The 72,089-nt window shown below is 40.6% G+C and overlaps 2 long non-coding RNA genes across 2 annotated transcripts; one reads left to right on the top strand and one right to left on the bottom strand.

The window, feature by feature from the left end:
• Positions 1-27,853: 27,853 nt before the first annotated feature.
• On the top strand, positions 27,854-29,469 carry LOC128534443 (uncharacterized). The gene is made up of 3 exons (XR_008361468.1): positions 27,854-27,997; positions 28,901-28,973; positions 29,373-29,469. It is a non-coding gene; the product is annotated as an uncharacterized LOC128534443 (long non-coding RNA).
• Positions 29,470-32,534: 3,065 nt separating this feature from the next.
• On the bottom strand, positions 32,535-34,174 carry LOC128534429 (uncharacterized). Its single transcript, XR_008361466.1, has 3 exons — positions 34,012-34,174; positions 33,036-33,108; positions 32,535-32,636 (listed from the first exon to the last, which is right to left on the bottom strand). It is a non-coding gene; the product is annotated as an uncharacterized LOC128534429 (long non-coding RNA).
• Positions 34,175-72,089: the final 37,915 nt, after the last annotated feature.

Here is a 72,089-nt window from a genome sequence, read left to right as displayed (position 1 = left end):
AATGCTGCCTAGAAAGAAAAGATTTCACTCTTGCCAGTTGCCTTAATTGGTAAAAACTGGACTTCACCACCGCACTAACCTGGCTGTCTAATTTAAAATCACTGTCCAACTTGGTTCACAGGGACCGCTGGGTACAAACACCAAAACCTCTGTTTTCTGTTCATTTAACTTTTAGAGCCAACGTTTAGAGCCAACTAAGCTTTTATATCATCTAAGCATGTCAGGAGATGTTTTATGGGGATCCCATCCTTCTGCTTCAGTGGGAAATAGATTTTGCAATCATCAGCATAACAATCAAAGTGGATCCCATGTTTTCTAAGGATGAAGCCCAAAGAAATGAAATACAATAAAAATAACAATGGCCCTAAAATAGAGCCCTGTGGTACGCCACATGGCAAAGAAGCAAAACGTGATTCAAAGCCGGAAAAACTAACAGAAAAAGATCTATCTGTCAAATAAGATTTAAACCTACTTAGTGCCGTGCCACCAATACTCACTAGATCACTTAAGCGGGATATTAAAATATTGTGATCCACTGTGTCAAAAGCAGCTGTTAAGTCAAGCAAGACAAGAACAACGTGGTTACCGGAATCGCATGCCAGCAGGATGTCATTAATGACTCTTAATAGAGCAGATTCAGTACTATGAAGTGTTTTAAAACCTGACTAAAAAACTTCAAATATGCCATTTTCATCTAAAACATGTTTCAGTTGACAAGAAATAATTTGCTCTAACACTTTGGAAAGAAAAGACATCTTGGAAATAGGCCTATAATTAGCCAAAACTGTCTGATCAAGATCACATTTCTTAAGCAGTGGCTGTACTATTGCATGTTTGAGCTTTGCAGGAACCACACCCAAGGACAAACTTCTATTTATAATGTCAAGGACAGACTGCCCTATACTAGGAAAGATTTTCTTAAAAAATCGTGGAGAAAAGAAATCCTGGGGGGAACCTGCAGGCTTAATATGACTAATCACATCCCATAAGGTGGCGAGAGTCACAGGTTCAAACTGAGTAAATTGGAGATTGATGAAGTTCAATTGAACATTTTGGTAGGTAATGATGTCTGATGGTGATTTGTTTGCTGTAGAACGTTTACGTTTATGGAGCATGTTAGTGTTTAAGGAGAATTTTCTTTGAAATGATGTTTGGTGAAAATTTTGGTGTTTGATGGACAATGTTGGTGTTTGGTGGTGAATGTTGGTTATTTTGTGGTATCTATCCGTGTTTAATGGTGACTGCTGGTGTTTGATAAAGCATGTTGATTAATACAGAATGTTGTTTTTTATTAGCGTATTTTGGTATTTAAATGTTAATGATGAAAGTTGGAAGTTGGTTGGTGTTAGATGCAGAACGCCAGTGGTTGGTAGGGGTTGTTGCTGTTTGATGGTGCCACTGCTCTGCTCCTTTCTGTTACTTTTTTGACCGCTGAATGGATTCGTAATTGAATTGGTATACAATGACATTGTAAAACCTCACCGTGTTCCATCATTTACATCTGAGCTTTAAAAGGTCATGGTGATATTTCCATCAGTCTTTACTATGAATGATCCAGTAACCGGTCTTTACTAATATTCCTAATAATTTAAAATAACTAATAATTTCCTGTCAGCTTCCCTCCTGCCTCTGTAGCTGTGACTGATTCTGATGCTCTGATCTTTATCATCAGGTCTTTCTACGGCCGAGCGTCAGGACGAGGCTTTTATAATAAAAAAAGAAATGGTTTGGGATGAGAATCTTTTATTGAGCTCATTTCACTCTTCAAGGTTGGACGTACAGAGGACATTTTCATATCGCTCTGTCACCATGGAAACGAGACTCATAAATCTAACAGGTTTTAAGAAGAGAGAGAAGAGCTGCGGTGTGAAAGTGTCACACAGCAAAATTTTGCATGCTGAAGGTTAACATGTATGACAACACACAAGAGAGAGAGACTTATATAGGGATGAATGGTGAGAGAGAAACTGAGAGAAAAACATGCAGAGAAGAATGTCATGTTTATTCCCTATTCAAATCACCAAAGGTGGGGAAAGATGAACATGCACGTCTTGAGTTCCGAGCCAATCACAGCACAGTATGTTCTGATGAACAGGGAACTCTGGTAACTAACGACAAATCCATAATAAGGTAAGTGAAATTAACTGGATAAAAATAGCCTCTTATGACCTGTACCATCATTTAGGGTACCTTAACACATCCAGGATTTTTCCACACACACACACACACACACACACACACACACACACACACACACACACACACACACACCTAATTTCCACACACCACATCACTTCCTGTGAAAATGTGATCGTTAAGAGAAGCCCTAATCCCATGTGACCTCAATGTCTCAGCCTGGGAGTCATCACATGATGGTGTAGGGGTCAATTGTTCTCAAATGCCCTTGATTTGTAGGTGATGAAGTGTGTGAGTGGGAAAAAGGTGTGAACAAGACCTCCTCTTCCCCCCCCCTTCACAAGAACCGCCAAAGCGGGCTTGAGAAGTGGACGATAAAAGGCTCATGACCCGACGAGAGCAGGAGAAAAGGAAGATTCCATTTTGTGCGCTTCCGCCAGATTTGCATGCGAGCTCGCGGCTCGCGGTTTCGTTTTAAAGACGGCAAGCCGAGCGCAAGGGACTTTACTAGGGAGAAATCACAGTACTTACCTGCTCCCTAAAGCCCGAGGATAGCATGCTTTTCCCCCAAACACTGAAAAAAGAAAGCGTAGAGATCCCCCTTAGCGAAATTTTCTTCTACACTCGTGTCTAACTCTGCCATCTTTCTGGTGAGTAAGAAGACACATTCTATTTTCGCTTTTTTTACTTTTTTAAGTGCTTGCACACACACACACACACACACACACACACACACACACACCAATGCAGTCCTAAAGACAAAAATACCTGAGAATGTTTCCGGTTCATGCCTATTTTTAACCTCCAAGTGCACCTAATCAAATAACGTCACACTTAAATATTTGTTGGTGTTTTATTTGTCTAAGTACGGCGAAGTGTCTAAAAACACAATTATTTAACACCATAGTTTAAAAATAAAAAACACTTTTAGTGCAGAAAAGTTACTAAAACATCATCTAAACAAAACACTAAATGTTCTCTAGTGAGGTTTTTCTCCTCTATTAAAGTTATGAGAAAGTTTTGCACAAGTCTAAATCCTATTCTTTGTTCACATTTTAAAAGAGTTAAACATTTCCAGTTGGAATGTAATGTTAAATGATTTATCTTGAGGTTTAGTTTAAACATTTTTAATGCATAATTGCATTGGGTAACTGATTGGGATGTAATCAGGGTTACAATGGGGACAGTCATTCCTAGAGGATTAATTAGTGCTTCATTTATTATCATGCAAGATGTGTGTAAGTGTGTGTGGATGTGTGCATTTCTGTTTGTGTGTGTGTGTGTGTGTGTGTGTGTGTTTCTGTTTGTGTGTCTCAAATTATGTGCATAATTTTAATTGGCTCTTGTATGTACCGTATATGTGTAGCTGAGTTTGATCAAGTTCTACAGTGTGTGTGTGTGTGTATGCAGATCTACTTTGCTTGCCCTTGGGGAGCAGAAAATCCCAATATTTCACCCACCAGATGGATCACACCAAGGTGGTGATCCATAAGATTATTTTAGACAATTTTCAAAACTGTAGGGATAAGTGAGGGTGAAGAGAAAGGACAAGTTAATTTAAACAGCATGGAACAGAGTGAGTAAACAGCAGGTATAAATGAAAGTAAATTGTGGGAATAGTTAGGGTAAACTGCAATACTAAGTGAGGAAAAACTGATGAGTAAGGGCGAAGGCATAAGTGAAATTAAACAGTGCGGATAACTGAGTGTAAACAGGATGTCACCCCAAAATGGTCAGAGAGGCTATCAAGAGGCCTACAGCAACTCTGAAGCAGTTGCAGGAAATTATCGCAAAGAGTGGTCATTGTGTGCATCTGACAACTATATCACAAATTCTTCACAAATGTGGCTTAAATGGTTTTTGGAAGTTGTCAAATTGGAAGAAGGTTTACCTTCGAACATGACCAGTAAAGTATTCTAAGTTCCGATCTGACATGGCTAGATTAACATCTGCATAACTTACATTGTTTGGTTTTAAAGCCTCAATTTTATGCCTAATATTTACAATTTTATTATTAAAAACGTTCATAAAGTCCTCACTATTACACGATGTTGTTGTGGAGATTTCTGCAGTAGTCTTATTTCTGGTTAATTTGACTATGGTATTAAATAAAAATCTAGGATTATTTACGTTATTTTCTATAAGAGTGGAGATATACGTTGATCTAGCTACACTAAGAGCTTTTCTATAGTTCAGGATGCTCTCCTTCCATGCTATTTGAAATACTAACAGTTTGGTTTGACCATATTTACGTTCTAATTTCCGAGCGGTCTTTTTTTAAAGAGCGTGTATGATCGTTATACCAGGGAGCGAGTTTCTTATCTTTAATAATCTTTCTTTTAACTGGAGCTACATTATCTGAGGTATAACGGAACGTCGACTCTAAATATTCAGTCGCCTGATCGAGTTCTGTGGGGTCAGACGGTGATCTAATCGAAGTTGATAACTCTGGGAGATTACTGATAAAACTCTGTGTGGTAGTTGATGTGAATGTACGTTTTATACGGTAGCGCGGCGCTGTGCGTACATTATTACTGTGACACACTTGAATTGAGACAAGATAGTGATCTGATATAGCTATGATAGAGCTATATATATAAATTTCTTATACTTAATCCGAAGAATACTATTAAATCTAAAGTGTGACCTGCTTTATGAGTGGGTGCTACTACACACTGATTTACTCCTACTGAGTTCAGTATGGACATAAATGCTTTACGCACAGGGTCTTCTGGACCTGCAAAATGAATATTAAAATCTCCAGTAATTAACGCCTTTTCTACAGAAACGACTAGGTTTGAGAGGAAATCTGCAAATTCACTAAGAAATTTAGAGTACGGCCCTGGAGGTCTGTAAATGATGATAATTGGGATTGACTGAGCTGACTTAATATTTGTAGCTACACTTGTTATGTTACTATAGAGAACTTCAAATAAATTTAATTTGTGTCCGTGTTTTTGTACAATAGTCAAATTATCATTGTAAATAACTGCGACGCCTCCTCCTCTACCAGTTAACCGAGGCTGGTGTATGTAGCTGTATCCAGGAGGACTAGCTTCATTTAGAGCTACATACTCGTCCTGTTTAATCCAGGTTTCTGTTAAACAGAGTATATCAAATTCCTGATCCGTGATAATTTCATTAAGTATAACTGCCGTAGATGAGAGAGATCTAACATTTAACAGTCCTAGCTTCAGATCAGAGGTGCCGGCTGCACATTCAATGTGATCCGAGTTTGTGGTATCTAATTTAATTAAATTACTAAAACAGACTTTCTGGGTCTCTCTACATTTTTGCTTAACTCGGGGAACAGACACAGTCTCAATACAGTGAACCCTGGATGACGACTCTATGCAGCTAGCAGACGGTTGGTTTAGCCTGTCTGTCTGCTCCCTGGCCTGGGCTCTGGATTGTCACCGATTAACTAGGCCTCTTCTGAGACTATGAGTTATACTACAGGAAATGAGAGCAGCACCTTCCCGAATGGGATGGACACCTTCCCGCCCTAACAGGCCAGCTTTGCTCTTAAAAGTCTTTCAATTGTCTATGAAGCCCACATTATTTTCTGAGCACCACCTGGACATCCAGCGGTTCAGTGAACATAACCTGCTGTAAGCTATGTCACCACGTCTTATTGGGATGGGACCAGAGCATTGAGGCAATAAGAACATCGCCTTCGCTTGTTTAAACACCTCTGTAAAGTTATTTTTGCTAACCTCTGACTGACAAAGGCGTATATAATTAGCTTCAGCATGTACCACTATTTTAGAGAACCTGTGCTATGTCCAGTGCTCTGGCTACCGGGATACACCTAACCACTGCCGCTAATTTCACATGTCTCAGTATAGAGTCTCCTATAACCAGAGCACTTTTAGGTTTCTCAGCGGGTGCATCACTGAGGAGAGCAAACCTGTTGGACACGTGAAGCGCAGAAGAGGTGTGCTTCAGTGGGCTAGCCTTAGCGTTAGCTTTGGCTGATCGTCAATGCCGCGCTGTGAGGGCTCTAATGACGGAGTCGGGGGCTGGTTATTTCCCCCTGCGGCACCCAGACTGTCCGCTACAGGAATCTTGCTGCTCTGACACTCTCTAACCCTCTCTAAAGTCTGGATGCGCTCCTCTAATGCTGATATTTTTTTATCCTGATAGAGTTTTAGGTCCACTGCTTTTTTCTCTTTACATGCTCCCTCTGGGCAACATAATCCGTAAGCATGGTATTAGTTTTCATTGTTATGCTGACGATACACAGTTATATGTCTCAGCAAAACCTGATGAGAAAAAACAGCTTACTAAAATTGAGGAATGTGTGCAGGACATAAGAAATTGGATGCTAATTAACTTCCTTCTGCTTAATCCGGATGAGACAGAAGTTCTAGTCATAGGACAGCATACAGCTAGGAGAAAAATTTTAGATCACACTGTAACTTTAGATGGCCTTTCTGTTCCATCAAATGCAACAGTGAAAGACCTTGGTGTGATTATTGATTCCAGCCTTTCATTTGAAGCTCATGTAGATAATATTACCAGAATAGCATTCTTTCACCTCAGAAATATTGCCAGGATAAGAAATTTATTGTCGCTAAACGATGCAGAAAAACTAGTTCATGCTTTTATCACCTCTAGGTTGGACTATTGTAATGCCTTACTGTCTGGTTGTTCAGCTAGATGCATAAATAAGCTTCAGCTAGTCCAGAATGCAGCAGCGAGAGTCCTCACTAGAACCAGAAGATATGAGCACATCACACCTCATCTTATCTTCACTCCATTGGCTCCCTGTAAAATTTCGCATTGATTTTAAAATACTACTCTTGACATATAAAGCATTAAATGGTCTTGCGCCGCAGTACCTGAGCGAACTGCTAGTGTCTTACGATCCGCCACGCCTACTTCGATCAAAGGATGCAGGCTGCTTGTCAGTATTATGCCTAATATGAAAAATACAGCTGGGGGCAGAGATTTTTCTTACAAAGTCCCAAAATTAGGGAATAGTGTTCCAAATAGTGTTCGGGACTCAAACACAGTCTCAGTGTTTAAGTCCAGGCTAAAAACCTATTTATTTAGCCAAGCATTTTTATAAATAGATTTGCCATAGGTAAAGGAGCAGATCTGGGGGACTTATGAGTATTATGGTGAACTGGTATGTTTAGATGCTGTCTTCCTCACTCTCAGTGATCACTCAGGTTTGCTGACGGTGAGGTGATTGTTTGCTTTACATCTCAGGAAGCCCCTATGTCTGTGTTTCCTTCTGGCTCTTCCTTTTAGTTATGCTGTCATAGTTAGTCCTGCCGGAGTCTCTGCTTGCACTCTACAGTTAATATACATTCACATTATACATTGTGTGACTGTGACCATACCTAACTGCCATCTCTCCTCTTCTTCTCTTTCTCCCCCTCTTTCTCTTTCCTCTCTCCTTTTGTCTTCCCCTTTTACTCTTTCTCTCTCTCTGTCGAGCTACACATGTCGTTTCCGAGCTGCCAGTGATCCAGACTCCTTCTGCCCTCCGGACCTGTCTGACCCATCCTGGTGCCCCGCTTCTGGCTGAAGATCTCGTCACATGGATGCCCCGTGTGTCTCTTTGGGAAGCGTCTGGTGTCTGGGAATGATTCTCTCTACCTAGAAGACGGTTCTGGCCTTGACTGGTGTTGGCAACTGTTTCTCTGGGGACTTGACAGTTCGATAGTTCAGAACTGGAACTTCTTACAAGTCTACCTGGGTCTTCAAAAACTACCTGGACTCCATATTAACATCAATTAACATCAGCTATTATAGCTGACCTGCCTGCCACCTAACACACTGTATAAATGCAGATCAATTCCTGCTTTCTATTTCACCCAAATGAGGATGGGTTCCCTGTTAAGTCTGGTTCATCTCAAGGTTTCTTTCTATTACCATCTCAGGGAGTTTTTCCTTGCCACTGTCGCCCTCGGCTTGCTCACCAGGGACAAACTGACCATTGTGATTCATACAAATTTACATTTCATACAAACTTAAATAATTCTTTTGATTGTGTAAAGCTGCTTTGCGGCAATGAAAATTGCTAAAAGCGCTATACAAATAAAATTGAATTGAATTTATATCTTCTCCGTCAGAGTGCTCACTAACACACACCTATCACAAGTAAAATTACCACTAACGACGGAGGAAGAATGTCTAAACATCCTGCACTCTACACACTGAACAAGTTGAATATTAGACATGATATCGTACCTGAGTCGACGTTTGGTTGTTTGGAGCTAAATGCCGTTTGTTGTTCTTAGAAGAAGAAACTCACGAGTTCTCCAAAAAGCGCAAAAAAAAAAAAAAACGGAAAAAAGGCGAAGCCAAATAGTATGAAGATGTAAAAACTAGTTGCTATTGATATCAATATATCATTAAAGTGACTCCACTGTGGTTGAAGAAGAAAAAGGTTTATCCTTCTCCAAATCAGTGATTCTGTTTTTTTTTTTTTTCTGACATCTTGGCGTTATATCTTTTACTTGGATATTAAAAGTTTCACTGAGAAAATACCTGATAAAACAAAAACTGTCAGTCCTCATTTCCGTCTGCAAAGCAACCCCCGCTGTGTATATACTCAGTGTATACGCACACACACACACACACACACACACACACACACACACACACACACACACACACACACACACAATTTTCATGCTGTTAATTATTTCCCCTTTAGTGAGAGACAGAGAAAGTGAGAGAGTGAAAGAGAGAGAAACAGGTATTAACAGTGCATTCATCTTATTCTTGGGAATTGGAGAGCAGGCCAACCTTCATATCAATATATTGAGTTGCTCACCTGTTAAGTATGCCAGAGAGAGAGAGAGAGAGAGAGAGAGACACTTAATCCTTTATTTTATTCTTTTCTTAACAAGTGTAAATCTTATGTAATGCAATGTTTCTGTGTGATGGACGTTCAAACACTCTGTCCTCATTCTAATAACTAAGACAAGGCTCAGCACTGGACATTTAAACACTCCATACTTGTTCTAACAATTCAGATGGGGCCAAGTGCTGGACATTTTAAACACTATGTTTGTCATTCTAATAACTCATGGAGAGGCTGAGCTCTGAAAGGTCATAAATCACATTTCTTTTACTTTAATGCGTAAGTGATTACTTTTGGGACCAAACAGGGGGTGGAGTTTTACCCATGAGCCCTGTGGAGGTGAGGTCCTGCCACTGATCTCAATAAGCGTCACATCGTGATGTAATAACTCAGCAGATTGCTGCTTAATTTTCTTAGTATACACACACACACACACACACACACACACACACACAAACGTCTCGGGTTACTTATATAACCTCAGTCAGGTGATGTCATCTGATAAAGTGCACCTGCAGGTTATAAATAGGAGTGAACTGGAAACATTCCTTAGATCAATTGTCTGAAAGGATGTCCAGTCACGCAAGCAGTGTGGCATCGTAGCGCAGCATCTTGTTCACGCTTTTTCAGGGAACAAGACATTACCTTTCAAAAGCTACACTCGATGCTGCATGAAAACGCTATGGGAATAAGAATAGCAACCCTGCTGCACTGCAAGTGTCTGGACACCTAGGGTTGTGTTGCGTGTGCTCACAATAGCCAAGAAGGTGTTAGACCTAGCTCTGGGAGGCTGATTTGAGGATCTGTAATCCCGGAGTAGCATGAACATCCAAACTACTGTATTGCCAGCGCAATAGATGAGGCAATCCCCCTGGTCGAATAAGCCCTAATTCTTAGAGGCGAACTGTGACCACACGCCTCGTAGGCTAGGGCAATAGCATCTCTCACCCGATGTGACATTGTTTGGCATAAAAAAGGCTGCTCTGACTTACGCCACTGGCTAGTGTGGTGGACGTAAATCTGAAGAGTGCATACAGAACACAGTAAGTGAATTATTTTCTGCTCCGGAGCTGTAAAAGGCGATGGACAGAAGTCTTTGATGAAGACTGGTTGCATGGTCAAGAATAGAAATGGTTCGGGTGAGGATGCAGAATAGCTCTGAAGTCTAGGCAGGACGGGAAGCCTGCAGATCTTCAATTCTCCTGGAAGTAACTATAAGCAAAATCATCTTAAGGGTCAGAAGCCAGACAGGTGCTGACTCTAGTGGTTTGGAAGAGGTGTTAACCAGACCCCATCGATCAGAAAATGACAAGCCAAAATAGCGACTACATACATTCTGAGGGTACTAGGGCATAAGCCTGAGAACAACTTTTCTTGCAGGAACTCCAGCACTGAAACAATCGGCAGTGGACTGGGTCTACATGTTTAGCCATGCACCACTTTCAAATGCCATGAATATCAAATACCCCTATGTTGAGGGCATAAGTTCTTCTAGTGTGTGAAGGTTCCAGGGTTTTCCAACTTCATATGCCCAGGAAAGTAAATTGCCTTGAGGGACAGGAACTCGTCCTGTACCCAAGCAGAGCGAGCACAGTCCGCCCAAAATAAACTCATCATTTCGGGGCAATTAATGTGCTACGCGAGAAGATGGCCTCCCCAGCGTCTTTGGGCTGGACGGCCCCTGAGTAAATCCCCTGGCTTTTAGCCAGACTGCACATCGTCCTGACGGACAGGGACTTGCCCTGTGCCCAAAGCAGAACCTGGTGTGCTAGCTTATTCAATCGGTGCGAGCACAGTTCACACTGGCGATTATGTACGAGACTACCGTAATGTTGTCCACTCGCACTAGGACATAGTAGCCTCTTAAAGGCTGGATGAACTGTTTCAGGGCCTGAAATAAAGCCATCATTTCGAGACAATTAATGTTCCACGCGAGAAGATGGCCTCTCCGGCTCCCTTGGGCTGGACGGCCATCTAAGACCGCACCCAAGCCTGTGAGGGAGGCGTCTGTCGTTAGCGTCTCGCAATTACAAAACACAACTAGAGTGAGACCCAAAGTCAGAAACCGGGGTCTGAACCACATAGAAAGGTTACGAAGCCACCTTGCGTGTAACCCATATTTGCCTCTGGGAATTGGCTCTTAAGTAAATCCCCTGGCTATTAGCTAGAGTGTTCATTGCCCTGCAGGACAGAAAGTCGTCCTGTGCCCCAAGCAGAACCTGGTGCGCTAGCTTATTCAAGCGGCACAAGCACAGACTGCTCTGGCAATTATTTATTAGACTAACATAGTGTTGTCCACCCACACTAAGACATGGTAGCCTCTCAACTGCTGGAGGAAGTATTTCAGGGCAAAAAATAGAGCCATTATTTTGGGGCAATTGATGTGCCACGCAAGAAGATGGCCTCTCCAGCTCCATTGGGCTGGACGGCCATCTAAGACCGCACCCCAGCCAGTAAGGGAAGCGTCAATCATCAGCATCTAGCGACGACAAAACGCACCAAGACTGGGACCCAAAGTCAGAAACCGGGGTCTGAACCACATAGAAAGGGTACGAAGCCCTTGGCGCATAACCCTTATTTGCCTCTGGGGATTGACCCTGAGTAAAATCCCCTTGCTTTTAGCCACAACTGAAATGATCTCATGTGCAGAAGGCCCAAGGGTATCACCGTGGACGCAGGTGCCATAAGACCTAAAAATCTCTGAAAGTGATGAACAGCCACTTTATGGCCTAGCGTGGTTTCCTTCAGGGTGTTGGAAATAGATTTGACATGCGGGAAGCAGACAGCTGTGCCCGCATTGCGATTGAATCCTATGTGACACCCAAATATGTTGTGTTCAGAGCAGGAAAGAGAATGCTTTTATGGCGTTGAGCCTCAATCCTAAAGGATCAAGATGAGCTAGGACGACATGCCTATTTCGGAGTGCTAGCTTCTGAGACTGAGAGAATCAGCCAGTCAACTATGTTGTACAAAATACGGATGCCCTGGAATCACAGAGCCAGAGCTACATCCATGCATTTTATATATGTGCGGGGTGACAGGGCTAGGCCAAATAGGAGGACCCGATACTGGTAAGCTTCGCCCCCGAAAGCAAACCTCTTTTGTTGTGGCAATATTTCTTTATGAAAATATGCATCCTTCAGGTTGATTTTCACAAACCAATACCTTCATTGGATTTGAGAACAATCGTTTTGACAGTCAATATTTTAACACTGTACTTTTTCAGTTAGCAGTTAAGCCCGCAATGATGATTCCAGTTAGAAGTTCGGCATCCTGTAACATGGCAGGAAATGACCGAAGAACTAACATCTCGTTGGAGATTGGTGTTGTCCAAAACAACAGCAGTGGCGGAGCATGACCAACCTCCTGGGGGTGCCAGGGAGAACACTTTATTCTTGAAAGGAATTTACGCGCCCGTCCCCGGTCCTGGGTGAATAAGCCTCAGGACCTTTTTGTGAAGAAGACAGTATGTAGGTCCTAGTCTTACGAGGGGGTGCCTGGCTCATAACACTCTTCCTGTGCTTAACGCCTCGCGAGAGTCAGACCTGGTCCCGAAGGCTTGTTCATATAATTTTGCCTCCCAAACCTAGTGGCGAAGGAGTTAATCGCGTCGCCAAACAGGCCGAAAGCCAAGATGGGGGCATCAAGGAGGAACGCACTTCCTTATCCTTAATGTCCATGAGATTTAGCCACTCTCCACAGAACACCATGGCAGCCATAAAAATGGCCGATAGCACGGGCAGTCTGATTTGTTGCACAAAGAGACATGTCTGTGGCTCGGCATAATTCCTCCATACCCTATCTTGAAGAGCCCCGCCAGTGCTCAAGTCTTTCAGCAGGTCAGTCTGGTAAGCCTGCAAAACCGTCATGGTGTGCAGTAGAGCACCAGCCTGATCAGTTGCTTTTCCTCAGGACCTCTTTTTTGAGAAGATAATACTCCTCAGGTCCAGTCTTTTAGTGGTGGACTGTGAAGCGTGGCACTTTTTGCGCTTCACACCTCATTAGAGCTGGACCTGGTTGGGACTGTGTGAGCGACGGTCCTGATTCTTGAGCACGGCGGGTAAGAAACCTGCTGCAGATGTCTATGTGGCATGGAGAGACAAATCTGTGGCACAGCGAAGCTCTGAAAAGAGATTTAAGTGTTCGAATGCCCTAGTTATCACCTCAAATAATTCCTTATACTCTCACACATCAAGAGAGGAGCGTTCTGAGGTAATAAACTCAACTAAAAGAAGGAAAGAGGTTTCCTGCGCCCAATCAGAAGAAGCACCAAGGTGCGCTTGAAAAGCGGATGCAAGAGTTTCCCGATCCAGCAAGAGCGCGAGAGAAAAGGGCAAACCCATCTCACGCGCTTCCGCCAGATCAACACGCGATCCCTAGGAGTAAAGCATGGCTCGCGATTTTTCTTTAAAGAATGCAAGCCGGGCGCGAAGCACTTTGATCGGAAGAAGAGCCAGAGGATAGCATGCTCTTCACCGAAATGCTCAAAACAAAAAGCATGGCAATCATCATTGGAATGAAGTCTTTCACATGGAGGTAAACATCTCTTTTTTAACTCAGCCATTTTATTTTTGCTTTCTGTTTCTTTTTAACTGTTACGCAGTATCGTTTTAGACACATGCAAACACAATGCAGTCCTTGAAGACAAAAGACCTGAGGATGTTTACAGTTCAGACCTATTTATAATCTCCAGGTGTACCTGATCAGATGACAACCTGTCATGCAAAGAGCGTTCCCATAGCGTTTTCACGCAGCATCTCGTTCCCACTTTTTCACGGGAACAGGGTTACAGCAAAGTAACCCGAGACGATCCTGGATACACTTTGTCTCCTGGTGAAGTTCTCTGTGCACCATCTTGCAGTTTGCTTATCAGCCTTTCCTGAGAGTAGAAGATATTATCATATATCATACTGCTCAATCAAACCTACTTCCACCTCTACAAACTTGGGACCACCCTAAGGATTATTTTCTTTGACTATTTCAGGGACTTCAACACCATTTGAATGGCAGTACAGGGTGAGAAACTAAAAAACAGGCAAATAGACACTCTCTAGGTTTTTGGATCATGGACTACCGGACCTGCTGTCCACAGTACATAGCTTGTGGTAGACCTCAGGAGAAATAAGGTCAGATCGTGGATGCCTCAGAATACACATATCTAAAAGTTTATCTTAACAAAAAACTAGACTGATCACTTAACACAATGACACTCTACAAGAAAGGGCATTGCCTGTTTTACTTTTTGTGAAGGCTCAAGTCTTTTAATGTCTACAACAACTTTCTTTGTATGTTCTATAAATCTGTTTTGGCAAGTGTAATTTTAATTTTAAAAATTTTAATCGGTCAGGTGAGCACCTGCATCACCTGACCGAGGTGCCTTCTGGGAAAATGAGTCTACCAACAAAAACTACAGTGCCCTCTAGTGGGCAACCCTCACAATTACTAGGTGGTTGTCCTGCATCCTTAATAAACAAGCTACAGTTAGTCCAAAATGCAGCTACCAGGGTTCTCACTAGATCCAGAAAATATGATCATATAACACCTATATTATCATCCCTGCACTGGCTACCTGTTCAGTTTAGAATTAATTACAAAATAGTATTACTTACATACAAGGCTTTAAATGGTTTAGCTCCCACATATTTAGCCAGTCCTCTGATACACTACAATCCACCATGTTCCTTAAGATCACAAACTCTGGACTTCTGGTAGTTCCCGGAATATTAAAATATAAAAAGGGGGTAGGGCGTTTTCATATTTAGCTCCAAAGCTTTGGAATAGCCTTTCAGACAATGTTCAGGGCTCAGACACAGTTTCCTAGTTTAAAAGTAGATTCAAAACGCATCTCTTTAATCTGAAATGCACGTAATTCATCCCATAACCTCCTACTCCAGTACATCTATCCTAAATGGCAACTACGCTAATTCTTTCTACTTGTTCTTTATTTTTCTACCCATTCTGAGGCATTTGGAGATTGTGCCAGTTTCACTAGACAAAGGCCAACCCTGTGAGGATCCTGAGGCATCCAGAGAAGGAGTAGCTCCAGCTGGATTCTGCGTCATGATGGTTTGGAGCTACACATGCTGCTCTTCTTCATGTTAATTTAAAGAACTTCTGTTATATTGAACTTTCAGCTGCATAACACACATGATGTTATGTAATTTCTATCCATTATCACCCAAATGAGGATGGGTTCCCTGTTGAGTCTGGTTCCTCTCAAGGTTTCTTCCTATTGCCATCTCAGCAAGTTTTTTCTTGCCACTGTTGCCTTCATCCTTGGTTTGCTCATCAGAGACTTCCATAAATTTTCTTTTCATTTTTGTTAAGCTGCTTTGAGACAATTACCATTGTTAAAAGCACGTTATAAATAAAATCAAATTGAATTAAATATCATGAGGTACAGTACAAGTTAATTGTTACCATTCTTGACAGCTTGCATGAGTTCTGCAATAGATGAACACATACTGTCTATTTTATCATTCTGGAGCAAGTGTCTAATTTTACATTAATCATTAATTGACCAATCACCAGCCATATTATTATTATTATTATTATTATTATTATTATTATTATTATTATTATTAGTAGTAGTAGTAGTAGTAGTAGTATTTTGGAAATTGCTATGAATGAAAACAAAACACATGCACTAAATTAATAGTGCAAACCATAATGAGTTTAATAACATAAAGGGTACAAAATAATTACAAAAAAATGTTTTCTAATTGCTATAATATCTTTATTGTTAATGGCTGTAAGTAAAAAAAATAAAATAAGTTGGTGCTATTTAATTAGAGAAGAAAATAATTTAAAAAAAAATTTCAGCAAGTAGAATAAATTAGACTGTTCAAGACATGCATAATTTAATTACCAAAAAAATCAATTTTGTTCTGTACCTTCTATATGAAAACTATTTTGGTAAACTCAGTTTTATAACATGAAATAGCCTCTGTACTGATTGCCAGTGAGAAGTGGTGAGATATGTCTAAGAGAAAGCGGTACAAAAATTTAACTAAAATGTTTACTTTTTTCTAGTTATAGACAACTTTCATCATGGTTCCAATTTACTATGTAAAAGTTTAAACATTTAGACCATGAGTATCAAACACAAGGCTTAGATGCTTAAAAAGCCTTAATTAATTTGGCCTGCATTTACTTTTTATGGATTTTAGTTAAATACACTGTATTATACAGTACAACTTCCCAATGCTTTCACACTATTAAGAATTTACAGCAGATTCACGGGGTTGCAGTTTGTGGGCAGCTATGATTAAATACGTTATAAATGCTTACACCGACTATGGTCTGAAAAACAGATTAAAATTAATGCCTTTTGTTGTGCTTGATGTATGTCACACTCATGTCTAAAAACAAAACTTTGAAATTTAGAAGGATAGGGAAATTTATTTATTCATTCATCTTCTATACTGCGTATCCTGTAAAGTGTTGCAGGGTCTGGACCCTATCCTATGAGACTTTGGGCACAAGGCAGGACAGTTTTCAGATTATGAAGAATAAAAATAATTAATTAGGGTTTGACAACAAGATTGACCCCACTGATTTAGGTGCTACAGGTGATTCTTGTTTTTCTTGTAGAAGATGTTTCCATTTGGCTGTACCCTCCAGATTACTGTGGTGTTTTCCAACATTAAATTGTCGTCCAGTTTCTGCTTGATCTGGGGACCAGATTCAGAACGTAATTGCTGGATCATAAACTAAAAAAGGTGAGAGTACATAATTTAAAGCAAGACATCATGCAACTCACCTGCTCTAAAATAGATGACTGCACAGCAGGATCAAACATGCTTTTATCAGACATCACCTGCAGCTTGATTATCTGCTTTACCCTCATTGGTATAACTGTGGAAAAACACACACACACACACACACACACACACACACACACACACACACACACACACACACAGAATGAATACCCTGTAAATACATCCCACATACTATTCTTGATGTTACCATATTAACATCACAACCAAGAAAACTTGATACTCACCGGTGTGACAGAAAAAATAGGCTGCTGTGCTGCAAAAATAACTATTAACCACAGTGAGTTGAGTTGATACACAATTCGCAAAGCCATTATATGTTCTGGGTTCTCCAGAAGCCCATGGAAGGTTTGAAGCCTCAGTCCCATCTGACCATATCCAGCCATTAACACCATTGTACAATCCAATCCAGGTATATCCTGAAAATCTATTGCTTGCTGCTTCTTGGTTTAGTTTTAACCAGTCTTCTTTAGTTATAACTGTTGCTATGTCAGCATATGTCACTCTGCAGTAATTCTGTCCCTGTTCCCAAGTGAAGGATTTCTTGACTAGGTAGTATTTGTGATGGGCAGGTCTGAACTTGGCTACATGAACTGGTATGAAACCTGTTGGTGACATTTAATTTTTTATTTTATTTAATTCAAGTCTTCAACAGTCAGTACAGGAGAGCCTTATGCACTTGGCAGTTTTTCACAGGAATTGTAAAAATTAATCTAGATGTTTCATATCCAGTAAAAAAAAATCATAACATACTTATGCATAATGCAAAACTGTACAGTCAAGAGATGATTTAATGGCCTGCTCTCTAATTATCTCACAATTTGCCTAAATTCTGCCTTGATTAGCTTGCCCTTGCAAAGCATTCAGTCTTGTTGCCTTTTTTCTCCGTCTTCAAACACTTATCCAAAATTGGGTCGTGAGGTAGCAGTTCCAGCAGGGAACCCCAAACTTTCCTTTCCTCAGCCACCTCAGCAAACTCTGACTGGAAAATCCCAAGGCATTCTCAAGCCAGAGTGGAGATATAATATCTCCACCTCGTCCTTGGTCTAGCCCGAGGCTTCCTCCCAGCTGGCCATGCCAAAAACACCTCCCTAAGGACGCATCCTGGTGACATTCTTTTTAAATGCCTGAATTTTCTCAGCTGATTCCTTTCCATGCAAAGAAGCGGTTCTACTCTGAGTTTCTCACAGATGACTGTGAGCTACCAGATGCCAGCTACCTTAGCTTAAGCACGGACAACAGTCACATTTTTCTCCCCATGTCATTCATGTGTGAAGAGGCGACCCTCTCGTGGGGTAAACTCCAATATCATGGCACAGCCGGGGACTCAAACCTGCCTGCTGTCTCATGCACCGGAAAGAGCAAAATCCAACCCCTATCCAGGGGTAGAGATCCAGAGCTAAAACTGTGTATGGATCTAAGCCCGAACATAATTCATAATTCAGATACAATGATTACTAATATGTTATAGACTTTGTTGTTGATCTACAATGGTATTATTGATAACATTGGGCAAACACCCTGTACTAAACTGGATGTAAAACATGATGTGGATCCATTAGCTTACAACCTTTTTGATTTCCAGTCTGGGTTTCAACAGGTCCATAGCAATAAAACAGCACAACACTAAGTTAAAATGACCTGCTAAAGGCTGTTTACCCTTTTCTGGTTCTCAGATTTATGTAACAGCTGCATTTTATACCCATTGACCATGACACCTCAGAAGATCTGCTGACTATCAGGGCCTGCCCTGGGCTGGCTTCAATTCTATCTCTCAGACAGACTGGAGTATGAATTCTTAGGATGTTTGTAAGGTCCACAAAATCTCCTTTCATATCTTGTGTCCCTCACAGGTTCACAGGTTACTTTGCCTGTTCTTTTACCATTTACATGCCTTCTATTTATATTCCTTCAAAGTTAATTTTATAAGCCATAATGGCGTCTCTTTTCTCTGTTACATGGATGACTCTCAGACATACGTTAAGCATACCTCCTATTTCGCTGCAGTGTCAACCCTATTATCCTACCTTGAGTTTATTCAGAACTAAACTAAACAAAATTTTATCAAAAACAGCATGAAATCTGATGTTCTTCTAGGTGGCACTCTCCAGCAAGTCAATGGATATTATATAACTGTCATGCACACTCGGTCTGTGACCGGCACTAGAACCCGGAAGTAATGCGGTCGCAAACCAGGAAGTATAAAAGGAGTAAACAAACCATAGTACATCGCTCAGTCATTGAGTTTTGCCCATGCCACGTCGGAATCGTTCGTCAAATCGTGAGTACTCACTTTCTTGGCTTTGCTTTCTGATTGAGTGTGTGTTTATAGGACGCGGGTTAGATTGTGTCTTTCCCTTGCTCCCTGTGAGAGTCCTTAGATTAAATAGGGTGATTATTCTGCCTACTAGTGTTCTGAATGGGTTTACCATTCACGCAACAAAGGGCTAACCGCTACAGCTACGTCTTCTGGTCACCTAAGGTTAGTTCTTGACAATAGCCAACATTAAGGTCTCTGGCATTAGATATATTTATTTATTTATTTATTTATTTATTACTTTACAGCTTCATCAGAGTAACTCTAGGAGCCTGGGGCAGGGACTAGGGATATAATAAATATCTATAAAGCACCAATTGTTGGTACATGGTCAAGTGGTGCTAGACCAAAGCCAGAAAGATCATGAAGGCTCTCAGCCACCCCAACAATGGACTGTTGTCTTTGTTGTGGTCAGGAAAGCGCTTCTGCTTTCTGAAGGCCAACACAAAGAGTTTAAAGAGAAGCTTTGTGCTCATAGCTGGACATTGCTTTTTTTTCCACACAAATGAGGACTAACTGCACCATTGTAACCAATTCGGCATACCCTACTGTATACATGTAACATCTGGTATACTTCTATTTCAACTGTACTTCAGTTCTATTTTATTGCTTTTACATCTAAAGTTCTCTATATTTGTATAATTTTCTTTTATTTACATTTTATTTCTTTATTTAAGTACTCTAATTTCTTGGGTGGGCATATAAGCATTTTACTGCATATCATACTGTGTTTGACTGTGAATGTAACAAATAAAATTTTAATTTGAATAGTATATATAAAATTCCACTCACCAGTAAGACATAGGAGGAGAAACAGTTTCTGCTTCATTAAGAATACGTAGCTATGTGGTCAAAAATTAAAACAACAATAATAAATCATAATAATCATAATAAAAAATAGCTAATAATTATTTATTACTGTGCAATCAGATCAAATTTAATAACTGCAAAGAGTGTTCATGTCAAACTGGGACTTTGATTGTCCTAAACAACAGAACAAAAAGTAAAAACTCACTTTATTTCTCCATAATTCCCTTCCCCCTCCCTATTGCTTCAACCATTAAGGTAGAAAGTGCCCAAAGATGTGGAAATTTATTTGGAGCGAGGTCAGAACTATACGGGGGATCTGGCAATAACTCCCAGCCAAGTTCTTGTAATGTGTAAGTGGTGTTGATGAATGATTGTGTGTACAGTTCCCACAGACAGATGCATCTCTTTCCCAAGTTAGAGACAAGTTATCTAAGCACCAAAATGGATTATAAGGATGGGTTGGATAAATTATGGATCCTGCCTTCTGTTACAATATGGCCAGAACACCTGATCAATGTCACAAGCAATGGCCTCCTCATAGGCAAAGGGGGAAAATATCACCTGTGTTGTATCCAACCCTGGACTGCCACCCACCTCAGTGTCATTGCATGCCACTTTCAGTACTGGAAGCAGAGATAGGTGGGCATGTGGATGGTGGTCATACACTTTCTAGGGTGAATATGAGAAGAATTTCTCAATCAGAAATTGGGAGTAAGGAGGCAAGTACAGAACTGTGAAAAGTTTAGACTAGAAGAAACAAACATTACCCCAGGTGACAAATCTGGCCTGATTTGGTCTGTCCTGTACAACTTCATTTTGAAGTGCTTCCAGAAATGTGATCCTTTGTGCAGTATTGTAGGAACCTAGGGTTGCCGGTTTGGGAAGAATTGGCAACACTCAGGGGGATATTTCCCCTTCACTAACAAGACGCTTGTTTTCACGTGTGAGTGTGGACATGTGCACTCATGCATGCATGTGTGAGTGTGTGAGTAGGTGTGTTTGTTGCAAATGTCAGGTATGTTTTGCATTTTGAATATAAGTGTTTTCCAAATGCCTGCAAGAGATTACATTTTTGAAACAAACAAAGTATGATAAACTAAATGTGTTTGTAGTTTTAGTTGTTATGGTGGTTATGATTAATTATGTAAGCATACATTTTCAATGTGTAAGCGATAAAAAAATATAAATAGCGATATAATAATTATGTAATAAAAAAAAAACTAAATAACACAACAAGCAACCAAAAAAAAAAATTTAGGGATTCTACAATTGTAAAGACTTGCTGCTTTCCACAGTATGAGGGTTTTTATCAGTGGTTTATAATATTAATAAAATCTTTAAAATTTACAACCATATAAGCTTTATATAATATTAACATTTTTTTAATTTATAAAATTACTTTCTACAACAGTTGCTAATTAATCATTAAATGTTAACAAAAAGCTATGTTTTACTTGATTATGCTTGGGGTATTGCCAAACTTTAAAACAATATTTCCCTTAAATGTTACATAAATATGTTAAATACTTAGGATTATTCTAACAATAAGGATGAGCACTGATCATAAAAACATACCTGTAATCTTAAATCTGTTGAGGTGGATGTGTTAAGTCTTCACAGCTTGTAGCCAACTCTGTAAAACACTGTTTACTTCACCTTTACTTATGATCCTGGAAAGAGTGGGGCATGGATGACGTGAATTGTTTTACATAGCACTTTAAATGTTTCTTAGCATCCACAATCCTTATTTAAACAAATCCAAATGCTGACCTACAGTCCTCAAATTTCCACAGAATTTTTTTTTTAATGACTTGAGACTGTTTTAGTGTGGAACATCTGTGTGTTAATAATCATACAGTATACAGGATGTATATGAGGATGTATATTCAGAATGCCGCAACCTCCCCCAAAAAAAGAAGAAAAAAAAAAACAATATTGTAAGGTTCTATTTAATGACGAATACTTAAACACTTTTGTAAGTTACTCTGGATAAGAGTGTCTGCCAAATGCCTAAATGTAAATGAATGACGTGATCATACAATGGTGTGGAAAAGGATCACCCTCTTTAAAATTATCACATTTTGTTGCTTTGCAGCCTAAAATTAACACAGACACAGTTTTTGTTTTATCCAGTTGTATTTACCAAATGCAACTTTCAACATCCCAGTAAAATATATAACACCAATATGTCAGAAAAAATTATTAACAAATAAATAAATAAATAAATAAATAACAGAATCAGTACAGTATTTTAAAAAAGAATCGCCTTCCTAAGAAAATGACTCACAAACTTGTAAAACTACCTTCTCAATGGCACACAAAGCTTTGCACATGTGGCCATTTGTAGACTGCACACAAGTCATTTCACAGATTTTTAGTGGAGTTTAAGTCTGGGCTCTGACTATACCGTGACTAGGACATTTATCTTTTTCTCCTTCAACCACTGTGTTGTCTGTTTTGGTGTACTGTATGCTTTTGGTCATTGTCATGTTGAGGCAGTGATAAAGCCTTTAAAATTCTTTTGTCTCCTGACGTGCCTGTGCACAATTTTATCCTGGAGATCATTTGATAGTGGCTTGCCAGCCATAGCTGATTGTTTGCTTTAGTTGCACTACCAGGGATGAAAATACTCCTGCTTTTCTGAGCTGATCAACATGACCACAGATGATCGTCTCGGGTTACTTTGCTGTAAACCTTTTCCCTAAAAAGGCGGGAACGAGATGCTGTGTGGAACATCTTTTCATGTTGCCAGTTGTGAAGCATGTGTTTATCAAACACACACAAATTTTGGCTTATATAACCTTGGTCAGGTGGCGTTATCTGTTGAGACGCACCTGCAGGTTATAAATAGGAGTAAACCGGAAACATTCCTCAGATCGATTATGTCTTCAGGGAACAGGGTTACAGCAAAGTATTCCCTTTCAATGGCTACACTTGCTGTGTGAAAGTGCAAAGGGAACGAGAATACCAACGCCGCCACACTGCAAGTGTCTGGACCCCAAGGTTGTGTAGCATGTGCACACAAGGCCGAGGAGGTCCCAGAACTATCTCTGGGAAGCTGACTTGAGGACCTGTGAGCCCGGAGTAGCATAAACATAAACATCCAAGCTATAAAATCACTTTGACAGTCAACATTTTAAAGCTGTATTTATTTATTTTTAAAAAGCTGTTCAGCCCGCGAAAATCCAAAAATTGGACGCAGCCCCCCGTTCCTCTTGGGAACCAAGTAATACCGACTGTAGTAGCCTGACTCTCTGTCTGGTAGGGGAACATGTTCTATGGCCCTTTTCCCCAGCAGCTTCTGTCAGCAGATGCGCCCTTTCCGGGATCACGAAAGTGGTGACCACGTCGTTGAAACACAGAGGGCAATTTGGGAACTGAATCCTGTAGCCTTTTTCTACAGTCTTTAACACCCAAGGAGATATGCCTGGCAGTAGCTTCCTCGCTGCCAGTTTCTCCGAAGGGCCACAAGTCTTAACACTTCAGTTGCACGGGGGGGGGGGCGTTAGTGGTTCGGCATCCTGGAGTACAGCAGGGTATGACGAAGGACTAAGGTACTGTAGGTTGTCCGAAACACCAAAGGCGGCGGAAACTGAACACCGATCCCCTGGGGGTGCCAGGGAGGTTACCTTCTTATAGGAAATAATGTTATGTGCCCCTCTGACTTCTTTGAAGCGGCTTGTGAGGGGCGGCGAGCCATAACCCAGTCTTTTCGAGGGGGTGCCCGGCTGCTGACGCTTTCCTTCTGCGCTTCCGTCTGGCAAGAATTAGATCTGATCGGGACTGGGTGGCCGACAGTCTCGACTCTTAAGCATGCCATGGGAGAAATTTCCCAAAAGCCTGTTTATATAACCTAGCCTCCCGAAACCTGGTGGCGACTGAATTAACAGCGTCGCTGAACATGCCGGAAGGTGAGACAGGGGCATCAAGGAGGAATGTTCGATCCTTATCCTTGATGCCTGTCAAATTTAACCACAGGTGCCTTTCTGCGGACAACAGGGAAGCCATAGAACGGCCGATAGCACTGGCCATCTGCTTGGTCGCGTGAAGGGACAAGTTAGTCGCCCGGTGTAATTCTGTGAATGCTATCTCATTCACGGTGCCGCTTGTGCTCAAATCATTTAGCAGATCGACCTGGTATGCCTGCAAGACCGCCATGGTGTGCAAAGAAGCGCGGGCCTGACCTGCTGTTTGGAAAGCCTTTTCTACCAGGGTAGAAGAAGTTCTACATGGCTTGGAGGGAAGTGTTGGCTTTTTTAGTGAGGACGATGTCCCAGGAGAGAGATAGCCCGCGAGCATCTCTTCTATCTGGGGCATCACCATGTAACTTTGTGCTTTTGCATCAACGATATTCACATAAAACGAAGTCGATGGTACAAAAATACGGGATGAATAAGGCTTGCTCCATGAACAAGTTAATTCATTTCTCAGGAATCCGACACAAATCTGTCGTCTAATTTTGAACGTTTGGGGAAGGCTTGCTCGTGTGGCCAATCTATGTGCAGCCGCTCGACTGCACGCGTTATAACTTCAAGCAGCTCCTCATACTCTCTATCTTCTTTAGAGGAGCATTCTGAGGTAGCTACTTCCATTTCCACAGAAGCAAGAAAACAAGTCTCTTCTACACACTCACGAGAAGCGCCGTAGTGTGCTTGTAAAGTGGAAGGAGAGACTTCCCGATCAGACGACAGGGCGAGAGAAAGGAGAGGAGACTCTGTCTTGCGCACCTCAGCCAGATTAGCTTGTGATCCCCAGGAATGCAGCGCGGCTCGTGGCTCTCTAAAGAACGCGAGGCGCGCAAAGCACTTTCATGAGAAGAAGATCACAGTGTTTACAGTCTCCTTGAAGACCTTGGAGAGCATGACTTTCACCCAAACATTCAAAGCAAAAAGTGTGGAGATCGCCCTCCGAATTCTTGCACAGAGGGACACATCTCATTTTAAACTCTGCCATTATATCGGTGAGTTAAACTTGCTTTTTAATTTGCTTTTAATTTGTTTGTGACACACGCGCACAATGCGGTTCTGAAGACAAAAGATCTGAGGAATGTTTCTGGTTTACTCCTATTTATAACCTGCAGGTGCGTCTCATCAGATGACAAAATTTGGCGTGTTTGATACACACACAAAAAAAACCCACAAGCATAAGTGCAGGGGCAAAATTGTGATGTATAAACAACTGGGACAGAGAAACTGCCAAACTGCAACTCTTGCAAGACCATCCTGCAGCAAGTACATACCAAATGATCCAAGGAAGAAAAAGTGGTAAACCGGAGACAGGGTCATGAGTGGTCAAAGCTCACTTGATGCACATGGGTAGAAAAAGCTGGCCTGGGTGCAGTAGGCTGATCCAGTAGAAGAGCTACTATAGCTCAAAGATTGCTAAAAAGGTTAAAGCTGGTTCTGATAGAAAGATGGCAGAACGCACAGTGTATTACTGTTTTTGTGGAAGGAAGGGGGAACTATTTAATATTGGGCAGGTGGTCATAATGTTATGGCTTTAAAATTAAATCCCAGAAACAGATTAGAGGGAGATACACACTGTAGATTCTTTCACACCTTGCAATGTTAGAAGTGCACTGTGCTTATTTAAATACATAATTTGAATGAATTATTTTCTTGGCAAATGAAATTGGGTAGAACAAGCCTTCATGTTGGACTCTACTACTTTAAACACAGACCATCCTGTTTTGCATTTAAAAAAATAAGAACTTCTAGGGAAGATCAGTGATTTTGCTAAGATTGCAACTGAAAATAGTTTAATCTTGTCATGATCGGGGTGTTGTGGCAGGTGTTGAACGCCGTGGGCGGAAGGAGCAGGCATAGAGGCAGAGGGGTGGTGTAACCAAAAAGAGTCTCTTAATAAAGGGTAAACACATAGTATAAATAAAGATACAAACAAAGGAACAAAAACTCAAACCATACTTAACTTTGTGCTAACAGGGGCTCTCTGGCAGGAGGAGACACAAAACACGTCCTGTGGCGAGACACAGGCAGGAGGAGACACAAAACACGTCCTGTGGCGAGACACAGGCAGGGGGAGACACAAAACACGTCCTGTGGCGAGACACAGGCAGGGGGAGACACAAAAACCTTCCTGTGACAAGACACAGGCAGGGGGACAAACACATAACAGGACACAAACGAGGCGTGGAGCTGAAACTGGACACTAGAGAAGAACGGGAGACACTAGAGAAGAACGGGAGACACTAGAGAAGAACGGGAGACACTAGAGAAGAACGGGAGACACTAGAGAAGAACGGGAGACACGTAAAGACTAGAGACAAGAGACCAAGAGAGGGACGGGACGAGGGCTAAAGACATGGCAATCAGCTAGGCATGGCTTTTAGCTAAACATGGTTAAGCTAAGCTAACACAGACACACAAAACATACACAGAGACATTGCCAATAAGAGAGCCCAAGTCAACACAACTAAAAATCAAAGTACAAACTAAACATATAACAAAACAGAACAAAAAGCCCACACAAATGACAGTGGTGTTACCAAAAATGCTCGACCCAGTTTCCCAGTCTAAGCAGCTATTTATAGATTGATGGCTACCTCGGTTCAGGTGTGCACCCGCATCACCTGACCAAGGTGCCTGCTGGGAAACTGAGTCGGCCAACAAAACTACAAAATAAAAACAGTGACCTCTAGTGGAGGACCCTTACAAATCTGTGCAATCAATGCAGCCCTATATATTTTTTTGTAGAACCAACTCTTCCACTGCCAAATTTGTAACTTCTCTCATTTCTGCACAAATCCAATACCTTGTTCTCATAAAGGAGGAAGAGCTGAGAGAGTGGAAATAAAATGGTGCTGGGGGTTTACACTCTGAAGAGAGTGGCAGATGGACGCTCTTCTAATGGTGTTCATTTTACAGCTCACTTAAGTGACTCCTGTAGCTGAGCAGCTGCTCTCTCTCTCTCTCTCTCTCTCTGTATTTCTCTACATATTTCCCACTCAGTGTAAAAATAAAAAAAAAGCTTTGAAATAGCTCAGGAATTACCATGAGTGACAAGCATTCTAAAATTTTGTTATGTTTTTGTCATTCAAATAACATTGGAAAGTAGTTTGGTGGTTTGTTTTAAGTGAAATTTAAGGATGTTGTTGACAACTCTGAGACTGACGCGTATTGGGATTTTAACCAGATAAATGAAATGTTTTCAATATGATTTGTGCACCTGGAGGAAACCCAGCAAGCACAGGGAGAACATGCAAACTCCACGCTTACAGACCTCTAGGCAGGCATCAAACCTGACCTTGGAGGTGCAAGAAAACAGTGATAACCACTAAGTAACTTTCATAAATGTTTATCCTGCAATATTGCTGTATTAAAGGGAACACAATTTCCACCTACCATTGTAGTAGTGGTAATATTTGCAAACATATCTATGTAAATGATGAACTGACTCGGCAGTCCTGTCCAGCCTAATAATAGGGCTATTGTACGGTGGCCCAGAAGGGCAAATCATCTTTCCCGAATATGTGTGTGTTTTTTCCCTTGTAATTGGGGTTTTTTTTTCCTTGAAAATGTCCGCTTTTTCCCTTATAAATGTCGTTTTCTTTCCCTTGAAAATGTCCGCTTTTTCCCTTATAAATGTCGTTTTTTCCCTTATAAATGTGTTTTTTTTTTCATTGAAAATGTGCAATTTTTCCCTTATAAATGTCGTTTTTTCCCTTATAAATGTGTTTTTTTTTTCATTGAAAATGTGCAATTTTTCCATTATAAATGTCGTTTTTTACCTTATAAATGTGTTTTTTTTTTCTTGAAAATGTCCGCTTTTTCCCTTATAAATGTCATTTTTTTCCCTTATAAATGTTTTTTTTTCCATTGAAAATGTGCGCTTTTTCCCGTGTAACTGTGCGCTTTTTCCCGTGTAAATGTCTGCTCTTTACCGTTTGTGCGCAACTACTTCTTTCCCGTGTGAGAACTCTTTCTCCAGTATTTTGCAAGCTAAAAGCTAAAGCTAATGCGCAAAGGACTATGGGAGTGGGGTCAAAACGCAACTGAACACGGAACGTTTCCGGATATCAGCTCCAGGACTCAACATCATGGAGTATACAGTGAATTATAGCGTGATAAAGTTATAATTTTCACTAAATTTTCAACTGCACACAATTACCAGGTAATGTTTAATATATAAAAATTAATCAGATTTTTACTGTTTTAGGCACTAATGATAACTTTGTAGCAGTGTTAATACTATTGGAGTGTTTGGGGGAAATGCCGAGCCGAGTGTAAATGGCAGTGATTAAAAGGAATATTATCTCATTTAGACCATTAAACACTGATGTAAACCATCAGCTCCATGGCATCTCTGTAGTATACATCCACATATGGATTTATAAGCAAGCTAATATCACTATGCTAACCGCTAGCGCTTAGCATGGGGAAACTAGCTTGTTTATTAATATATATTAGTTTAATAGTGTATTTGGACACCTATACGTGATGTAAACAGTTAGCTCTATTGTTTTTGTAAAATGCCTGTCCAAATATGGATCTATAAGCAAGCTAATATCACTATGCTAACCGCTAGCGCTTAGCATGGGGAAACTAGCTTGTTTATTAATATATATTAGTTTAATAGTGTATTTGGACACATATACGTGATGTAAACAGTTAGCTCTATTGTTTTTGTAAAATGCCTGTCCAAATATGAATCTATAAGCAAGCTAATATAATTATGCTAAGCGCTAGCTTACTAAAAGAGCTAAGATAGCAGCAACTATTGCTAATTATCCCTGAGCTGCTCCTGTTATGTGCTAAATGTTACAGATGGTTAACGAATTGTTGTATGTAGTTTATTGGAGCTCCTGAGTGCCATATAATGTATACTGCTGTATAATGTAGTGGTTTTATCATAGCTAGAGATCTTCTGAATAGTTAGTTATGTGCTTACACAATGTATGTAACAGTCAAGAAAAGGGGCTTTTGTTCAGGTTCTATCTATTCTAGTCATTAAAGTCATTAAATATATGTTTATACTCCTTATAATATGTATGATTGTGTGTTTTTCTTCTCACAGTGAACTGTGTGTAAATCATCAACTGCCTGTGTATCAGCTGATTTCTACACCAGCTTTACATCCTGAGCAGAAGGTGAGTTTTCTGAAGTATTTACCTCTCTTTTCAAGAACACCACTGAGCACATCTTAATCAGGGGACAGGGACACATTTCTCTTCATGAACATGTGTGTGTTAATGAATGGTGAAGATGGGGCCAAATTTTGCAGCAATCCTTAATAGCAAAACCAAATAATTGGTTTTAATACACAGCATTACTAAAAGCTTGCATTCTATGAAATTTTGTGTGCGTGCCTGCCTGCGTGTGTCAAACTGATGTCATATGATGTCAAACATCATGAAGTGATATTAACTTGCTTATAAACCCATATGTGGATGTATATTACAGAGATGCCATGGAGCTGCATAGTAACACCATGAAGTCTTTTTACTAGACACTTATAATAACTTGTCTTTATTTCTCCCCTGTTGTAGATTGTCGTGGAGAGGACGGACCCTTGATGCTCTGCCTTTTTGCACCAACAATACATACATGTATTTTATTAATTTGTAAATAAAGTCTTTAATATAATTTTATAGTTGAGTATTTATTTCTAGTTTGCTTATTATTTAGCAAAACAGTTAAAGTGCATGTAAAGCATTGCTGCAAATGACACTGAATAGAATCAGATGTTACTCCACTCTGTGTGAGGGTACAGGCTTATATACAGTATGTGATTTTAGCATCAATAATGTTTTTCTACTAACTAAAGCATGCTGCCTTGGAGATATTAGTGACATCTCTCTTTCAGTTCGAACAACATATTCCATAATATTTATGAATACATTAATCCCATATGTTCAGCAGTTAAAACAGAGGTTCTTAAACATTTTACAGCGAAGGACTCCTTCAACTGTAAAACAAACACCTCTGCATACATTTACTTATAGTGCATTTCCAAAATTACATTTTTATGTTATTCAAAAAGTAAAACCTTTTGTTTTCATTTAAATGATTAATGATTAAATGATCCATGAAAATCAAAAATCTAGTATGTCAAAATATTAGAATATTTCACTTCGATCATGGGGAAGACTGCTGACCTAACAAGTTGTCCAGAAGATGATCATCTACACCTTCCAGAAGGAGTGTAGGCCCTCAAGGTCAAACTTTACCACCAACTATTTCACTGACCATGTTGTTGCTTGATTTGCCAGCCATCTCACCTGACCTTAGGTTTCATGGGAAAGATGAGCTGAAATCTAAGATAAATTTCAAGCTGAATGCTTCAAGTGTGATCTGCAAACATAACCAGGGTGTCATGTTTAACAGCTTAATGCAATGGGTTACATAAAAACACCAACTATTTGAAAATATGTAGGCTTATGAATAGTGGCAACGTATATCTACTGTATGTACAGTGAATGTATGTTCAAGAATAAGAGTATCATAAATTGACCAATAATTAAAATACACATGTAAACAATGAGTCTGTCATTTGAAATGCCGTTTATCTAAAAAAATTAGAATATTGTGCAAAAGTGTTTAAGTTTTAAAATTATTGGGGGGGAAACACATTCACAAGGGAAACGTCATACACATAGAAAAAAAAATCATAGAGCACAATAAAAAAATTATATATTCACAAGGAAAAAAATTATAAATTTACAAGGGAAAATAATACATTCACAAGGAAAAATTTATATACTTATAGGTGAAAAATAATACATTTACGAGGGGAAAAATTATACACATTTAAAAGGGAAAAATACTATATTCACCAGGGAAAAATAATATACTTACATGGGAAAAAGTACACATTTTCAAGGTGAAAAGGTAATATAAGTACACGTGAAAAAGCACACATATACAAGAAAAAAATAATATACGTACACGGGAAAAAGTAAACATTTACAAGGGAAAAAGCACACATTTACAAGGGTAAAAAACACATAAGAAAAAAAAGCATACATTTTTAGGGGAAAAAAGGACATTTACAAGGGTAAAAAAACACATTTACAAGGGTAAAAAAAACACATTTATAAGGGGAAAAAAAGGGCATTTACAAGGGCAAAAAAGCACATTTATAAGGAACAAAGCACACATTTTTAAGGGAAAAAAGGACATTTACAAGGGTAGAAAAGCACAATTATAAGGGGAAAAGCACACATTTATAAGAGAAAAAAAAGCACAATTATAAGGGAAAAAGCACACATTTATAAGAGAAAAAACGCAAAATTATAAGGGAAAAAGCATACATTTCAAGGGGAAAAATGACATTTATAATGGAAAAAGCATACATTTTCAAGGGAAAAAGCACACACAAGGGAAAAAAACACATTTACAAGGGAAACAGCATGTATTATCGAGGGGGAATTTTTCCCTTGTAGGTATATAATTTTTCCCTTGTAAATGTATTATTTTTCACCTATAAGTATATATATTTTCCCTTGTGAATGTATTATTTTTCCCTTGTTAGTGCATAATTTTTCCCTTGTTAGTGTATTATTTTTCCCTTGTAAGTGCATTATTTTTCCCTTGTAAGTGCATTATTTTTCCCTTGTTAGTGTATTATTTTCCCTTGTAAATTTATAATTTTTTTCCTTGTGAATATATAATTTTTTTATTGTGCTCTATGATTTTTTTTTCTATGTGTATGACGTTTCCCTTGTGAATGTGTTTCCCCCCCAATAATTTTAAAACTTAAACACTTTTGCACAATATTCTAATTTTTTTAGATAAACGGCATTTCAAATGACAGACTCATTGTTTACATGTGTATTTTAATTATTGGTCAATTTATGATACTCTTATTCTTGAACATACATTCACTGTACATACAGTAGATATACGTTGCCACTATTCATAAGCCTACATATTTTCAAATAGTTGGTGTTTTTATGTAACCCATTGCATTAAGCTGTTAAACATGACACCCTGGTTATGTTTGCAGATCACACTTGAAGCATTCAGCTTGAAATTTATCTCAGATTTCAGCTCATCTTTCCCATGAAACCTAAGGTCAGGTGAGATGGCTGGCAAATCAAGCAACAACATGGTCAGTGAAATAGTTGGTGGTAAAGTTTGACCTTGAGGGCCTACACTCCTTCTGGAAGGTGTAGATGATCATCTTCTGGACAACTTGTTAGGTCAGCAGTCTTCCCCATGATCGAAGTGAAATATTCTAATATTTTGACATACTAGATTTTTGATTTTCATGGATCATTTAATCATTAATCATTTAAATGAAAACAAAAGGTTTTACTTTTTGAATAACATAAAAATGTAATTTTGGAAATGCACTATAAGTAAATGTATGCAGAGGTGTTTGTTTTACAGTTGAAGGAGTCCTTCGCTGTAAAATGTTTAAGAACCTCTGTTTTAACTGCTGAACATATGGGATTAATGTATTCATAAATATTATGGAATATGTTGTTCGAACTGAAAGAGAGATGTCACTAATATCTCCAAGGCAGCATGCTTTAGTTAGTAGAAAAACATTATTGATGCTAAAATCACATACTGTATATAAGCCTGTACCCTCACACAGAGTGGAGTAACATCTGATTCTATTCAGTGTCATTTGCAGCAATGCTTTACATGCACTTTAACTGTTTTGCTAAATAATAAGCAAACTAGAAATAAATACTCAACTATAAAATTATATTAAAGACTTTATTTACAAATTAATAAAATACATGTATGTATTGTTGGTGCAAAAAGGCAGAGCATCAAGGGTCCGTCCTCTCCACGACAATCTACAACAGGGGAGAAATAAAGACAAGTTATTATAAGTGTCTAGTAAAAAGACTTCATGGTGTTACTATGCAGCTCCATGGCATCTCTGTAATATACATCCACATATGGGTTTATAAGCAAGTTAATATCACTTCATGATGTTTGACATCATATGACATCAGTTTGACACACGCAGGCAGGCACGCACACAAAATTTCATAGAATGCAAGCTTTTAGTAATGCTGTGTATTAAAACCAATTATTTGGTTTTGCTATTAAGGATTGCTGCAAAATTTGGCCCCATCTTCACCATTCATTAACACACACATGTTCATGAAGAGAAATGTGTCCCTGTCCCCTGATTAAGATGTGCTCAGTGGTGTTCTTGAAAAGAGAGGTAAATACTTCAGAAAACTCACCTTCTGCTCAGGATGTAAAGCTGGTGTAGAAATCAGCTGATACACAGGCAGTTGATGATTTACACACAGTTCACTGTGAGAAGAAAAACACACAATCATACATATTATAAGGAGTATAAACATATATTTAATGACTTTAATGACTAGAATAGATAGAACCTGAACAAAAGCCCCTTTTCTTGACTGTTACATACATTGTGTAAGCACATAACTAACTATTCAGAAGATCTCTAGCTATGATAAAACCACTACATTATACAGCAGTATACATTATATGGCACTCAGGAGCTCCAATAAACTACATACAACAATTCGTTAACCATCTGTAACATTTAGCACATAACAGGAGCAGCTCAGGGATAATTAGCAATAGTTGCTGCTATCTTAGCTCTTTTAGTAAGCTAGCGCTTAGCATAATTATATTAGCTTGCTTATAGATTCATATTTGGACAGGCATTTTACAAAAACAATAGAGCTAACTGTTTACATCACGTATATGTGTCCAAATACACTATTAAACTAATATATATTAATAAACAAGCTAGTTTCCCCATGCTAAGCGCTAGCGGTTAGCATAGTGATATTAGCTTGCTTATAGATCCATATTTGGACAGGCATTTTACAAAAACAATAGAGCTAACTGTTTACATCACGTATAGGTGTCCAAATACACTATTAAACTAATATATATTAATAAACAAGCTAGTTTCCCCATGCTAAGCGCTAGCGGTTAGCATAGTGATATTAGCTTGCTTATAAATCCATATGTGGATGTATACTACAGAGATGCCATGGAGCTGATGGTTTACATCAGTGTTTAATGGTCTAAATGAGATAATATTCCTTTTAATCACTGCCATTTACACTCGGCTCGGCATTTCCCCCAAACACTCCAATAGTATTAACACTGCTACAAAGTTATCATTAGTGCCTAAAACAGTAAAAATCTGATTAATTTTTATATATTAAACATTACCTGGTAATTGTGTGCAGTTGAAAATTTAGTGAAAATTATAACTTTATCACGCTATAATTCACTGTATACTCCATGATGTTGAGTCCTGGAGCTGATATCCGGAAACGTTCCGTGTTCAGTTGCGTTTTGACCCCACTCCCATAGTCCTTTGCGCATTAGCTTTAGCTTTTAGCTTGCAAAATACTGGAGAAAGAGTTCTCACACGGGAAAGAAGTAGTTGCGCACAAACGGTAAAGAGCAGACATTTACACGGGAAAAAGCGCACAGTTACACGGGGAAAAGCGCACATTTTCAATGGAAAAAAAAACATTTATAAGGGAAAAAAATGACATTTATAAGGGAAAAAACGACATTTATAAGGGAAAAAGCGGACATTTTCAATGGAAAAAAAAACATTTATAAGGGAAAAAAATGACATTTATAAGGGAAAAAGCGGACATTTTCAAAAAAAAAAAAAACACATTTATAAGGTAAAAAACGACATTTATAAGGGAAAAAGCGCACATTTTCAATGAAAAAAAAAACACATTTATAAGGGAAAAAACGACATTTTTAAGGGAAAAAGCGGACATTTTCAAGGAAAAAAAAAACACACTTACAAGGGAAAAAACACACACATATTCGGGTAAGATGATTTGCCCTTCTGGGCCACCGTACTTTTGTAATCATGTTGCTTTAATGTGTAACAGAAATGTTTTAGCGAATAAAGGAACCAGCTCTCACCTTTTATGATTAATGGCTTGTTTTCTCTGCACAATAAAAAACAAACCTGTTCCCTTTCAAAAGCTACACTAGATGCTGTGTGAAAACGTTATGGGAACATCTTTTTGTGTTCCTGGTTGTAAAGCATGTGTGTATCAAACACGCCACATTTTGGCTTATAAAACCTCGGTCAGGTGACGTCATCTAAAGAAGTGCACCTGCAGGTTATACATAGGAGTGAACCAGAAACATTCCTCAGATCTTTTTGTCTTCAGGACTGCATTGTGTTTGCATACAGTGGTGTGAAAAACTATTTGCCTCCTTCCTGATTTCTTATTCTTTTGCATGTTTATCACACTAGACATCATGCCAAGATCACTCTCAGCACTGATCACAAGATCACTCTCAGCACTGGAGCCCCCCAGGGTTGCGTTCTGAGCCCCCTGCTGTACTCTTTGTACACATATGACTGTGTGGCCACTACCAGCTTCACCACCATCAAGTTTGCTGACGACACCGTTGTGGTGGGCCTGATCTCTGATAACAACGAGACGGCCTACCTGAAGGAGATTAGGAATCTGGAGAACTGGTGCCAGAGGACCAACCTCCTTCTAAGCGTCAGTAAGACAAAGGAGTTGGTAGTGGACTTCAGCACCAAGCGGGAGAGGAACTACCAGACCCCCGTCATCAATGAGAGCCCAGTGGAGAGAGTGGACAGCTTCAAATACCTTGGTGTTCACATCACGCAGGACCTGTCATGGTCCTGTCACATCAACACCGTGGTGAAAAAGGCCAGACAGCGTCTCTACCACCTCAGACGCTTGAGAGACTTCCGACTGCCCTCTAAGGTGTTCAGGACTCAGACTCCTGTACCATAGAGAGCATCCTGATGGGAAACATTACGACCTGGTTTGGAAACAGCACCATGCAGGACAGACGAGCTCTACAGAGGGTGGTGCGATCAGCTGAGCGCATCATCCACACCGAGTTCCCTGACCTGCACTTGATCTACAGCAAGCGGTGCTGGACCAAGGCCAGGAAAATTGTGAAGGACCTCAGCCATCCCAACAATGGACTGTTCTCTCTGTTGAGGTCAGGAAAGCGATTCCGCTCCCTGAAGGCCAACACAGAGAGACTGAGGAGGAGCTTCTTCCCGCAGGCAATACAGTCTCTCAATCACAATCACACCACCACACAGTACTGACCCACACATATGGTTTTTACACACACACTGGACATTCTGTACATTTGTTTACACTATTGGCCACTGCACAACTACACTTCGTGGTCATCAAATCAAATCACATCAAATCACTTCAGCACAAATCACTTTAAGCATATTTGCACTGCAAAAGTCACTTTTAATATGTGGATTGCACAACCATGGACATAACCATTCTTTTATTACCATTTATTCGGCTGCTCTTATTGTTTTACATTTTTTCATATATTTTCCATATATTTTCTATATTGTGTATTTTGTGTATTTTATATTTTTATTTTATTCTTCTCTAGTTAAACTTACCCTTTATTTTAATTTTCAGATTTATTTCCTATTCATATTCTTAGGTCACGAGTAGTTGTCTAAGCATTTCACTGCATATCGTACTGTGTATGACTGTGTATGTGACAAATAAAATTTGAATTTGAATTTGAAGATCCAAAGAAATTCAGGAACAAATGAGAACAAAAGTCATTGAGATCTATCAGTCTGGTAAAGGTTATAAAGCCATTTCTAAAGCTTTGGGACTCCACCAAAGCTTTAGAGCTTTCAGCGAACCACAGTGAGAGCCATTATCCACAAATGGCAAAAACATGGAACAGTGGTGAACCTTCCCAGGAGTGGCCAGCCGACCAAAATTACCCCAAGAGCGCAGAGACAACTCATCCGAGAGGCTACAAAATACCCCAGGACAACATCTAAAGAACTGCAGGCCTCACTTGCCTAAATTAAGGTCAGTGTTCACAACTCCACCATAAGAAAGAGACTGGGCAAAAACGGCCTGCATGGCAGATTTCCAAGGCGCAAACCACTTTTAAGCAAAAAGAACGTTAAGGCTCGTCTCAATTTTGCTAAAAAACATCTTAATGATTGCCAAGACTTGAAAAATACCTTGTGGACCGACGAGACAAAAGTTCAACTTTTTGGAAGGTGCGTGTCCCGTTACATCTGGCGTAAAAGTAACACAGCATTTCAGAAAAAAAACATCATACCAACAGTAAAATATGGTGGTGGTAGTATGATGGTCTGGGGTTGTTTTGCTGCATCAGGACCAGGAAGGCTTGCTGTGATAGATGGAACCATGAATTCTACTGTCTACCAAAAAATCCTGAAGGACAATGTCCGGCCATCTGTTCGTCAACTCAAGCTGAAGCGATCTTGGGTACTGCAGCAGGACAATGACCCAAAACACACCAGCAAATCCATATCCATATGGCTGAAGAAAAACAAAATGAAGACTTTGGTGTGGCCTAGTCAAAGTCCTGACCTGAATCCTATTAAGATGTTGTGGCATGACCTTAAAAAGGCGGTTCAGGGTAGAAAACCCTCAAATAAAGCTGAATTACAACAATTCTGCAAAGATGACTGGGTTTAAAAACTGCATTTTATGTTTACTTGTGTTATCTTTGACTAATAGTTAAATGTGTTTGATGATCAGAAACTGTAGGTGTGACAGAAGAGTTTAAGGTGGAGGTGGGTCTGCATCAAGGATCGGCTCTAAGCCCCTTTTTGTTTGCTCTGGTGATGGACAGGATGACAGATGAGGTAAGACAGGAGTCTCCATGGACTATGATGTTTGCAGATGACATTGTGCTCTGTAGCGAGAGCAGGAAACAGGTGGAGGAAAATTTGGAGAGGTGGAGGTATGCTCTGGAAAGCAGAGAAATGAAGGTTAGCCGCAGCAAGACGGAATACATGTGTGTAAATGAAAGGGATCCAGGAGGATCGGTGAGGCTACAGGGAGCAGAGGTAAAGAAGGTGCAGGATTTTAAGTACTTAGGGTCAACAGTCCAGAGCAACGGAGAGTGTTCAAAGGAGGTGAAGAGGCGGGTACAGGCAGGTTGGAATGGGGGGGGAAAAGTGTCAGGTGTGTTGTGCGATAAAAGAGTATCAGCGAGAATGAAAGGAAAGGTGTACAAGACAGTGGTGAGACCAGCGATGCTCTACGGCTTAGAGACAGTGGCACTGAAGAAAAGACAGGAGGCAGAGTTGGAGGTAGCAGAGCTGAAGATGTTGAGGTTTTCTTTGGGAGTGACAAGGATGGATAGGATCAAGAATGAGTTTATCAGAGGGACAACCCACGTTAGATGTTTTGGAGATAAAGTCAGAGAGGCCAGATTGAGGTGGTTTGGACATGTTCAGAGGAGAGATTGTGAATATACTGTATTGGTAGAAGGATGCTGAGGTTGGAACTGCCAGGCAGGAGGTCTAGAGGAAGACCAAGGAGGAGATTTATGGATGCAGTGAGAGAGGACATGAAGTTAGTTGGTGTGAGAGAAGAGGATGCAGAGGATAGGGTTAGATGGAGGCAAATGATTCGCTGTGGCGACCCCTGAAAGGAAACAGCTGAAAGACAAAGAAAAAGAAGAAGTTTGATGATCAGAAACATTTTGTGTGACAAACATGCAAAACAATAAGAAATCAGGAAGGGGGGAAGTAGTTTTTCACAACACTGTATGTGTGTGCAAGCAAGCTTAAAAGTGTTAACTCACCGATATGGCGGAGTTTGTTAAGAGATCCATGCATCTGCATTGCATATTGTCTGGCTGCTGAAGTGGGATTTCCCCAAGTGCTCAAAATTAGACGACAGGTTTCTGTCGGGTGGCCAGGGGGCGAAGCCTCAGTGACGCGCTTTTTCTCTCTCTCCCTTTTGGCAACCTTTATGACGAGTTAACTCTTTTATGGAATAAGTCTGGAATATTGCTCCTGTGGCCATCTATGTGCAGCCGCCTGACTGCACGCGTTATAACTTCAAGCAGCTCCTCATACTCTCTATGTTCCTTTGACGAGCATTCTGAGGTAGCTACTTCCATTTCCACAAAAGCAAGAGAGCGAGTCTCTTCTTCACACTCACGCCCGTGTGTTTTCGTGGCATCAACTTTGATTTATTCGAATATTGGTGATGCAAAGGCGTAGGGTTATATGATGCTGCCCCAGATAGAAGAGACGCTGGCGGGCTATCTCTCTCCTGGGACATTATCCTCTTCTTGGTATTTCTTGGTTTACGAGAGAAACGGAGGGTCTAATTTTAGATCTTCGCAGGCTGAACGCTATCCGAAAAAATACAGGTTCGAAATGTTGATTGTCAAAGTGATTGTTTCTCAAATCCAATCAAAGGATTGGTTTGTGACAATCAATCTGAGCGACGCATGCATTCATATAGAAATATTGCCACAATACAGGAAGTTTCTGAGGTTCGCTTTTGGGAGCAAAGCTTACCAGTATCGGGTCCTTCTATTTGGCCTAGCTCTGTCACCCGCACATATACAAAATGCATAGATGCCGTCTTTGCTCCTTTACAACTCCAGGGCATCCGTATTTAAATTACATAGACATTCGTACTTTGAATTACATCACTGGTTGATTCTGGCTCAGTCTCAGAAGCTAGCGCTTCGACATCGGCATGTCATCCTAGCTCATCTTGATTCTTTAGGATTGAGACGCAACGCCACCAAAAGCGTTCTCTTTCCTGCTCAACATATTTGGGTGTCATGTGGAATTTGATCGCAATGCAGGCACAGCTGTCTTCTGGGCATGTTAAATCCATTTCCAACACCCTAAAGGAAACCACGCTAGGCCAGAAAGTGACTGTTCATTACTTTTAGATATTTTTTTACGTCTTATGGCAGCTGCGTCCATGGTGATACCCTTGGACCTTCTGCACATGAGATTGTTGGAGTTGTGGCTAAAAGCCATGAGATTTCCAATTCATGGAGGCAAATAAGGGTTACGCGCCAGGGGCTTCGTACCCTTTCTATGTGGTTCAGATCCTGGTTTCTGACTTTGGGTCCAACTCGAGGTGCGTTTTGTCGTCGCAAGACACTAACGACAGACGCTTCCCTGACGGCCTGGGGTGCGGTCTTAGATGGCCGTACAGTAATAGAAAGTGGATGATGTGTAACATTTGTGTCCTCTGTTCTCTCCAACACCATTTCACTCATGTTTTATTAATATAGCATTTAGGAAAATTTCTGAATTTTACAGACCAGGATGTCAGGTTTCTTTAAAGAATTATTTACTTTTTTTGTGTGTGCGTGTGCGTTTGTGTGTGTGTGTGTGTGTGTGTGCACGCGCGCATCCATAAACAGAGTTTCCTGCCCAACATTCTTCACAAGGTGGTCATGACGTCTCATCACATCTCACAGGAGCTTTTCCAAGTTGCAGACTGTTTGACTGGATCTCTTGCAAAAAGTTTATGCTTCCTCTTGCAGCTTTCACAACACACACTAACACCTGGAGCATATCAGTGTCACTGCAATGGACAATATTCCTTCTTCCAAATCATATCTGCAAATCAGATCTATTTTTTCCACCGATGGATGGGAGCCAATACTTTTGCAGAGTGAGATTTATATAGGGCTACAGTCAGAGTGGCCTGTATTCTATTAGATTCCTGGGGAGATGTGGAAAATAATCTTATTAGTCAACACTTGCCTTCTCTGTCTATTCATCTGTCTGTCTGTCTCTCACTGTGTTTTTCTCTCTCTGTCTGTCTTTTTTATTTTTGTCTGTCTGTCCATCTGGCTCTCTGTGTTCTCTCTGTCTGTTCTGATATATTTTTTTGTCTGCCTATCTGTCCATCTTTCGTTCTATTTATTTCCCTTTTCTTTTGTTTTCTCTCTCTGTTTTCTTTTTTTTTTGCTCCATTATGTTTTTCAATCTCTTTTTGTTTATATGCAGTATGTTTCTTCAACTATTTTTTCCTTTATCAGTCTTACTGTTTGTGCGCTCTCTCTCTCTCTTTCTTTCTGTATCTCTCTCTCTCTCTCTCTCTCTCTCTCTCTCTCTCTGTGCATGCACTGGGTGTGAGGGAGCATGTGAAAGGCTGGTTGGCATCTTGCCAAGTTCTCCGAGGACTTTTTATTTATTTGTTTATTTTTCTTTAACCAGTGAATGTTATCACTTAAATTATTATTTTTTTCACTCTCCAGAATGGTGTCAGGTGTGCTGTGGAAGACGCTGTAGAGCTAGAGGAAGTGCTACTAGTGGTGGAAGAGCAGGTCGGGTGCGAGAACATCTATTTTGCCTCTCGGATAAATTAAGCAGTAGTGCTCTAATGACCAAAAAAACCCTCGTAACCACGATATTAAAAAATGGAATACAAGTGAGGGGCGTTATGGTCCAGGTCACCCCTCTGTCTGTCCCAAAAACACGAGTGGTGATCTCCAACATCCCCCATTCATTAAGGATGACCTGATACTAAGGGAGCTGGCCAGCTTTGGGAATTCACCGGCCCCATGAAACTTATCCCGCTTTGGTGTAAAGCTCCAGCGCGAAGCACATCTTTCCATAGGCAAGTCCTAATGATCTTAAACAACCAGGAGAGACCACTAAATGTCAATTTTTTGTGTAAAGATGGAAATAACAGTTGCCTTCACCACCACGGAGCAGCTGAGGTGCTTTGGGTAACACTGGACATAAAAAGCTGTACATCTAAGGAGCTCGGGGGGCAACACGGCTCGAACAGGTCAGCCCTGAACACACCATCACCACGGAGACACACACCGCACCCGGCGCTGACAACGACACTGACGCTACTGCAAATGTGCATGTACAGTGTCTACCACTGACAGTGACCCTGCCCCTAATGATGACTCCGCCCTCAATGTCTGCAACGGAGAAGTACAGGAGCAACAGTTCAGCACACCACCACCGACACCCTAAGAAACACCAACACTAAAAGACGAGAACACAGAACTCTGAATGCAGCAGCACAGGACAGTGGGAGAAAAGGGTGCAGCACAGAACACACACACAGAGACACATACTGTACACAGACATTGAGGAACAAGCGAACCGCTTTTTAGAGCTTCTAAACCATTTACAAAAACCAGATGCAAAAAGAAAGCGCATAGTAAAACTACTACTACAAAGGGCCAAATTGTCGAGAAAAAAAAAACAAAAACAAAAGTCCACTGTCACTTAGGAGATAGTGAACAGAGACAGTAACTGAACAAACTATAAACAGGAGTATAAACAAATGGACTTAAAAACTGAAAAAAATAGTTGTTAATGTTGTTAATGGTGGGGTAGGGGGATGGGAAGCCTACTGGGGTAAAAAAAAGACTTTTGTACATATGTTAATACTGTAGCGTTTTTACGCCGGAAAGAATGCTGGAGAGACAAGTGAGCTTATTTGCTGCCCAATGCAATGGCTGGGAGTACTTTATTAAGCACACAGCATGTAAGGCATGAGCAGCACCTTCACTCAGGAGCCTACATCCAATTCAGCATCAGCCTGAACTGGAGCACATTTCACACGTCACACACCCAAAACACAAACAGGGCCGAAGCCACTAACCCAAACACCTTTCCTTATCATGGTGAACACACCGACATTCCCGCAAGGCATGCTGGTCGTCAGCCGCCGCCCCGCCCACGCCACACTGCCCCCACCCGAGCTGTGACCGTCCCTGGTCACCATGACGAACTTTGTTTTGGAGGCGTGGAGGCGGTCGGCGCTGGCGGTGGGAACGCCGGCATCCTTTGGCAGGTGAGGGATGAACGCGAACGTAGTCCTGAGGCGGTCCGGCTCCCACAGAGTTCAATGTTTTCCCGGCGTGCGGCTGGCAAGGCGCAAGACGGTCCCGGTGGAGCAAAACTCGTCGTTGCCGTGGTGTTCTCGCTTTAGCGCTTCTTCTGTGCAAGTAGTCGCTCCGCTACTCGGCGGCCCGCTTGGATTTTCATAAGGTCCTCCTTTGTGCGCTCGAACCCGTTACTCTCCATCCCACTTCTGACACCAATGTAGCGTTTTTACGCCGGAAAGAATGCTGGAGAGACGAGTGAGCTTATTTGCTGCCCAATGCAATGGCTGGGAGTACTTTATTAGGCACACAGCATGTAAGGCATGAGCGGCACCTTCACTCAGGAGCCTACATCCAATTCAGCATCAGCCTGAACTGGAGCACATTTCACACGTCACACACCCAACACACAAACAGGGCCGAAGCCACTAACCCAAACACCTTTCCTTATCATGGTGAACACACCGACATTCCCGCAAGGCATGCTGGTCGTCAGCCGCCGCCCCGCCCACGCCACAATACATTAGTGTAAAAAAAAAAAAAGTCAGGAATCTTTTGGAGACGGACCTTAGTTTCAGTAGTCATGTCAAAGCAGTAACTAAATCAGCATTATTGTAATGGTCTCCTCACTGGCCTTCCTAAGAAGACCATTAGACAGCTGCAGCTCATCCAGAACGCTGCTGCCAGAATTCTGACTAGAACCAGAGAATCTGAGCACATCACACTAGTCCTCAGGTTCTTACACTGGCTTCCTGTAACATTTAAGATAGATTTTAAAGTACTTTTACTTGTTTATAAATCACTTAATGGACTGGGACCTAAATACATTACAGATATGCTCACTGAATATAAACCTAACAGACCGCTCAGATCGTTAGGATCAAGTCAGTTAGAAATACCAAGGGTTCACACAAGACAAGTGGAGTCCGCCTTTAGCCATTATGCTGCCCGCAGTTGGAACCAGCTTATAGAAGAGATCAAATGTGCTAAAACATTAGTCACATTTAAATCTAGACTTAAAACTCATCTGTTTAGCTGTGCATTTATTGAATGAGCACTGTGCTACGTCCGAACCGACTGCACTGTATTTTAGGTTTACTTTATTTCTATTTAAAAAAAAAAATTCTACTTTATTATTTATTTTATTTTATTTATTTATTAGTTTATTTTTTAAATCTTTCTAAATCAAAATTTAAATGGTTTTAAGAGCGTCATTACAAACTGTTTTTATTTTTATTTTAAAACAAATTTTAATAATTTTAAAGTGTTTAAAGAGTGCTATTATTCTTTTTATAACTATTTTCTTCTCTTTTATGTAAAGCACTTTAAAGTATGAAACTTGCCTATGTGTGTGTGTGTGTGTGTGTGTGTGTGTATATATATATATATATATATATATATATATATATATAGTGTGTGTGTGTGTGTGTGTGTGTGTGTGTGTGTGTGTATAGGTATTGTGTGTGTGTGTGTGTGTGTGTGTGTGTATACATAGTATGAATGTGTAGGTATAATATGCACATAAATGAAAAAATTGTAAATCATGCCCCAATAGACGGTGCATAAAACTCAACTTTCTCTCTCGCTCTCTCTCTCTCTCTCTCTCCCTCTCTCTTTTTTTCATTTATATCCTAACACCCTTCCAGTCCAGGTGTGCGGCAGATGTTTCCTCTCTGTCCTCATTAACAGCTCTTTATTTTCCAGAAGCTTCAGTAGAAGAGCCTCATTAATGTCTGTGAGCTGCAGTTATTAATTATGCATTGTGTTTAATCATCATGGATATTAAACCACAGTGTTTAACTCACCTGTCATCCCTCACTTCCTCATCTTCGTCTCTCACTCGCTCGTCTAGTCGTCTCACTTTCAGCTAATTTCGGCTTTGCGATGATGTTTTGGCGGCGAGTGAAATCCTCCAACAGAATCCATAAACACAACCTGAATGACGGCGAAGTGGGAGAGATTATTGTCGTAGGAGTAAATTGAGCCGATGCTCAATGTGTGTGTGTGTTGTGTGTGTGTGGGTGTGTGACTATACAAGACAGGTTTATTTTGTCCTGAAATCAGGGGGCAGCTTCAGCAGCCTGGCCCAGAGCGAGACTGTACCTGATGATCATTTAGCCTTCAGAGAGAGATACAATGAGAGAGAGATTCAGCAGACCAGAACAGACCCTGTCACTCAGTAATGCGCTGTATTTTCACACACATTTCCCAGAGTGCTGTTTTTTGGCGCTGGGTCTCGACCTCAGGGTCACAGGGTGACGTGTCGATGCTCTTCAGTCTGGTACTCACTAATACACAAACACACATTCACACACTTAGTGATACTCACATACGCACCGATACACACACTCACTCATACACACACACACATACACACACATACACACAGACAGTGAACACACTGCCCAGGGAGCACATGGCGTGCTCAGTTCATTCTGCTGTGCCCCCTGGTGGCTGGGAGCGAGGTATGAGGACAGCAGACAGCAGAGGAACGCTCCTGAGAGAGCACTTTTCTTAAAAACAATGTAAATTTTTTAAATAAAGTTTAGTAACGTTCACACACACACAGCATTTCCTCTTTTATCTGCTTGTCCACATTCAGCTGTCTGCATCTCTCTCTCTCTCTCTCTCTCTCTCTCTCGCTGCAACACAGAGGCTTCAGTCCTGTAATTAAATCTGACAGCATGTCTAATATAACATCATATAAATGTCCAGGATGGAAATCAGCAGCAGTGAGTGAAGGAGATAAAGTGCCTGAAAGATTTACACTCATATTTACTCTTCAAGGTGAATGTGTTCGATTAGATACGCACTCGGATTTGCATGACGACGCCTACGGGAAGATTATTACACACAAGATTGATGCTTCTTTTTCTTTTCATACAGTATAACTGCTTTCTGCTGGGTTTCTCTACACCGCTTTGTTTTTCTTTCTCATTCATTTTTCATTCGATGTGGAAAAGTTTAAATTCCTCATCTTTACTGTGTCCATTTTCCTTGTCTCTCGTCCCTCGTCCTTCACCGCTCTTACTGAGCCTGAAACGCTCTCACGCTGCGAGTCTGACTTCTTTACACATCATCGTGAGCCTCTAATTTTCTTCTTATTGTCCATCTTGAAGCTTCGGTCGATCAATCCCCAGTATCTGTCGATCAATCCCCAGTATCTGCCGCACTGGATTTACACTCGCCGTGCCGAATCGAAATGAGAAGCGATAACTGTCTTACTGCAGGCTGTTTCTCTCCTCCAGTCTCCCGAATGTGTTTTATTTCTCCGTCTGCTGTTTTACAGGATTATTTAGTGAAGCACGAGTACGGAAATACGGCCAGGGACGACTTGTGGAACTCGTTTTCACAGGTGAGATTCATACTGTGTGTGTGCATGCTTTAGGCTGAGGACCTGTGAACTCATGCTAATGATAAAGAGAGAGAGAAAGAGAGAGAGAGAGAGAGAAAACAGAACTTATTGATTCTTCTCTGCCTCCTACTGAAAGATGGAAAGATGGTGTGAGCAACCACAAACTTGGCATCCAATGTAAAAATACACACACATACAGACAGCACTGTGAGAATTCATTACCATCACCATCCTGAACGTCTTTTTCATTTGCACTTCAGTTAAAAGTCTGCACTGAGAATAAAAGTGAATGATTTTTTTTTTTCAGAAAACTTTGAAACTTGTGAAAAGTCATATCATAGCTCATTATGTAAAGAGTCTTTTTGGAAAGATTAAAGTCTGAACATGATGGCAGCCTAAAGTTGGTCTGACTTTATAAGAGAAAAGTGTATGAAAGAAGGATCACTCTAGGGTCTCTGTGAATTTTGGATTACAGTTTTTTTTTTTTTTTTGTCACAATGTCATTTTTCAATATGATAGACACAAAACTCCCAATCAATGACCAAATACATCTTTTTTAAAACTCTTTTTTCAAATGCTTGTAGACCATACATATAGTCCAAAGATCAAAATGACACAACTTAACATCAAAATATCACTATTTTAAACTGCAGTTCACACTGTACATAACTATTTATTTATTTTATTACAGTGTCCCCACTATTTATTGATCTATTCATCATCCATCTTTAAACCTCCTATATAATAATCCTAGGGACTAGGGACCATGGAGGCCAATGTCAACCATTTTTACTATTTTTCCTGTTCTCATTTTTACAAACATGCTCGGAACACTACAGCAACTTTTAAGAGTGCCTATTAATCTAATCTTCATGTCTTGGACTGTAGGAGGAAGCCGGAGTACCTGGTAAAAAGTTCATGGAGAACATGCAAACTCCATGCATCAAGACCGGATGCAGAATGGAACCCAGGATCTGGAGGTGCATGGTGACAGTGATAACCACTATCTAATTATATAAAACTGCTCAAACTGATTAGTAAACTTTTGCAAGAAAATTTTAATTGCAGAACAATATCCCATGTTTGCATCATAACATTTCAGAATAACAAGAATGACACCACTTTCTTACTGAGGATTGATTTTGCCTTGTGGTATGAAGATAAATTAGTCAAATTCATAGCAACATGATACTGTAACATGGAGCAGGCAGGTGATCAAAAAGGATAAAGAGGACAGGGTGGTTACAGAAATAGCATCTAATAGTGGTGCCTTAGACGACGACTTGTGCCTTACCAGAGATGCGCGAAGATGCTTGGGAAATTAGAACATTATTTTTTATGTGGATGAGAACCTGTGGACAAATCCATATTACAAGAGTAAAAAATATAAGCCTTTGCTTCGCTTTACTTAAGGCAGGAAGTTCTAAAACTAGTGTCAAAATGATAAAAATAAAGATAAAGATTGGTTCATTTCTGCTTTCCCAAGTAACATAACTTGTAAGATTAATTAATGTAGAACATCTAACAGCTTAAGAACATCTAACCTTAGTATCTCTAACTTCACTATGCCCAGCCTTAATGAGCCCAAGATCCCCAAATCATAAAATTTCCAATCTCATTATTTCCAAGTTCAGCATGCCCAGTATCAACATTCCCAATCCCAACATGCTCAGACCCACTATTTCCTGGTTTAATATGTCCAGGTCAACATGCCTACCCTCAGCAAGGGTTAAACATTTCCAGCCTCAACAAGTCTAGCCTCAGTCTTTCCAGGTTCGACATGCCCACTCTCAACATGTCGAACCACAACAAGTTGACGTTCAGGATGTCCAGGTTTATCATGGCCAGGTTCATTATGCCCCGCACCAATATATCCAGTTATAACATATCCAGGTCCAATATGTCCAGGTAAAAATGCCCAGCCTTAATATGTGAAAGTTCAACATACATGTTTTAGCTATACAAGCCTCAACATTCCCAGCTTTAAACTGTTCATGCTCAACACATAATGTCCGGTTTCAGGTATAACCTGTTAATGCTCAACACATAATGTCCGGTTTCAGGTATTAAGTACCCTATCTTTTTGCCAGAAGTTCAGAATGTTTTTTCTCTTTTGTCAAGCAAAAAGTATTTCATCAGGAGGTCAAGCCTTTAACAGGCTGGAAAGTCAGACAACGACTCTCAGTATTAGCCTTTCTAATCTGGTGAAAAATGTCTTCTTAATGAGATTACCTTCTACAAGGTGTGGTGTGTGCGGTGTGCAAGCAGATTTCTCAGGGAAATAATAATTTATTTACTTACCATGGCTAAATCTAGCAGAAAATGTGTCTATCCGTGTGAGTGGAGTCTTGCGGACCGCGATTTCCACACGTATTGTGTCAAGTGTTTGGGGGAAAGTGTTATGGGCCGGAGCGCGGCCTTAGATGGCTGTCCAGCCCAAGGGATCTGGAGAGGTCATCTTCTCGCGTGGCACATTAAGTGCCTCGAAACTATGACTCTTTTTTTGGCCCTGAAATACTCCCTCAGCATTGAAGATGTTAACATGTTCTAGCGCGGATGCACAACACTGCGGAAGTCTTGTAAATATTGCCTGGGCAGACTATGTTCACGCCACTAAGAAGACTAGCGCACTAGGTTCTCGTTTGAGGACACTGGACGAGTCAGGTGAGAGATGCTAATGCCTTAGCCCTTGAGACGAGTGGCACACTTCGCCTTTAGTGTTTAGGGCCCATTCGATCAGAAAGCTTTCCTCATCAATTGCTCTGGCAAAAGGGGTTTCCAAGTATGTCATGCGGCAGGTTGCCTTTTCCGCAAGACATCTGTCAGTCCTCGAGTCAGCATCCCAGAATTATGTCTAAGACTCCTTGGGGGACTGTGCGCACACTATACAACCCTGGGGGTTCAGACACTTGCAGTGCGGCAGAGTGGGTATTCTCATTTCCATAGCGCTTTCGCGCAGCATTGAGTGTAGCTTTTGAAAGGGAACGTCTTGGGTTACTTTGATGTGAGCTGTTCTCTGAAAAAGCGGAAACGAGATGCTGCGCTCCAATGCCTCACTGCATGCGTGACTGGACATCCTTCAGATAAAATTGACCTGGGGATGTTACCAGTTCATGCCTATTTATAACCTCCAGGTGCACCTAATCGAGTGACGTCACCTGACCGAGGTTATACATGGCAAAATTTTTGTCGTGTTTGACACACACATGCTTCTCAACTGGTTACAAGGAACGTTTACCATAGCGCTTACGCGCAACATCTCGTTCCTGCTTTTTTAGGGAACAGGGTTACAGCAATATAACCCGAGACGATTCATTTTCTGAAACCGCAGGATACTGGAGAACCCTTCACATCTTCAATACGACAAAAGTGAAAAAATAAATAAAAAACTCATGACCTCAGGTTTTCTTAGCTAAATGTGTTCGTTATATTGAGAAATGTATTTGTAATAAAGCCCATGACACTTAATTGTCTCATAAATTTTAATACACACTGCATAATAAATTCATAAAATCCTCTTTAAAACAATAATCTGCACAAAGCTTTCAGTCTTATCCCTTAAGCTCTTAAAGTTATCTCTAAGCTATGTTCTTTAATCAGTTCAGAGCTGCACTGTGAATCAGGTAAACAGAAAATCACTGTTAAGGTGAATCTGCTGTATTGGCTTTACTTGTCGTTTGTGTCTGAAAGGATCCTCAGCTACCACTTGCCACATTAAACAAAGTGAGACACAAGTGCGGTTCAGGCAGCTCCATTTTCAGCTCTTATTTCCCAGATGAACGAGACTGAATTACGGATGATTCATATGAATCACTGAGTCAAAGTCTCTTCTCTAAATCTCATCGTCCACCTTCAGCATCAGCTGCCAGTACTTTATTTCTTCTTTTATTTTAGAACTTTATTCAACTTTATTTAGTATTTATTCACCGTGTGAGCTGCACCTTCACATTTCCTTTAAATGACTGACGCCTCTGGGATTCACTGATCTGTTCGAGCCGATGCTCTCCGTATGAGAGTGCCTGTCAGTGTGATTTAATTCCTCACAACACTGCAGCATTGAAGGTATTACTGCAGAGCCACCACACACTTCCTGTCACATCAAATCTCCAACACTGTGAGGAGTGATGAGTGATTTAACAGACTGATGTGAACATTATAAAATCCTCTGAAGAACCATTAATAATAAACTGTAACGCTCTTGTATCTTTATTGAGGTTATTGTTCCTCTAGTATTCTTAGTCATTGTCAGGAAAATTTCCTTTACAGCAAAGACACCAAGATCCACCACTGTGATGTACAGTCAGTATCATGGCTTTCACTCTGCCATATCTTTTCTCTCACTGTGCTGTATCTTGTCTCTCATGGTGTTGTATCTTGTCTTTCAGTGTGTTGGATCTTGTTTCACACCGGGCTATAGTAGGTCTTTCACTGTGCTGTATCTTGTCTTTTACTGTGCTGTATCTTGTTTTTTTACTGTGCTGTATCTTGTCTCTCACTGGCTTTATTTTGGCTTTCAGTGTGCTTTATTTTGGCTTCGACTGTATATTGGCTTTAACTGTGCTGTATCTCGTCTTTTATTGCGCTGTATTCTGTCTCTTCCTTAGTTGGGTCTCATATTTCACCATTCTATATCTCATCTCTTCCTGAAGTGGTTCTCATCTCTTGCCATGCTGTATTTCATCACTCACTGTGGTAGGTCTCATCTGTTGCTGTTTTTGGTTGTTGTGCTGTGATTCTTTTTTAAAGTACTGACTGCCATCATTTAATGTGCTGAATCTTATCTCATTGTGCTGGAGTTTTTCTCTCAAGTAGTTAGACCTCATCCCTCATTGTGTTTAATCACACCTGTCACTTCTGCAATCATCTTATATCTTACTGTGCTGAATCTTATTCATAAATGCTCTTACTGGATCTCAAGCTGGATTTAGTTTCTCACTATGCTGGACCTCGTTAATCACAGCTGGACTCACCCTATCTTGTGCTGGACCTGGTTTCCTCTTGCTGTGAAATAATTCAAGAAGTCTCTCCTAACCTGTCTCGAAGAACTAATGCTCAGCTGCAGTTGTCACTTCATCCCTTTTCCTTTTCATACTTTCATCATAAGCAATTGTCTTTCACATCTGCTGCTTTTTTTTGGTCTTGACTTTTTCTGCAAATTTCCTTTTTCCAACAAATGTGTGAATAAGTCCATAAACAGTGTATTGCTACTGAATTACACCACACACATGTGAATTAAAAACCCAAGTAATGCCTGGGTCAGTAAGTGTTGCTTGTTCATACTGTAGATGAAAAGAATATTCATTTGCGAGTACTAACACTGCCAAAACAAACTTTTAATTTTATATAAATTATATATTTTTTATTATATATGTTATATACACTGCCTTGCCAAAAAAGTCAACATTGGATAATTACTGCAGTGATTTATATGTTTCAGCTGCAACAGCAGTTATTTAGCCCTAAATGATGTGGTGAGAAGTTTGTCCTTTCCTACACAGCCATGCTAGAAGATATACCCTGTAATCATGGCAAAGGTTATACTTTGTTTCACATAACTTTGCTGTATCAATATAAAAATAACTGAAACTAAAACTGGGTTATGAACTGGAAAAACTAGAAACGTTGCTTGTAGTAAAGATAAGATGCAGGTTGCTCCTGGGTGGCAGGCTAATCTTGAGTTGTGGCCCCAGTCCAGTACTTGAGGGTGGATGGCAGCTGGGATAAAGAACTGTCTCGGAGGAACATTACTAGGACGTGGTGACCACGAGGCATTTAAGTGGTAAGATGGTGTCTGGAGTGGGTGTGTCCTGAGGTGTGGAGAACTGTCGAGAGTGTACGTTGGGTTTGGCATTCTTGGTGGTGTTAAAACATTGTGAAATTAAACCTGGAGAGAAATAGGAATGAGCATGGCTGACATGAGTTAAGCCTCTTGGCTGCCTTGAAAGACTCTAGGAAACCATGCTTGAGATCGTTGCCTTCTCAGCTAGAGTGTTACACCGGAAGGGAATCTTTATAGACGTGAGTGATGTAAGAGGAGTTGCCACCATGCTATAATTCCTGATAAAGTGCCTGTAGAAGTGGCCAGTCAGTTAAAGCTTTTACTTTAGCTGGATCCATCTGGATGCTTGATGGTGAGATGAGGTAACCTAAAAATTATGTGGATTCTTGGTGAAATTCACACTTTTTTGGCTTTGACGCAGAGTTTCCTCTCTATCTAGCATTGCAGGACTTGATGTACATGTACTCTGTGTTCCTTTAGTGAACGGGAGAAAATCAGGATGTTGTCAAGATAAGTGAAGATGAAGATGTTCAAAAAGTCTCGAATGACATTATTAATAAGATTTTAAAAAACTGCAGGGGCATTGGTTGGGCCAAAAGGAACTACCAGATACTTGGAATGGCTGGTGGAGGTGTTATTGGCTGTCTTCCATTCATAGGCTTTCTGGACCTAACCGTGACTCAATGGTAAGCATTTCTTAAGTCCAGTTTGGTAAAGAGGCGGGTGTTTTGCAGAGACTCAAAGCTTGTAGACATTAGGGGGAGTGGGTATTGATTCTTGACTGAGATTTCATTAAGTCCTCTGTAATCTATGCACGTTCATAGAAACTTGTATTTTTTCTCTACAAACAAAAAAATTCTGTCTTAGCCTGGAGAAGAGGATGATGCCTGCGACTAGCGATTCAGAGATGTAGAGTTCTATTGCCTCTCTTTCAGGGCACGATAGGGCATAGGGGCGTTGGTGGTGATTTGCCAGAGAGGAGGTCAATGGTGCAATCTGATGGAGTAAGGTGCAGCTGCTGGATCTGATCAGTAAGGTAGGTTATCATGTGTGTGACTGTGCAAAGTGTGGTCATGATGTGCTAAATATCCTGTTGACGAAAGCCTAAAAGTGCTCACAGAGTCACGGGTGATCATGGCTTGGCTCGAGATGCGGCTGTGACGTGGCGTACCATGACACCTTACATTGAGAATCTTTGGGATGTGCTGGGGAAGGCTTTATGCAGGGGTGTGACTCTTCCATCATCAGTACAAGATCTTGGAAAGAAATTAATTCCATAAGCTTATCAAAATTATGTCACACAAAGCAAACAATTGTCAGTGCTATGCGGCATGGCACGCAATGTTCAGTGTTAAAGAAAAAAGTCTGCTGCTTTATAAACATAGCGAGTCTGTTCAGGTGGTCTGGGTGGTCAAGCTGGATGCAACCTCCCTGTGGACCTCATTATACTCTGAACTCTGCTGCGAGAGAGCAAAAAGAAAAAAATGAAAAAGAGAGAGAGAGGTTAAAATGTAAAATGTGGATGTAGCAAAATTGTCAGCTGATGAAATGTCTTAGTTCTAAAGTTCTGCTTTTTAAACTGATTTCTAATTGGGGAAAAAAGATCCTCCGGAAAAAGAAGAAGCTGCTTTTGCTCCTGTTGCTGATTAAAAAAAGATTCCAAAGAGTGAACACTGAAGCGCATGTCTGGTTTCATCAAGGTGGATCGTTTTCGTAATTAAAAAAGGAGAGGCACTTTTTCTATTGTGCTGTAAGAATGTTAATGAGTCAGTGAAGGTTCTGACTGTCTGAGGGGATACATGCTGATCATGAGCACCTGACTGGCATGCAGTGGTTTTGAGTGTTTGTTTAGGGGTGTGTGTCAGTTTCCACCAAGCTGGCATTGGAGAACTTTAATCACATATTAACTGGATCTATAATAAACAAGTTGAAGCTCAATCGCACGCACGCACGCACACATGCCTCAATCTTTTTTTCTTTAATCCCATTCGGCTTTTCTAATAGCAGTGGGAAGAATGATTTACATTTTCTCTTAAAGACTCTCCTTCACCGATGGGTCACAGCAAAAAGCTATCATTTGCCAGCAGGATAATTTGGAAGAATTTAAGCTGTGATGTTCTCACTGGGGTTCCTTCTGAAAAGGTTCCTTCCTGTGTGTCCATAAACCTCACACCCTTTAATCTTGTCTCCTCTGTTTGACAGCAGACAGTGAGCTGGAAACAGTGAGGACTAGAACTGAAAAGTGATCAGGCTAACAGATGTCTCCATTTCTCACCTTCATTTCTGCCCTCTGATGCTCTGTAGATATCTGGAGATCCAGAGTAAGTCTTTTGTGTGAAGCTCTGCAGATCTCTGGCGATGCTGAACAAATCTTATGTGTAAAGTCCTGTATATCTCTGCAGATCCTGAATGATTATTTAATAAAAAGCTCTGATGCTTTACACGTACAAGGGGCGTTCAAGTCAAAACTTGAATTTACAAATACTCTAATGCACTTTTCCCAGTGTTTTACTAGTGCTTTGACACCATCAAGGTAGAAAGTTCTCTCAGTACGCCATGATCAGGACTGCCTGCTTCACGTCTAAAATGATGGCTTCCCACAAATACCTTTAACCCTTTAAAACCTGCCAAAGAAGAGCACTGCCAGAGTGTAACTTGGTATTTTTAAACAATGTAATGTCAGTTTTTGGAGCAATATAAAAAAACATATATGTAATAAATGTGAATTATGGCGGGGGTAGCTCATGGTTAAGGTGGTAGACTATTGATTGGAAGCTCCTGGATTCAATTGCCAGCACCACCTTAAAAGTTGTTCCGGATAAGGGTGTCTTCCAAATGCCATACATATATAATAATAAGAAACTAAATAAATTGCCTAAAAGTGCAAGATTTTTTTTCTTTCTTATTTATTTTTTTCTAAATAGAGAAGTGCCTCAAATGTCATCCTCAAACTTTAAAGAAAATATTTTAAAACACCACAAAATTTATTTCATCCATTGTTACGTGCGGCTGTAGTGCACGTATGTGCGCGTGCGCGCGTGGCTGCTGGTGCTGCTCTCTCTCTCCCTGGCTTTCTCTCTCTCTTGCTCTCCCTGCTGCAGGAAGTCCCGCCCTGATCGAGCGTGTCGTGACGTGCGACAGGATTGGCTGGCCGTGGAGAAGCGCGTCCTCTTAAGCTGGCTGGTGAAACCCGGAGGCGCGCGTGTTGGGAGTTGGAGATGTGTGTGTTGTGTCGGAGAGTGTACTTGCTATTTATTATAAAACTGTTGAGTCGCGCCGGTGTGTTTGTGGGTTGTACAGTATTGGTTTCTTTTTTCTGTTGTTTATATCTTTGTTTGGCTGTGGTTGTAAATATTGTAAATAGTTTTCGGTTTGGTTGTATATACTTTTTTTTTTGTTGGAAGCAGTAGGGGTTGGGTGCCATTTCCTTTAAAACCCTGTTTCTCCTGTTTTTCTGTGATAGTTAGGGAGTTAGGTTAGTTTATGTATTTTGTTTAAAGTTTTCTTTTTGATAGGTTAGTTAGCTTGTGGGAGGAGATAGGGGGAAGTTTTGTTTATTGTTTTGGCCTTCGCCCAACCCTGAAGCCTAGAGCTTCCTGTGTGTGTGTGTGTCTGTGTGTGTGTAAAATAAAGACCACGCACTCGCCATCCTGTTGTAAAGGATTTCTTTTTTTTTTATTTTCTTCTTTGTTGCGGCCCTGAAACCTAGACTAAGGGGTCGTAACAAGTGGGGGCTCGTCCATTGCCCGGGTGTAACAAGTGGGGGCTCGTCCATTTCCCCCATAACAAGTGGGGGGGCTCATCCGTTACTGAGAGTAACAAGTGGGGCTTGTGTGTTGCCCCAGTAACAAGTAGGGACTGTCCGTTTCAGAGCATACTCGGCATTGGTTTGTTTGGCTGCCTTCTTAGGTTGGACGGTAGTTATAAAACAATGGCATTTAACTTGATAGCCTTCACGCTAGCTCCTACCTTGGAGGAATTTGACCGGTGTCGTAAAGATGACTTGTTCAGCATTGCTGAATTTTTTGAAATTGATGTGCCACGTAAAGGTCTGAAAAAGGAGATAAAAAAAATATTGCTTAGCACATTAATTGAGCAACAGATTTTACCTCAGGTGGCTGGAGAGTACACTGAGGACGAGGACGCTTCAACGCTGACGGAGGTCGACGGTAAGCCGTCGGTTGCGCCACAGTCACCCTCCACGCCCCCCAGGCATAAGGTAATTAAATCACCCACAGTAACACCGATTGACAGATCAGAACAACTTTTGGTTCTAAAAACGAGGGAGGTAGAGCTGGAAATAAAACGAGAGGAAACGGAGACTCAAAGACTTCGGTTGCGGGAGCTGGAGCTTGAGATGGAGCGGGAGCATTTTCGGCGAGATTTCAGCCGGTTACACCGGGCTGAGAGCGCGCCGGAGAGTTCCCCTGCCTCTCCATCATTCGCTCAGTTGCCTGCAGCAGCTGCGCCGGGTTCTTCTTCTCTCGTTTCTGCCCCAGTTACTACTTCCCCACCCCAGTTTGATGTAAGCAAGCATATTGTTTTAGTACCTCCTTTTAGAGAGACCGAAGTGGATAGCTATTTTATAGCTTTTGAGCGTGTGGCGGCTACGTTACGGTGGCCAAGAGCAATGTGGGCTCTCTTGTTACAGTGTAAGCTGACTGGTAAAGCGCAGGATGTGTGCTCTGCGTTGCCTATCGAACAAAGTTTGGATTACGACACGGTCAAACAGACGGTCCTACGTGCCTATGAGTTAGTGCCTGAGGCTTACAGACAAAAATTTAGGTCCCATAGGAAGGCAGATAGACAAACCTTTGTTGAATTTGCACGTGAAAAACAAACATTGTTTGAGAAGTGGTGTGCTGCAACAAAAACTACCACTTTTGAGGCTCTTAAAGAGTTAAACTTGTTGGAGGATTTTAAAAATTGTATGTTTGAAAATGTTGTATTGCACCTGAATGAGCAAAAAGTCACTTCTTTGTCAGCAGCTGCTGTTTTGGCTGATGAGTTTGTGTTAACACACCGTACTGTATTCTCTCCTGTTATAAGAACTGATAAATTCGCTGCCCGTGGGGTTGAAGGGCAGGTGAAACCTTCAGCAGGCAGTGTGAAACCTGCAAGAGGGGGTGTTTTTAGAAGCTCTCAAAGTCGTTCAGGAGGAGGTAGGGTCTGTTTTTATTGTTTGGCTCCTGATCATCTGATTTCAGACTGTGAGGCCTGGAAGAAGAGAAACACATCAGTAAAATCAAAGTCTGTGGTTTTTATAAAAAAACAAACAAATCAGATTTTACCTGAGCAAACGGTGGCAGCGTATAAGCCTTTTATGTTACAGGGGTGGGTGGCAGACAGCCCTGGAGGCGTGCGCAGAGCAGTGTCCATCCTGCGAGATACAGGTGCAGCGCAGACGCTAATGCTAGCTGGTACACTTCCACTGTCTCAGACAACCTATACGGGCACTGATGTTATTTTACGGGGTATCGGAGCAGGCTGTATCAAAGTCCCACTTTATAATGTACATCTGGAAACAAAAATAGTGACTGGTGTAGTATCTGTGGGTATTTGTACCGAACTCCCTGTTGAAGGAGTTCAGTTAATTTTAGGAAACGATCTGGCAGGTGGTGTTGTTTTCCCTCGCAAAATTGTGACAGAAAGACCAGTGACTGATGATAATTTTGTTTCCAACCTGCCTAAAGTATTTCCATCATGTGCAAGGGCAGGTCACCAGCTTGTACTCATTTTTATGTGTTTATGTTTAGGCATGATTGGGTATATTTTCTCCGTGGTATGTGCTTTAATGGACTGGTGGAGCACGTCCAAAATTTTTGCTTGGAGCGGAAAATGTTTTAGCAGACGCATGGTCGAGAGCGTAAAGGTTTTTAGTCAAAATAAGATTTTGACTTTTATGGGTGGGGGTGTTACGTGCGGCTGTAGTGCACGTATGTGCGCGTGCGCGCGTGGCTGCTGGTGCTGCTCTCTCTCTCCCTGGCTTTCTCTCTCTCTTGCTCTCCCTGCTGCAGGAAGTCCCGCCCTGATTGAGCGTGTCGTGACGTGCGACAGGATTGGCTGGCCGTGGAGAAGCGCGTCCTCTTAAGCTGGCTGGTGAAACCCGGAAGCGCGCGTGTTGGGAGTTGGAGATGTGTGTGTTGTGTCGGAGAGTGTACTTGCTATTTATTATAAAACTGTTGAGTCGCGCCGGTGTGTTTGTGGGTTGTACAGTATTGGTTTCTTTTTTCTGTTGTTTATATCTTTGTTTGGCTGTGGTTGTAAATATTGTAAATAGTTTTCGGTTTGGTTGTATATACTTTTTTTTTTGTTGGAAGCAGTAGGGGTTGGGTGCCATTTCCTTTAAAGCCCTGTTTCTCCTGTTTTTCTGTGATAGTTAGGGAGTTAGGTTAGTTTATGTATTTTGTTTAAAGTTTTCTTTTTGATAGGTTAGTTAGCTTGTGGGAGGAGATAGGGGGAAGTTTTGTTTATTGTTTTGGCCTTCGCCCAACCCTGAAGCCTAGAGCTTCCTGTGTGTGTGTGTGTGTGTGTGTGTGTGTGTAAAATAAAGACCACGCACTCGCCATCCTGTTGTAAAGGATTTCTTTTTTTTTTTATTTTCTTCTTTGTTGCGGCCCTGAAACCTAGACTAAGGGGTCGTAACATCCATCTACATCAATTAGTTTCCAATATATACAGTCATGTGTAAATGTTAATGCCCCCTCTTTTAAATCTATTTCTTTTGTGTAAATACATAAAAAAAAAATCATCTGATTTAAGTGGGTCTTAGTATTAAGTGAAAACACCCTCAGACAAGCAACAGCACATCAACACACTTTTTCACCATGCCATTATGTATTTAACAAAAATAAAGCTATAATAAAACTAAGTCAAAAATAATCTTTAAAAAGGTTAATTATGAGGACTGAACTAAGAGAAAGGTACAAATGTACACAACATGTGAAAACGGGCAATCTGGAACAGAAGAGCAGCCAAACAAATCATCCTAGTGCTCAGAGAGTATTACAGACAAAGTAACTCACTTTCTTTTGTCGTGCATCTGTCATGTCTGAGTCTGTGATGTAATTTGATGGTGTAGGAGTGTAATCTTGTGTTAGCTTGAAGGGAATTAAACAAAGTATTCTTTTTAGAACATGACACATGGACACTTTCCCTCATCACACAGTTCCTTTAGGACTGCACAACTGCCCTCAGGATTGGTTTATTCAGGAAGTGAAGAATAAACATATGTTGATGATGTTGATGATGATAATGATGATTATGGTAACAATGAAGGCTAAAATTTAAACATTTACTCTTCTATCTTTCCTTTTGTATTTACAGTATAGAGCCATGGAGTGACAGATTTATAAAAAGAATAGCGTGATGTATAGAAACGACTCATGTAGTAAGTGGGATGGGGTAAAGGAGTGTAAAATAATTATTTCCCTCTTGTCTTTTGTCAGGTGATAGAGTAATGCAGAGGTAGTAAAGGATTGAGTGATGGAGTGAGAATGATGGAATGATAGACAGATGTAGAAGATTGAATATTGGAGTGAGAGTGATGAAATGATGAAGAGATGTAGAGGATTGAATAATGAGGGAGAGTCATATTATGATGAAGGGATATAGAAGAAAAAGTGATGAAATGATAAAGAGAAACAGAGGAATGGGCAATGATGTAAGAGTGATGGTATGATAGAAAGATATAGAGAATCAGGCACTGTAAGATTAATGAAATGATGGAGATAGGTAGAGAATGGAGTGATGGTATGATAGAGACATGTCCAGGACTGGGTGATGAAATGAGAGTGATGGAAGGATAGAGAGATGTGGAGGATTGAGTGATGGAGTGAGAGTAATTGTATGATGGAGAGATGTAGAGGATTGAGTGATGGATGATAGTGATTAAATGATGGGGAGATGTAGACGACTGAATAATGAGGTGAGATTGATAGTATGATGAAGAGATGTAGAGGAATGAGTGATGGAGTAAGAGTAATGGAATGATGTAGAGAAATGAGTAATGGAGTAAGAGTGGTATAAGAGTGATTGTATGATAGACGAAAGGCAAGAATTGAGCGATGGAGTGTGTGTGATGGAATGATGGACAGATGTAGAAAAAAGAGTGATAAAATTATGGAGAGCTGTAGAAAAATGAGTGATGAAGTGAGAGTGACGGAATGATGGAGAGATGCAGAGGAAGGAGTTATAGAGAAGAAAAAAGACTGAGAAGAATGAGCACTGTAATAAAAGAGGTGGAATGATAAAGTGAGTTAGAGGAACAAAAGGCTCAGAGGGATAAATGATGGAGTGAGGTAAAGGAATTAGTGATGGAGTTGATGGAGATGATGTAGTGACGGAGCGAGAGTGATGGAGATGGACGGGTGATAAAGTGAAAGTGACGTAATGATGGAGTGATTTAAAAGGAACAAGTTATGCCGTGGACGATGGACGATAGAGAAATGGTTATATAAAGATGTAGTAATAGAGTGATGAAGTGAAAGAGTGATTGAATCTAAACATTCTTTCCTTGCTCTTCCTTCCGGTTTATTTATAGAGACGCAGCGAGTGGGACAAATAAAAGAGGAGACGTGGTTGCTAGGCAACTTAAGGGTGAACTACAACCTCCACAACTGAAAGCTCCTGATCCAGCAACGGATGCGTGTGCAGATCATGTGAGTGAGGAATCGTCCTGATCTGAAGGAGGATGTCTTTAACCTGGCCAGGTGAGTTTAGAGAGAACGCTCTCACACACACACACACACCCAGAGAAAGTGATGATGATGAATGGAGGAGAGCAAGGGATGTGTTACTCTGTTCTGCTCTTTTTATCTCTCTCTGTTTCAGTGCTTCGCCCACCAGCTGAATGTTTGTTAAACAGACAGAGATTAAGGGAAAGGTGATAGAGGGAATAATGGAGGGAGCGAGTGATAAAGTGATGGTGAAAGAGAGGTGATAGAGTGATGGAGGGGACACGTAATTGGTAGGGAAGAGTGATGAACAGTGGGATGGAGGGGTAAGAATAAATGAGCAAAGGTAAAGGCCAAAGTGATGGAGTTGTAAAATGACGGTGTGATGCAGAAGGACAGGTGATGTGTGATGGCATGACGGAGAGGAATGAGTGATGAAGGGACGGTGTATAGAGAGGAAAAGTTGAAAGGAAATGTTAGAGAGATAAGTATTAGAATGGATGAAGTGGTAGGGAGAGAGTGATAGTTAAGAACAAGTGATTGAAGATGAATGAAGTGACAATATAATGAAAAGCAACAGTAATGAATGGTGTGACAGTGAAAGATGGAGGAAGGTTTTGCTAATGTTAATGTGCTTTCCTGAAATAATTCTTGAATCATTAGCAAGCTACAGTGATGTGATTCTCTTTCTCTCTCTCTCTCTCACTCTCACTTTCTCTTTTTCTGTGGAAAAGAAAAAAAAGTGAAGCACGGTGAGTTCCCTCATTTATCTGAGTGAGCCGTGTTGAAACAGTAGCCTTATTCACGCTGGATTAGTTGTATCTGAGAATTAGTGTGGATTTAATTAAGTCTGAAAAAGTGAAGTAATTTTGAAGCTAATCATTGTCTCTAATTCTCCAAACACACTGCGTTTCCTCAGTTATAATAATCCTGTTCAAATGATGTTAATAAAACAAATGTCCTCTGATTAAAACTAATCCCACTTTCACAGTCTTTACGCACAGGATGGACTGAACCATTTCCAGCTCCACAGGGGGTGCAAACATTCACTGGAGCTTCCGTGTGTTTTATAAATGGAAAACTGAACTGGAGGCTCATGAACTGTTATGTTAGATGCCGTCTTCCCCACTCTCATTGGTCACTCAGTTTTGTTGATTGTGAAGTGACTGGTTGCTTTACCTTCCTGTTCTTACTCATGTCTGTGTTTACTTTTGGCTCTATCTTTTAGTTATGCTGTCATAGTTAGTCCCGCCGGAGTCCTTGCTTGCACTCTACACTAAATGTATATTCTCCTTATATATTACTTGACTGTGACCATACCTGACTGTTATCTTTTCTTTTTGTCTCCTCTCTCCCCTTTCCTTTTCTCTCTTATCTCTTCTCTCCTTTTCCCTCTCCCTGTCTCTCTGTTGAGCTACACATCTCGCAGTGATCCAGACCTTCTCTGCTCTCTGGACCTGTCTGACTCGTCCTGGTGTCCCGCTTCCGGTTGAAGATCTTGTTGCATGAAGACCCTGTGTGGTCTGTTTGGGATGCGTGTGGTGACTGGAATTGGTTCCACTTTACCGTGAAGATGGTTCTCTGAGGACTTGTGACTGTAGGTGCTCGATAGTTCAGGAGTGAAGACCTGAGCCTCCAATAATGAACGGGACTCCATTTGAATTTGTACATCAACTGTTATATTAAACTTCCAGCTGCAGTATGACTGCAGATTAATCCCTGCTACCCATTATTACCCAAATGAGGATGATGGATAGATGGTAATGAGGAAACCCTTTAAGGTTTCATCCTATTGCCATCTTAGGGAGTTTTTCCTTGCCATCGTGCCTGCTCAGCAGGGACACCGTGCTTGCTCATCAGGGACAATCCAATCATTTTGATCTATACACCTTTATCACATTACAGGAAAACCTCAGATTGTGAGCAACGCGGTTTGCGAGTGTTTTGCAAGACGAGCAAAATTTGTAAAGCAAAAAATTTTTTGAGCAAGTGATTCTGTTAGTCTGCGCTCACTCCAGTGTCATTAGAGAGATGTTTCCGTCAGTGTGTGTGCATTAGTGTGAAACTTAAATAAAAGAGAAGGAAGGGTTACTGTGTAAGACGAGAAGAGAGAGAGGGGGGAGGGTCTCATTCATCCTCTCCTCTTATTTTAGCTTCACATACATACACAAACACAGATACACAGCGCCTTCGCACACAATTGGAAACATTTATCTGTTGGGATTTGTTTTGACTTTTGTTTAAAGGTAAAGTGCAGGTTAATTTGTTTTATTTTTACTTTTTTATTTTGTATTAATTATTTCAATTATGTGTATTTATTTATTTTTGGCTGTGGAATAAATGATTTGAGTTTCCATTACTTCTTGGGGAAAAAGTTTATTTTGGTTTACGAGTGTTTTGATATATGAGCCAGCTTCCAAAATGAATTATGATCGCAATCCAAGGTTCCACTGTACATACAAATTACCATAATTTTCTTTTGATTGTGTAAAGCCGCTTTGCAAAAATGACAATTATTAAAAATGCTATGCAAATAAAATTTAATTGAACTGAATCCACAACATCAGCCAGAGTTACAGAAGTGATGCTGAAGAGCAAGCACTAAATGTGTGTAAACGGAGCTGCTGCTGGTAACTAAGTAGTGTATTTGATTTGTATGCTGAATGTTTACTGTTTACTGATGGCATTCTCTGTTGCTCCGGTGCCGCTCCACTTCCTGCCAACAAACAAACCAACAAAAGCTGCCAGATGTTTTTCTTCACCGCTCTGCAGCTCAGCTCCAGCGTAAATCATCCTCAAATGGAGAGACTCATACACCGCTGTGTGTTCCATGCTGGCATAGCAGTTTAACACACACACACACACACACAGTCACACACACACAGTCACTCACACACAACCTCAAAAGTGTTGTTTTGTAAAACACAGAGACCAGGCAAAGCTCCTCCCCGACTTTAATCACTCAATTGACTAAACAGAAAAGAACAGAGAACCCTGGGTATATCCCAATCCCACAGAGCTGAGCACTGAACCCTGAGGAACCTACACTCAAAAGAACGAAGCCTCTGCTTCATCCTTTAATCCTTTCATTGATTTATTGATGCTGTCATTTCCTGTAGAAGAATTATTATTTATAAGCTAAAAGATTAAAAAGTGAGAATAAATTGTTAAGCGTGAGGTCGTAGGAGAAAAAGAACTCTATGTGGTTCAGATCTTTCCACTTGTTCTGTGGTTTTTATTCTGTAAAAAGAGAAGTGTGTCTTATTAAAGCTCACAGCTACACTTCTCCACATCTTTATTAGTGTTTAGGGACGTAGTGAGTGTGTGAATGAATATTTAGGGAAGCTTGTTGTTGTTGATGATCACACACTGGTGTAAATTAAATCTGATAATGAAAAGTTAAAGGTATGAATCACAATAGAAGCCCTCGAGCTTAAGCACCTGATTAAATCCTTCTGCAGCTCCGGGGAAATTTTCCGCCAATTCAGTAACGACGTTTAACACAATTTTTGTTAATTAATTTTATGCTCCAGTGAACAGAAAACTTGCTGTCAGCTCGGCTTTGTTGTGTGTTTTAAATCACATTTCGAACATTTCTGTGATGAGTTCATCTTCATAAGAAAGTGTGTATGTGTGTTGTATGTCAAGTTGCTCTCACAAGGTACAAAAGCTGAATAATTTAGAAATAGTTGGACGAACAGGTCCAAAGCTTGGTTTTGAAGATCACTCCCTTGAGGCCCAAATAGTTCCATTTTTCCCGTCTCTAAAGCATGTGATGGAGCTCAACGCCTCATAAAGGAGTTCACTCAGGTAAATTCGGGCTGCAATTACTACGAGGTTTAGAATAAGGAGCTTAATGAGTTTGTCACGTTCCCCCTAATCCTGTCCTTGTTGACCAAATCACGCTCCTGTCCCTCTTCATCCTTCACTTTAATTAGCATGACATAACTAACGCCTGAACAGATGACGAGTTTGAAGAATAAATCCATCTGAAGTGAACGAGACAGACGTTTACTAAGCAGTGAAGATGAAAAAAACATCACTTCAGCACTTTCTCCTGGACAGCGTTCGCTCCATCTGTAAAACACTACAGCTTTAAACGAACGCTTTTGTCATTGGTCTTTAAAGTTTATGGTGTAGTGGGGCATTCTGGGTAATTAATGTACAACAACAGAAGAATACTCAAAGCCTCGCTCTCTCTTGTTCTTTCTCATTTATCATTAAATTATAACAAACATGCTCTCTATCGTCCTTTTATTTAGAACCTAAACAGCAACATTGTTCCGCACGACTCCACTTTGTTTTGTGATGATGCAGGTTTTCACGGACGATTAACTCTGAGAGGAAGAAAAGCTTTATTTATCCTTGTTCTGTAACAAATGAGTAATAAAACAGTTCACTCATCAAAGAACAAACCTGAACCTCTTAGAGCAGGGAAACTGTGATGAGTTGAGGCATGTTGTTTATTCATATTCTAAAGACACGTCATGATTACAGACAGTATATATGTTTGCTTCACACCATAAACACATAAACATGAATCTTTCACTAAAGTGTGTATTTGTTTACAGGCTTTTTGGTAGATTTAGTGTTTTTAATCGATAAACAGCTAATTAGCTGATGATGGTTTATTTGTTTATTTATATGAGAATTCTAGTTGATCCAGACTGTAGAGAATAAATCTGGTGTGATGTAGGAAGTGATTGTCTCTGCGCTTTGTGATTTTTTTTCTCTCACAGATAAACACTGGCTCATTAAACAGTATTATTTCCTGACTCCATCAATAATATAATGAAGCTAATATGACGTATAACCTAGCGGAGATGTTACTAGCTGGCTAGCTGCAGCGGAGGTGTGTTAGCTAGCTGTGTAGAGGTGCAATAAGGAGACGAGCTGAACTGAAGATGTTCGACTCTTGCACATCACTGTAATGTAGTCTTGCTGCTTATCAGCTAAACAGAATCCTGCTCCCGTGAGGAAGTCTAAAGCTTTTTCTCCACCGTGTGCTGCTACACAACCACCTGCTTCCTCTTAACGGGAGTTCAGAGGCTCTGAGAAGCCCGAGGCTGGAGAGAGAAGGAGCTCAGATGGACAGAAGAGACACAGTGACTGATCTGAGTGTCCGAATGTCACGTCTGGTTTGTCTCGAGCTCAAAGAGCCACTGAAACATTCCTGCAGGTTTGATCAACTGCTCTCAGTGACACCATGCGGGGTTTGATCTTTACTTTCAGCACTGCACCTTTCATTCTCTGAGCCTCTGATCTTTTCTAAATTTATGTAGAGCGAACAGGATGTCCGTCCCCGCACCAGAAGCTGCTTTCCATCACTGGGGTTGTCCTGTAAAGCTTTGCACACGACTCTAAACCTTCATTAAAGAGTCATATGATAAAATACTGTCAAAATACAAGCTCTTTTTGTGGACGTTTAAACAATCACATGTCTGTAAGCAGAGAAGCTGAGCATGAAATGAACATGTCAGGACTAAACAGCAGGCATTTTGTTATGTAAACTCTAAAGAGAGAGAAACGAATAATGCGCAATAAGGATTGGCAACAAACACACACCTGTCATCTCTCAGGAACGCAGAGTGAGACAGGACTGCTGTTTAGGCCCAACAATATTCAATATACTGTATATATAAACAAAGTTGCCGCTGTCCTAGAGCGGTTTCACTCTACACGACTCAGAGATTAAACTTGTGCTGTATGCAGAGCACCTGGTCCCGCTGTCCCCCAGCACTCAGGGACTACAGCACAACCTGGACCTGCTGAAGCAGTACTGTTAGACCTGGGCCCTGATGGTCAACCTAAAATAAAGAACTTGAGCTTAAACAAGACAATGAGCTTTAAAGGAAACTTCAACTTCGCAGTAAATTAGCTGAGAGAAAAAGCATGCAGAGCCTTAAGTGGCATTAAAATAAATAAAAAAATTGTAGAAATTTCTAATAGAATTTGGTTTAAAATATTTGAATCAGTAATTGAACCCCTCATCCTTTACGGCAGTGAATTGTAGGGCTCGCTCACACACTAGCAATCCAACACATGTACTGTACTGTACAATGCCAAGCAGAATTAGGCCAATATCTGTTACTGATAAAAACACACAAAGATGCATTTAAATTCTGGAAACACCTAAAAGAGAGCGAGCCACCCCTAAACTCAATGAGGCCAATGTACTGTCAAACTGTATCAGAACACCGTCAACCACTATACACTCATAGTGCGGTCACTCACTAACTGGTTTAGAGCACCGTCACACCACGAGTCAACCACAACACATCACATTGTTTACGTGTGTCTATACAGTCGATTAACATTTTTTGTAATATTACCCTGATAGCAGGTTTGTCTAATTATTTTTACGTCACGTTCACATGTTTTATAAACGTGTATTTACAGTTTAGTTACTGTACATGAAGGCTGGTTCCAGTACTGTTAATGCTCTTCTGTGTTTTTGTGTGTGTGTGCGGAGCCGGCTATCTCCCTCAGAACCTCCCACTGCAGATCATCTGTTATCTGTCCAAGGAGGACGAGTTCCTGCCCTGGCATGCTGCGAGCAGAGCGCTGTACCAGCTGGACAAACTGCTGGACCGCACCGAGGACTACAGCCTCTTTAGTGTAGGTGAAGCTCCATGTCTCTGTCTGAGCCTTTCTACTGACCTGAGATCAGTCTCTCTAGTTTAGGTAGTGTGTGTGTGTGTGTGTGTGTGTGTGTGTGTGTGTGTGTGTGTGTGTGTGTGTGTGTGAGAGGGGGGGTCTGGGGTCACTGTAAAAATGAGACAGTTTTGCTTATCTTTTCCATTATTTCCTCCTACCTCCCTCTTATCGCCTCCATCACGCTCCACTCCACCTTCATTTCCTCCTTCTCTTCATCCTTCCCTCATCATCATCTTCCTCCTAGAGAGCGGGTGATCACTCTGCTAGAAATGGTTCTTTTTTTTATTGCTTTGCAGCAATGAACCATGGGTAATTTCATTTGGCTTTTTTATTTTATTTTATTTTTATAACATCTTTCAAATTTCAACAATGTATTGTTTTTGTATAATAGCTAAAAAATTTTTTTTTAATAAAAATAATTAATAACTCAAATGTTTAACTGCATTTAGAAGGAGCTTACCCTTAATTCAATGGTGAAAGCAGTAAAAAGGTAACTTAGGTGAAAGAGTGTTTTATCAGTAAAGCAGCTGCACTGGCGCTGAAGCATCTTGTTGATGGTGTGTGGGTGTATGCGTGGGTGTGTATGTGGTTGAAGTTTGAAATCTGATCAATAAATCTCACTCAGGAATCACGCACACTAATCACACACACTCTCACTCTGTCCCTGCCTTCTGCCACGTCTCCATGGCAACACCTGTTTGTTCATCTAATAGCCCTTTCCCTGAACATTCTCATAGGCCTGTGATGTTGGATACACACACACACACACACACACACACACACACACACACACACACACACACACACACTGTAAAGATGGACGCGCCACTTAAGGAATGGTGTTAGAGTCACATGAGACTCTGTTGGAAATGAGCTCCATGTTAAACTCCTGATAAAATCTACAGCCTGTCACTGTTGAGTTTTGTCTCTGTGTGAAGTCATGAGTCCTTCAAGTTTGTCCTCGTCCACTACAGCATGTCCTCCTGCATGTCCTCCTGTACTGCCCTATTTGCACTTCATATTCTTTTGCTTTTTTGTTCCGTATTTCCTCTTCAGGACTTCTTCTGCAGAACCTCTTCTGGTTTTTCCTGCGCTGCACTCCCTTCCTCGTATTCCTTACCTCTGCTCTCACAGCATTTAGTGCTGAGGCTGCAGATGTTTCTCTAGAACAGGTCTCTCTTTCACTTTCTTTCTCATTCTCTGCTTCATTTCCCCTCTCAATGTCTCCTTTATTTCCTTTTTCCTGCTGTCTTTTTCATTTCTTCTCTTTCACACCTTCATGTCCTCCTTCCCTGCCAGCTCAGCAATTCTCTGCTCCACTTCCTCTCTTATTCTCCTTTTCATTTCTCACTCTCCTTTTCTTCATCCTTTGCTTCTTCTTTCCCATCTTCCTTCTCTCCGACTTTTATTTGAACTAGGTCAGGTCGAAGAGATGAGGCTCAGGAGAACGAGACCTAACTGTTGGCACACTGTAACCATAGAAACACTCTTCCTGGTTATAGTTACTGTAGTATCTGCTAACTAACTATCCTAGCTTGGCTTCTAGATTAGATTTTCAGTGGAACTTTGGCATGTTTAGTAGAACATAAGCATTTCACTGCATGTCGTACTGGTATGACTCTGTATGTAACAAATAAAATGTGAATTTCGGGATTTGAAGCATGCAAACGGATCCTCTGATAAATTTTCACCTTAAAAACTAAAATTTAGCAAGAAATTTGCCTCAGCATCCGGAGCATTTTCGGCATATGAGCAACCAAACCGAGCCAAACCGAATGCCCGCTAGGTTGCACGTACATCCGGGAGCCAATCAAAAATCTTTTTGTATCAGTGCAAAACCAAGCAAAACTGGTTTAAATTATTTATTTAACTTTTTTTTTTGTATTATGTGCAAGATTTAGTAAAGACATAGTATTGTGGGTCCAAAGAAAGTTAGCAAAGACGGCAGCAAGAAAAGGGATCCACTTTCAGTTTGGTTTTTAAAGCATCCGATGCCTTATGGAATCATAAGTGAGGTTTAATGTCTATTATTTTTTTTATATTTTACTTAATTTACATGTCTTTTCTAAATGTTTTGAAAATGCAGTAATGTTTTTATATGCAATAAATATGCATATATTAAATGCATGCATAATATTAAAGTTGGTAATATTGTGAATATTTTTGGGAACGGATTATCTGCATTTATATTATTTCCTATGGGACAATGCGTTTCACAATAAAGAATGCCACCTTAAGAACTCGCCTCAGGAATGGATTAAATGCGTATGCCATGGTACCGCTGTATCATTATTATTAAAAAATCAAATAAAGATTAAATAAATTTATTCCCACATTTAACAGGACAGTTTTTATCAGTCCTCTATTTTGTTTTACATGCTTGTTCTCAAGATGGTGTGATGATTGGTTGGGATTGAGGTGACTCAGCACTTTGTAAGATGACTCACTATTTAAAGCTGATAGATAAAGGGAACATTTATGTGAGCTTTAACTCCCTTACTGGCAGTGTTGATATAAAACTCTAAATGTGTTTATTTCAACTCAAACTCCTTCACGTCTGCTTGCTAGCATGCTAACTGCTAGAAGATCCAACAGGAGCAGCTGTACAGTGAAGGTGTGTTGTTCTGAGAGTCACAGCTGGAAGGAAAACAGAAGGGAATTTATTAACTTGCTGCACATGTGTGCGTGTGTGGTCACATGGTGTTAGCTAATCCAGCTAGAATGTTTTACATAAAGGAGAAAAACACATTTGAACAGGTTTAGCACAGAAATTGACTTTTACTTTGCCAGTGTGTGTGTGTGTGTGTGTTTGTGTGTGCGTGTGTGTGTATGTGCGTGTGTATGTGTGTACACACACACAGTAGGCCAGGATGCAGCAATGACGTTTTCCACAATCAGACAACTTGTCTATTTATTTCTATAAATGAATAAACAAACAAACAAACAAACAATAATAAGCTCAGGCAGATTGCTGTGGCGTAAGAGGAATAAAACACTTGGGCCCATGCAGTCACAGAACATTTATTATCCTGCAGCTGCTAGCAGTAACTCCTCCTCCTCACACCGGCTCTGGTTGATTAGATTCCTTCCGCAGCACCACGTGCATGTTTATTCCTTTCATACTTCATTACTCTATCGATTTCCCCGCAGCTCCTGGCGCACACACACACACATTAATAGATGATGCATGAGATGTGAATGATTGAATAAGCGTGGTGTGAGGTGCTCAGACCATGCACTTTCTTCACGCTGACAGACGTGAAGTATGAGGAATTGATTTCCGCAGAGTTAACACTTGACCTCTTATTTTTCACTGAAGTTACAAACAGGCTGGTGTTAACGCAGTATAAAAAAAGGCGTGAATCAGTGGCACACGCCCAGGAGAAACCATTTTCTGCTCTGTAAAATCTCACAGATTTTCTCTTTCATCAGCACATCTGAAGAAAAGAGCGCGTGAAAGCAGCTCAGGATCGGCCACGCTTTAATCCTCATGCGGGAGAACGCACTCACTCTCTTTTTCTATTCGTGTGAAAGCTGAAAGCCTGCATCCTGCATCACTCTCTGCAGCTCCATGTGGCATCACCAATCCAAATAGATTATTTTTTTTCTTCTTTCACAGATGTGGCTGCTCATATTTTATTTATTTATATTATTTCCCCTGGATGCTGATACGCTTTAGGAGAAAATCTTAGTGTGAAAAAGGCCCAGTCTCTCACACATACTCTCTCTCTCTCTCTCTCTCACACACACACACACACACACACACACACACACACACACACACACACACACACACACACACACAGTATTGGAACTTCTGAACTACGAAATTATATCTAAATATCTATAAATAAAGGGTATATAATCTATAATTGTCTTCATGGATTTATTTTAAATAATAGTGACAAAATATTATTTACAAATCCCCCCCCCCCCAAAAAAAAAAAAAAAAACAAACATTATATAAATGACATAAATTGAATTACATTTCAGTGGGTAAAATATGTATTTGATCCCGTACCAAACAACACTGAGTCTAGCTCCCACAGACTGGTTATCTACTTATGTAGTACACAGATTAATTTAAGAAGTTGCTCCTAACAACAATTTGTTGTGTGTATAAAAGCCACCTGCCCACAGAATCCCTATTCAAAACCACCATGGGCAAGACCAAATAGCACTCTGGGGTCTCTGGGGATATGCTCGAGGCCTCCCATGACCTCAAACAAGATAAGCGGTATAGAAAATGTTGTTTTCTGTTTAGAACATAACTAGACTGTATCACAGCAGCATCTTCTCATGTGAACAAATAACCATTTTTATTAAACAAAAACATCTGTGGCCAAGACATCTCTCCTTCTCACAGCTGTTGAATCAGACAAAGGTAGTCACTTAAAATCTGAGATGACCTGATTTCTCACTTTATTATCCGATACCACCTCGACAGCGGCGAGCATACAGTGTTTTATTATCTCGACATCAGTAAATGACTTTTTCATTTTTAGCAATGATTCACACAATCCAGAGAGGTGCTGCTATTGCCTTCTGTTGCGTATGAGCAAAACGACTTATTACAAGCTTGTAATTTGGTGTTTAAGTTGTATTTTTGCTGGTGTACATCTAAGAGGATAAATTGCACCAAAGTTGGGCTGCTTTGTACTGAATGACTCCGCAGGTTATATTCCTTTGCAGTGGCATTTAACTTTTTTGCTTTCCCTCTGCAGTTTCAGTGCACACATATTTTCAATCAAGTCACTGTATCTAATGAATTTTGTGCTATTTGTTGCTCCATGGGGCTGAAAGTTCACAAGGATGTTCTCCTGATCTCCTCCTACTGCTACTTTTGAGTGTATTAACACCTGCATTCATACACACAGCAGCACTTTGCTGTTTTCAAGACTTTATTGCAAAAAATGTCCCTGAATATTTGGGGACAGATGGTTAGCAGAACCAGTTGCCAGTTGAACAAGGTGAATATACTGTAGAACATTTTAAGCCATGGAGTCAGAACGAGTGTATTATGTGGCTGAGAAAACCAGTTTAACCAACCTTTCCATAGCACATGTTCATCTTCACTCTTCTTAAACCTTGGACAAAACACCACTCTTTTCTACCCTAATGTAATTCTATGACATTGTTTCATCTTCACTTGGATTTCCAAGGG

The sequence above is a fragment of the Clarias gariepinus genome, chromosome 12 (genome assembly GCF_024256425.1).
Source record: "Clarias gariepinus isolate MV-2021 ecotype Netherlands chromosome 12, CGAR_prim_01v2, whole genome shotgun sequence".
Taxonomy (NCBI): domain Eukaryota; kingdom Metazoa; phylum Chordata; class Actinopteri; order Siluriformes; family Clariidae; genus Clarias; species Clarias gariepinus.
The sequence above is the reverse complement of the archived record's forward strand: the minus strand, read 5'-3'. Positions and strand labels throughout refer to the sequence as shown.